At 41.3% G+C, this 51354-nt stretch overlaps 1 protein-coding gene across 1 annotated transcript; it reads right to left on the minus strand.

The window, feature by feature from the left end:
- Window positions 1-1878: 1878 nt before the first annotated feature.
- On the minus strand, window positions 1879-31664 carry LOC119896911 (phosphatidylinositol-3-phosphatase SAC1-B). The gene is made up of 20 exons (XM_038710339.1): window positions 31572-31664; window positions 30979-31076; window positions 24627-24701; window positions 24417-24544; window positions 21761-21910; window positions 21588-21647; window positions 18927-18960; window positions 18396-18497; window positions 17754-17839; window positions 16396-16482; window positions 16219-16287; window positions 15698-15777; window positions 14375-14473; window positions 11555-11693; window positions 9638-9707; window positions 9426-9498; window positions 7574-7667; window positions 5343-5435; window positions 5202-5259; window positions 1879-5029 (listed from the first exon to the last, which is right to left on the minus strand). The coding sequence occupies exons 1-20, from the start codon at window positions 31598-31600 to the stop codon at window positions 4893-4895; spliced, it is 1761 nt and encodes a 586-aa protein (XP_038566267.1). The 5' UTR covers window positions 31601-31664; the 3' UTR covers window positions 1879-4892.
- Between the last annotated feature and the right edge of the window lie 19690 nt (window positions 31665-51354).

Genomic DNA, 51354 nt, shown 5'->3' on the forward strand with positions numbered 1-51354 from the left:
TGTGACATAGGCCTACTTAATTTTCGATTACTAAGTATGTCACTGAATCCAATCATGGATTACCTTAATAACCGTTTTCCTGCCTAAAACGTACAGTTTTGAAACACCTGACCAACTACTAGCAACTGTTAATCAGGCTCACAGAAAAACTCACCAGAGTAGGTGTCAATATGTATATATGTTTTGATGATAGATATCATCCATCTGTCCATTGGTACATCCATTTGAATATAAATCCATGAAAGACCATGATATAGATAAAAAGACCTCTCTCTTTCCTGATGATATACAGGATATTATCATGGATGGAAAGAGATAATATCTACAAATCTACAATCTAGTCATCTATTTATGGACTCATGATGGATGGTTGGTTGAGGATTAGATGGATGTGTCATACATCCATAAACAGTTCACCTATAGTATATCGATATAATTTAATTAATCAAATAGAATTGTTGTACAACTAACCCCTGCATGTCGTATTTACTTTGCGACGACTCCCAGTCTGTTTTCTGCCGTCACAGTCACTCTGTAGCTACTCTCACGTTACTTTCAGTAACAATTCCACTTCATTGTTGGTGTGGTTATTTGTCTGTAGTACTTTCTTCTTTTGCCAAATCTTCTGAAACTGCATCTGTTTCATGTTTACACTGGCAGGCGCATGCCCAGTGTACGTGAACGTGTACCACTAGATGTGTTTTCAGTCGTTTTAATATAGACAGAGATCAACTCTGATGCGCAGCTGAAACGCTGCTGTGGACGGAGAAGATCGTTTTCGTTATAAAACTGTTTTAAAAACGTAGCAGTGTGGATGTAGCCTCACATTACCCCACTCCTCTCTCTACTCCTCTCATGTCAACCCTCCCGTTTTCCCGAGATTCTCCCGTATTTTTCTGTTCTCACCTGGTATCCACCCGTTAAATGTTTCCCTGTAAATCTTTAACCTTTATAAAATCAAATAAAAACCTGCTGGGTGTATTTAAAGTGTTTGCTACTCTTTTCTCTGGTAGAGCCAGTGGCAGTAGGGCTATGTAAAGGATGTAGACTGTGCTTCTTGCACAAAGATTTAATAGATGAAAACAACCCACTGAAATAATGTTAAGCCACTAGTAAGTTCTGAACCATATGAAATCCTAATGAATATACTAACTATAAATAATATTAACAATATACTAATAATGTGGAATTAACATTGTAGGGGTAAACCGGGGCGAAGTAACAAGACGATTTCCTCAGAGCCCTGACTGCGTTTGCAGTCCAAGCTGTGACAGCACCTTCAGCACGCAACCCTTGATGGAGCTGCCAAATATCACATGATTTTGTCATCCTTTCCCGCAGCCGTCTTCGGAAAACTGTTTTTGTGCACAGCAAGTAGCCTAAATTTCTGAAGCGGGACTCTTTTAATCTACAGGTTATTTCGTGTTTTAACACACCCTGAAGTTTGCCCTGTCATAGTTTTTCTGTATAAAAATAAATTGTGTTTATATGTCAGGAGTTCCTGTCGGGACGAATGTGACACTTGTTACTTTTGTCCCGCAACACCTGACCACAAAAGTTTCTTTTGTCCCGCTGCTAATGTGGTGACCTTTCTGTGCGTTGCAGCATTTATTAAAACATTCTTTGTGTGCTGCTGCCGTGTTGATGATAAAATGTGATGCACGTGAACAGATTGCCGCAATAATATGACAGTGTGTTGAACAGCAAATGTCATCCTACTTTTGTCAGGCTACATCCACACTGGGGCGTGAGCCTTATAGAAGCAAATTAAAGTGGAAAAATATTTTAATGCAAGCAACTATGGTCGGATTATCTAGAAAATAAATATGTGGTATGTTATAAGAAGTTAGATTCAAGAATTACACAACTAATTGTTGTTTCCACCAAAAGTCCCCAGATTTACTTTTCAACAAACTAAAAGGTTCCTTCAGCCCATTCCTGTGTGCGTATGTTATTACTCTGACATACAGCATACAGAGCGACAGACAGGTATCAATATTTAGTAATGTCACTATGCATAAGAAAAATGTATATATGAACATCAGATTGTATTGGAATATAATGACAATATTCTTGACCACTAACACTAGCTTTTTTTGTGTGGGAGTACAATGGCACATGATTCAAATTCATAACAAATTTAAAAACAATCTGGATAAAGCCATCAAGTTCTCAAAGTAATCACAGCACAGAGAAAGAAACACAAACATAAAACAATGCAACAGTTTAGCAGGTCTGGAAACAGAACGGGGCCTCTCCAGCGTCGACGGAAAACACTTCCAGGGGAAAAGAGTAGCAGATCAGCTGCAGCACTCACATCTGTCTCCACCTGCACGTTGGAGGAACGTGATTTTTAACATGCTTTATTACCTGTTGTAATCAGATGGTCTGTTTGCTTTGGAGGAGAGGAGGCTGACTTTGACAATAACTCTGGACCCCCAGACCCTCCACCAGACTCTCAGAGCAGGACGCAATTGCTAGGCAGGCGTCATGCTTCAGTCAAGTCAGTCGGTATCCACAGGAAGACGAGTCAGGATGACCAGAGAGCTCCATTTCCAGCAGACACAACTTCAGTGTACAAGAAACCCTAAAATATTTGTTTCCATTTCATTGGCTTTAAATAGAGTGCTTTATTTTTAAGGAGGGTTTTGGTCTTTTTAAATTTAGTATTAAGGGTCCTGTGGTATTATAAAAATCATCTTGTTCACAAAGGTTTTATAAAAAACTTGCATGCATACAGAAGGCTTGAAAAACCTGGTCTATTTAACATCCTGACTAAGAAAGTGTGAGTTTTGCTAGTAATGTTTTATTTACTACAGGGAGTGATTAGTGACTCTGTAAGCAAGACATTTCCGTGTATCTGCACTTACAGTATGAAAATTGTGTACTTTTTCCACCACTGGTGTTCAGTCTGTCCATTTGCCCGGTCTGTGTCTGGTCATCATCGTCGTGAGTGTTCCTGCTTGTCTGTTCCAGATCTGCTTTTCGGTTCATGGACTCCCTGCACCATCTCGTATACGCTTTGAGTTCATAAATGTCAATAAATGTTACAAACCGCAGTCTGGTCCTTGATGTGCATTTAGGCTGTATCCTGACTGTTTCCCTCTACAAACCTGACAACTACTTACTGTTAGATCTGATCAATCTGTCTTCACAGGCTATGTGCCACAGTCCTTCAAAGTAGCTGTAATTAAACCTCTAATTAAAAAGCCCACTCTTGACCCAGGGGTTTCAGCAAACTATAGACCTATATCTAACCTTCCATTCTTTTGAGAAAGCAATGAGTTGTGTGACTTTCTGCAATAGTTTATTTGAGGATTTTCAGTCAGGATTTAGAGCTCATCATAGCAGAGGCAGCACTGGTGAAAATTACTAACGACCTCCTTATTGCATCAGACAAAGGACTTGACTGTACTTGTCTTGTCGGCCAATGTGATCCAAACCCGATTTTTTTGCTCACATGTGATCTTTTCATGGAATCTGATCTCTTCCGGTTCGGATTTGGGCTACTTTCATATGTAGTCCAAATCTGATACAGATGCGATCTTTTTAAATGCGACCCGAGACTGGACACTCGGATTGGAATTGATGCGAGTTTGACGTCACTCTAGAGCAGCTGTTCTGCTGTAGATGGAGCCGCAGTGAATGCAAAAGCTCCACAAACATTATAAACATGTGGCTCTCTTCCTCCTCTACCTCGCAATCATCTGCTCACAATTTCCCTTTCTTACACCTGAAATCCACCGGACCGCAAGCTCTCTTCTGAGTTGTGTGCATGCTATTTGTATTTGAGCGGACACAGTGGGGGGGTTGAGAGAGAAAGAGTAAGAAAAAATGACAGAAACTTGTGAACACTTCTCATAATTCGGGAGAAATGTGCCCCGTGAGAGGACAATGAAAAACGGAAATCAAACGTTACAATTGGGAGGGTCAACAAGTAGGAGCTAACTTAGAGGCTCTGTTTACTTTTGTACAACAGCTTGCTGCGAGTGACGACATGTTATTCTGCTGTGCATGCAGGTCCGTTTCAGGTTGTGGACAGTTCACACCGCAGTCTGATATGGGCCACATTTAAACAATAATGTATCAGATAAAAATATTGGATCTTGGGGGAAAAAATATTGAGCATTAAGGCCTGCAGTCTGAACTTACATGCAACACCATAGACCATCATATCCTATTACGGAGACTGGAACATTTAATTGGCATTAAAAGGAACCACACTGGTTTAAGTCCTATTTATCACGTTGATCTGTTTGTACATAACGATAAATCCTCCATGCACACCAAAGTTAGTCATGGAGTTCCACAAGGATCTGTATATGGACCAACCCAATTCACCTTATTTAATGCTTCTTTTAGGAATTTGCAGTGTGTCATTTATGTTCTCTCTCGCTCTCCCTGCCAGACCAGATTTCTTTGAGCCTTCGGAACAAACAGGCAAACTAACAGTACATACTGTGATTCATTTGCAGCTGTGCTGTGACATCACAGCAGCTGTTCTGAATCTGATCCCTATGCATCCATTAAGGGAATGCAATGGGTCAAACTGAAATTTTAAATAGGCCCCACAGCATTCCTCTGAAATCAGGAATAATTACATCAGAAAAAACAAACCCCAGTGGGTAAGTGTCCAGTGGAATCTGTGGACAGACAGTCCTATCCACATGACAATCGCTGCAGTGTGGACAGCAGCAGGCCTGTGCACTCCCAGTCTCAGTCTTTCCACCATTGTAGGACACAAGGCCAGCCCTGGTGCCCACCACCCTCCTCCACTCTACCCTCTGTTAGTAAAGGCTCCAGGCCTGCTGATGCTGGGGGTAAAGTGATGAAGAGCTAGAAGATGAGGCAATGAGCTCACCAGGGCCTAGCTGCTTTCCACACACACACATTCAGTCCAGCTTATCCTTCTGGACCAGCTTGGGAACATCTACAAAGTCCGGTCCATTAAAGAGGATGAGGCCACCCGTCGCCACACTGGCTGTTCCCCAAAACAGAACATAGGCCAGAGTCTCAGTCCAAGTTTCACCTGACAGGGGACAGCAGGTCACACTGAGTCAGTATATTTTCAAAATATAGGGGGAACTATATGTGTGCATATATGTACACATGGGCCACATATTGTGTGCATTAGTGCATACAATAAATCCTAATGTTGTTTTGTTTGTGGTTATAAAAGATTACGTAGTTTATTAACTTACCAGCCATTAGCAGGCATATGATACACATGGAGAACGCTACCACCATGATGATAGGCAACTAGAAAAGGAAAAGAAGACCAGAGTCACATTGAACACTTTGGAAAAGGAAAAACTCAGTCAATCCTCCTGATCCTTTCTTACCGTCAGAAACTTCCAGTCTTTGGGGTCATGTAGTGGGGTGGTCCAATCAGCTTCATCTACGGCATAGTTCCCCAAAAACAGATCGATGGAGTCCTGCAAGATTTGGGATTTTGATTTATTGTCCCAGAGGGAGATTCCTTTTCACACCCAGTACAACACAAACATAAAAATATAGAAAATAGAATAGAATCTTTTCTTTGTCCTGAATATTCAACATCTGGGATAAATATTTTAGTATGTTCTGGGCATTTCTGAGGCAGCGGGAACTTTAAAGGTCTTTCAGGGAGGGGAGAGGGCACACGCAGATACAGTAGACCAGTATGTTCTCTATGGACAGTCAAGTCTCTGCTGTGCCTTCTTAACCAATGCTGTGGTGTTAGTGTTCTAGGTTTGGTCCTCCTCTATGTGCACACCCAGTAACCGGAAGTCAGAGACCCTCTCTACACCTTCCATGCTGATGGTCAGGGGCTGAACGTCCATTTTATTTCTCCTGTAGTCTATTATCAGCTCCTTGTTTTGGTATTGTGGACCAGATTGTTATCCATGCACCACACAGACAGCTGCTCCACCTCGTCCCGATAAGTGGACCCATCCCCCCCAGAGATGAGCCCCAGTACGGTGGCGTCATCTGCAAATTTAATGGTGCTGTTGCTGGAGTGGGCAGGTATGTGGTCATGTGTGTACAGGGTGTAGAGTAAGGGGCTCCGCACACAGCTCTGTGGCTAAGGGCTGAAGAGATGTGGGGAGCCTACTCACACCCTCTGGGATCGAAGTCCTTAATCCAGAGGCTGACTGAATAAGGTAGTCCCAAATTCACCAGTTTGGTCACCAGTTTGTGAGGAAGGGTGGTGTTAAATGCACAAAGAGCAGCAGTGTGAAATTTTGTAGTAGCGGCGCTCATTCATTAAAGAAGAATGAGGAAAGAAAACCGGTATAGGAGCCAAGGTGGGCCATCTTGGACTTGGACAGGCTGCTCCTGGCTAAGGTGCGGTCTGGACCAAACTGGGACTTAGATTGGCTTAGCAATGGGAAATCAGAGACTGTTGTGCCCACATCTTTACAGAGACCTGCTCCAACATCCAGCTCTTGCCAAGCACACCGTGTTCTGAGCGGACAGAGACTCCGGCCAGATGAGAGGAGGCGGACTTTGTGTTTCTGTCGATGATGCTTACTCCGGTAATCCACTGACTCCGGCTACGGTACGTTACGGCTGCACCACAGTTTGGATGCGTCCTCAGCCTGGCCTCAAATTCCTCTGGAAGCATCTCAGAAGCGTTTCAGCAGCAGAGGGTGCAGCTTTGGGGGTGCACTTTATTGAGTTTATAGGCTACATAGTGAAATGATTTCCTTTTGTGTCAGTTTTACCGGTGTTTATTGTTTTACGATAAGGAGTCTCCACAGGGTGTTTTATTTTGAAAGTTGACTGGATTCTCTGTGCCGTTCTGTGCCTGACTTCCTGCCTGGTTCAATCTCTGTGCTGCTTGACGCGGCTTGTGGCAAAAATAGACCTGCTACCTATTCTCTGCAGAGCGGAGCGGAAAGCCGCTTCTGGGACGCACTGCGGCCGTGTCTGGTGGACTAAAAAGAATTGACTATAATGGCCGCAAGTAGCTCCGGCAACCGTGGCACAGCCGTAACGCACCGTAGCCGGAGTCAGTGGACTTTAGGCTTTAGTGTTAAACACTCAAAATGTGTGTTGGAAATGTCGAACCCACATTATCATCACTACCTTGTTGTTGCCGTTTACATTCTCCCAGATGCAAATTCAAAAAATGCACTGCAGAATAATCACCTGGGTGAATATGTGTATGTATACAAATAACTGTACACTGTTTTATTTTTATTTTTTATGTTACCATTCCAATATAGATTTAATTATCTACCAACTTCTGTGTGTCAAGCTTGAAGAGACTACACACTTTCATTTCACTGTAAAATCTTGTGTTGTAAATTATAAATAAAATACTGTGATACCTTGAAACATACTATGGGTTTTAGTGACCTCTAGGCCTCTAAAAATGTCCTTAAACATTGGTGGTACTTACTTACATTGTTGTTTAATTAATATGGTGGATTTGCAGTTTACCACATGGACTATGTTGTAATGCGAAGGTCTAAAATTTAATTTGGCAAAGATGCCCCTAATATTCATTGCATCAATATGACTAAACCATAGACCACTAATCCACACAGATACTGTAGCACTCAAATCCATGAAAGTTTGGACCCACCTGTCTATAACCATCAGAGAAGTTGTTTTTGTAATATCGAATCATGGAATTCCAGCCATCCATCAGCAGCCCCCAGTGAGTCCTCTTCCCTGTCCTGAAAGATCAGATCAGATGTAGTTCAACGCCATACAGAAAATCTCAAATTAAGGATTAATGTAAATCATTTTGGTGACACCTGACCTTTTAGGGTTACAATTCTGGATTTATTCACACACTTTAAAAACATCTCTCCTCTTCTCATTTTTTTTATTTACAGCATTATATCTTTAAATGTGTATTGTAATAGGCGGAATATTAACTTCTTGGGAGAAAACTGGTAGTTCTATGTAAAATCAGATGTTGAGCACCCCCATATCGCCAAAATGGCGTGATCCTTGTTTTTCAGCAAAGCTTCAACTGTGAGATTGACAGTCGAATCAGGCTCCGCCCATCGAAGAATCAAATCCTCGGCTATTCGGGGTCAGCCCAAATATATATGTATTTGAAGTACTAACACATTGTCTAAATAAATACAGCACATGCAATCTACAGTATAATTTCTAACCTACATACAGAAAACCCTAAGATCAAACTGCCCTAATCCTACGACACAGTGGTCCCAAGAAATTCATTACATCAGTCTCTAGCTCTATCATTCTCGGTTAAACAGGTGAAATACAATAAATGGGGGGTGAAATACAATTGATGGACTGATAAGAAACTGGAAGATTGTGGAGGCCCCCCCTGGAGCCACAAACAACAGGTCCCTAGCACCCTGAAGGCAGGTATAACTGGAAAGCAGTTATATTAAGATCTAAACCTTTATTAATCAAAAATTTGGTATTTAAACAATGTGAAGCACAAAGAGACAGGTTGGCTGAGATATCAATGAGCCCATGACACACACACACACGCACACACACACACTAGCTGACATGCAGTAAATATAATGACCAACAGACGCAACCCAGCGCAAGGGGAGCTCACAGTCAATTTACTAGGGGCAAGTTCATCACACATGCAGGATGAGCTCTAAGCCAGACCATAAGAACAGAACAAAACAAGGAAAAGAAAACCACCAAGACAGCGACTCCCTACCTGCAGCCCAAACTAAACAGCTCTGTACAGTTGTTCATTCATATTATTTTGTACACATGTATGTAGAAAAGAGAATAGAAAACGTGTTCAAATCCCACCAACTACGCAGCCGATCCCTACCTGGGTCTCCCCGGCTACGTTAGCCTCCCCCTAAAGTTACATGGGGCTCTCCTCGTAACAGCGGTCGCCTCCTGCTACACTGCGGCCAGACGCCGCCCTGACCCGGGCTCTCTTGACAGATAAAGCATTCGTTGCAGGACAGCCACATGACACACAGTGTGCCAGCTCTTCACCCGGAGGACAAAAGTTAGTTAGTTAGTTTTAGTTAGTTTTGCAAACCTACAACACAGTTTTAGTTTTTAGTTATCATTTCTTTGTAAAGCCTTGTTTTTATTTTCAGTTAACGACAATGTTTTTCACATCTAGTTTTCGTTATTTCGTTAACGTCTTCGTTCAGATCATTTATCACCATTGATGAACCACACCAAGAATATTATATTGTTTTTAAACCGTAACTGAAATAAACCCACGAGGAACCGTGATGTGCATGTGTTGTCAAAAGCAGAACAGGGAATAGCAGACGAGCAGAGAGAAAATAGTCGACAACAATGAGCCACACGTGATTTGACTATTAGGCTAGACTTGACAATTCTGATTCGACTTTGTAAATCCTTAGTTGGGAACAGCCCTAACATTCTTCCACACTTGTTGACAGACATTTGCAGTTCCAGCCATGATGTGGGTGTCAGGTAACGTTTAAACTGTGAAAACTGACCTGGTGAAGTCGGTCTTCAAGGCACCAGTACCTGCATACTGCTTGGCACAGGCATCAGCATTGTCTGCCCAGGCTGCATGTGAACAGAAAGGGGAGGGGGAACGGAACACAAAACAGAAAAAAACCCAGATCAGATTATCATCTATCTAAACATAGGCATGATTAGTTTGTAGAAAACTCCTGAGGTCAATGTTGTGTCAGAGAGAACCCACCGTTCTTGTACATCTTCTCAAAGTCTGCCTGCTCTTCAATCTGCTGGCTCATGTGAAGGACTCCCATTCTCTGCAGGCACACGCACATTTGAGATGAGAGGTAAATCCAAAATTAACCTTTTGACTTATTTGCCAAATGCTGTTAAGCTTAAAGCTACTCCTGACTGATGTGTCCAGTCATTTGAACCCAATTTGCACTTGAAACAGAAGCAAGCTTCAGTGTAAAGTTAGAATACAATTTAAACAGATAAAATATAATTAATGACATTTTAGTAAGCCTCCCTGTTTGCTGGTCTGTTCCCGTTTTAATTTGCTCAACACTTCATGCATGTTTATACTGAATTTATGAGGTGAACAGGTAATGTCCATTTACGAGAGGGGTCTAAGTGCTTCCGGTGCAGGCTCCACTGTCCAGACAGGAAATAACCAAAAATAAACTGTTTTTTGGTTTGTTTTTTTACGTCCCCCAGACGTAATTTGATGCATTCTTGGTTGTTTCGCGAGTCTACATGTCGTGAAAACATTAGGTGACTGGTTAGCATTGTCAAAATGGCTACCTCTATCAATATTGTCCATCTAAATCACACTGATTTCAGAATGTTACACATGTGTGAGTCAGGTAAGTGTAAGTTAGTTATTTGTCTTTCTACATAGGTAACCATTAGCATAGGTTAGGCTACGCCAATGGTGGCTAGCGTTAGCTCCTAAAGTAGTATGGTACGATTATCTTTTTTTTCTCCTTTGGATAACATAAGCTACTCTGCGGCCGGCTTTACTAAACTTTTTTTTTTTTTTTTGGTAAAGCATTTAGCAAGTGCATAGGTCTGCATTTGTCTTGATATGTTGACTAAGACACACTTAGTTATTTGTCCAAAAGAAGATAAAATAAAGATATCGTTTAGGCTGTTCGGTGGCTGTTCAGTAGTTTTACGAAAAGTGATTGCGGAACAAAAACGTGCTTAAACGTTTTCGGAGTTGACGGGGGGGGAAGCTCGCGCCAACCCGCAGGAGGAGCATGTGAGGCCGGCCAGCCGCCCGCTCACAGAGCTCTCTGCTCCCGCCGTCAGACCGCTGCAGCAACAACAGCAGAGGAAAACACAGCTGGAAGATAGCTTTAATGTTCTTACCGCTGTTATTCTGTCATTATATTTGAGTAAAAGAGACATCTGGTACAGAAATGTTTTCTTCCTTTTAATATTTACTTTGTTAGGGTTAATTATTTGGGATGGGAAAAGGTGGTTTTGTTTGTTATTTTGGCCTAGCTCTCCCTGATGTCTGGGTTTTCTATACCAGCTGTAAATAATTCCCTTTCCTGGTAGGCTTTTAATGTGAAGCATCTGCAGGAAGTGTGGAATTTTATTGACAGTGGTTTAACAAAGATGGGGAAAAAACAAAAGAGTCTCAGAGACACACAGAGAGCAGAACCGAGCTGCTGTGGTAATGGACATTATGCTGAATTCATCATGTGAGCCATTCTAATACAGGTGAAATCCACTCCTTCTCATTTTTGCCCCCCCAGGCTTTGGGTGATAATGCTGTCCATACACCAAACTATTACTTGAATAATTTTTTTTGAGAATTTACAGTAATATATAAATGCTGTGTCATAAGAATCGCAAACTGCGCAACAATTCAGACAAGCAGATTGACCATATTAATAAAATTTTATGCTAATAATATGAATCATGCAATGACTTAAATGGACATTTTTAAACTTAATATTTAAACTTAACCTAATTAATATCCAAACTGAGCAATTATGAAGCATGGAGAAGTGGATTGGGCTGCAGGAGCCCAACATATCCCCACTGGAACCCATTGTTATTGCCATGAATTCAAGCTGTTCACAGCCACTGTTCTCCATATTCAGTTGTTTTTATTTTTGTGTCCACCTCCTGAATGATTATGGGGTCCTACCTGTAGTTGGGACTGGAGTGAGCGTCGGGCCAGCAGGCACTGGATGACATTGGTACGATCTAGACAGTCCATGCAGTTGCTCCGAAATGTCCCTTCCTGGTTCATCAGCACCTTCCCATCTGCATCCACCATGAAATATCTGAATTCAAATACATTCCATTAATTCTGATTCAGTACTTAGATACAGTATCTACCTGGGGGCTATACCACAAAGCAAGTTCAACATAGCCAGGATATATTTCCATTATCTGGCTTCACTAACCCTAACAATCGCGATGCCATGATCCCAGCCAGACATACAGACAGCAGATCACAAACATGGACCAGTCTGCTGGCAGCAAAGCGTCATATTTTACAAACCAAGAGCAAACTATAATATTAGACAAATATGAAGAAGTTAAAATACATAATCTAAGCTAAAAGCTGAAAACTGTGTGAATGCATAAGTTATAAGGTTTATAAAATCACTGTCCCATCATTAAGGCACAATCAAATTTGTAAGTTCCAGTAAATGAATGTGTTGTTCTTATGGCAATTGACCATGTTAGCCTCATCTTTCAGCTGCTATGTGTTGGCGTGTCCACATTAAACACTACAGACACTGAGTAAGTGGTCATTCAACTCACTCTAAGAACTTCGTCATTTCAAACATCAAATTTATTTATTTAAAAGCACTCAAAAATCTTACTTACTTAACTTAATAAAGCATCAAAACCAAAAACCCATTCATGCCATAAAAAGTGCAGATAGTGGTGAAAGACTGAATCTCAACCACAGCTTCAGTTCACAACATACTGAAAACTCAACCCACATTACCTTCTCCCAAATACCAAAATATGGGTGCTATACACCCATCAGCCATAACATTATGACCACCTGCCTAATATTGTGTAGGTCCCCATTTTGCTGCTAAAACAGCCCTGACCCGTCGAGGCATGGACTCCACTAGACCTCTGCAGATGTGCTGTGGTATCTGGCACCAAGACATTAGCAACAGATCCTTTTAGTCCTTTAAATTGCCAGGTGGAGCCTCCATGGATCGACTTGTTTGTCCAGCACATCACACAAATACTTGATTAGACTGAGATCTGGGAAATTAGGAGGTCAAGTCAACACCTTGAACTCATTGTTGTCTTCCTCAAACCATTCCAGAACCATTTTTGCTTTGTGGCAGGGCGCATTACTCTGCTGAAAGAGGCCACTGCCATCAGGGAATACCGTTTCCCTGAAAGGGTGTACATGGGCTGCAACAATGCTTGGGGTAGGTGGTACGTGTCAAAGTAACCCCTCATGAATGGCAGGACCCAATGTCTCCCAGCAGAACATTGGCCAAAGCATCACACTGTCTGTGTTCCCCAGGTAAAGGATGCACATCTGATGGAAAAGAAAACGTAATTCATCAGACCAGGCCCCCTTCTTCTATTGCTTCATGGTCCAGTTCTGATGCTCACATGCCCAATATAGGTGCTACCAGCAGAGGACAATGGTCAGCATGTGCACCTTTACTGGTCTGAGGCTACACAGACCCATACGCAACAAACTGCAATGTACTGTGTATTCTGACACTTTTCTATCAGAACCATCAAACTTTGGCGCCATGGCGCATCAAACTTTGACGCCATGCCACGGACACGCCGTTACCTGAAATTTCACAAGCTTCAACAGAGCATCATCAATGACTTAGTCCAACTAGGAGTGGCCAATATGTTAGGAGTAGTACATGATGTGAAACTTGACACTTCCTGTTGCCAGTGGTTGGCGCTATAAGTGTTTGTTGGCATATGGATGTGTTCACCGCAGGATTGTCATCCTGGACTGTCACATCCAGATGTGAGCATGCACTCTTAAGTTATAACAACTTCCTGTTTCATGGTGAATCATCAATTTTCAATGCCACGCCACAGACACACCCATTGCTAAAAACTCACAGATAGCAATAGCACAACTTTTCATCATCAATGCCTTTAGAATGCACAGCAGGAAATTTTAAGTATATCGGATTAATTCTCTAGGAGGAGTTCGTTAAAGTACGCACCCTGTAAACGGTGAAAAATGGGTTAAAATTGCACTTTCAAATCAAAATGGCTGCCTTCCTGTTCAGTTTAGGGTATGAGTTCTTGAGGCTTTTTTTTTTGTCTTGATACAATACATGTTCCCCAAACATTTCGGACATGTAGGTTGAACGTGGCATGGGGGCTAATTTTTTCCCAATTTTGTAGGTGGCGGCATTTTGCCACGCCCATGTGCAGGACCCATAAAATATGTAATTCTTCGCCACTTCTGACATTGACGTTTGCAAACTAGTGAACTATTGAGCACCTTTAGGATGTCAAAATTGCAATTCATTTGGGAGAAGAATAAATAATTCCTTCAGTTTCAATAGGGTCCTCGCATGTTTCATGCTCCGGCCCTAATAAAAACTGAATTCAAAGCGGTGAGTAGGTTTACTGTGATATCTTAAAGTACAACATGTTGTAGGATGATATCGGTGTACAAAAGAATCTCCACATCAAAATAGCCTATTAAACAGTCTGCGCCAGTGGTGATGTCAATTTCCAAAAGAGCTGATTGGTCAGTACGCGAGGCTTTTATAGCACTGATCTCTTATCTCCAACATAACCCACTTTAGATTATAAATTCAGCATAAGTTACCATGGCGATATACCCCGGTAAGAAAAGAAACACCATCACAGGTAAAAACCCAGATATAACCCTGCAGTTACCTCACTAACCTCTAACACTGCTTCTAAGGCCCCTGGTGCACTTTTATAGATTATATTTTATATATTGACTCACACATAATACGAAAAGCACACTGACCCAAATTCATCCTGCAATTCAGCAACCATGTCCACCAAGATCTGCAGGCGGTGCCACCTCATCCGACTGCACTCTTTATGGAAGTCAAAGGCTATATACCTGCAAAAAAGCAATCATTTAATATTACAGTGGATAGAAAACGTCTATACACCCCTGTTAAAATGCCAGGTTCTTATGATGTAAAATAATGAGACAAAGATAAATCATGTCAGAACTTTTTACACCTTTAATGTGACCTATAATGTGAACAATTCGATTGAAAAACAAATTGAAATGTTTGAGGGGGAAAATGAAAAATAAAAACCCTCAAATAACCTGGTTGCATAAGTGTGCACACCCTTAGACTAATACCTTTTGATTTTATTATAGTCTTTTTGGGTTGGAATTTGTTAGCATGGCACGTTTCATCAGACCATAACACATTTTCCCACATGCTTTTGGGGGACTTGATGTTTGTTTTTGCAAACTTCAGCCGTGCTTGGATGTTTTTCTTTGTAAGAAAAGGCTTCTGTCTTGCCACCCTACCCCATAGCCCATTGATATGAAGAATACAGGAGATAGCTGTCACATGTACCACACAGCCAGTACTTGCCAGAAATTCCTGCAGTTCCTTTAATGTTGCTGTAGGCCTGTTGGAAGCCTCCCTGACCAGTTTTCTTTTCGTCTTTCCATCAATTTTGGAGGGACGTCCAGTTCTTGGTAAAGTCACAGTTGTGCCATATTTTCTCCACTTGATGATGACTGTCTTCACTGTGTTCCGTGGTATATCTAATGTTTTGGAAATTCTTTTGTACCCATCTCCTGACTTATGTCTTTCAACAATGAGATCTCTCTGATGCTTTGAAAGCTCTCTGCGGACCGTGGCTTTTGCTCAGAGATGCAACTAAGAAAATATCAGGAAAATCCTCCTAGAACTGCTGAACTTTTTTTGTGATTAATCAGAGTCACTTTAAATGATGGCAGGAGTGTAATGACTTCTAGTTAACCTGAGTTTGAATGTGAATGTGTTAATTCTGAACACAGCCACATCCCCAGTTATAAGAGGGTGTGCACACTTATGCAACCAGGTTATTGTAAGGTTTTTATTTTTCATTTTTCCCCCTCGAAGATTTCAGTTTGTTTTTCTATTGAATTTGAACATTAAAGGTGGAAAAAGTTCTGACATGATTTATCTTTGTCTCATTATTTTACATCATAAGAACGTGGCATTTTAACAGGAGTGTGTAGACTTTTTCTATCCACTGTATGTATGAGTAAATATGAGGCACTATAAGACCCCAGACACATGTGAGGGGTAAAGGCTGAAACTGGTGACAATCTTACTTGATCATGCCATTACCCAAACGGGTCACTATCTTGTCAAATGCCAGTTCCAGTGGCTTTTCTGAGCCCTTTTGATTGATCTGTGAAAAAAAGATGCCAAGAACTCAGTGTTCTCTAAAAATAATGCAAACCATAAATTAGTATTTGTAATAGGGTGGTGATGGAACAGTGGATAAAAAACATGCCTTTGGTGTGAGAGACCCGGGTTCAATCCCCCACTGTGACCCATCCACCATTGTGTCCCTGAGCAAGACACTTAACCCCTAGTTGCTCCAGAGGCGTGCGACCTCTGACATACATAGCAATTGTAAGACGCTTTGGATAAAAGCGTCAGCTAAATGAATAAATGTAAATGTAATATAAATAACTGTCACAGTATTATTTCCTGACTGTTTCTAGTCAGGGTCATATTACAGATTAAACTGTGTGAAATCAAGATCTAAGTGGCACAGTGATTTCATAAAATGAGAGCAATAAAGGTGAATCAACAGATTTGATAATTACACATTTATTCATCTTACCAAGTTCAAAATGACTTGTCTTCCATAGAGAATGATCTGTGAGTCGAAATGCCTCTGGAGTCCATCCAACTATAGAAAAAAACAAAGTGGAAAACTCAATGAAAAGTGAAGATAAATTAAAATAAATTGATTACAAATAGACAGAGGGCCTTGTTTTGTAGTGTTAAGACTACTTACATGGTTAAATGTTTTGCTGATCTGTGGTTTTGGTTTATACTTGAGATTGGGCCTTTGGGACCAGTAGAAGGGGATGGAGCCTCTTGTCTATGAAAAAAGAACATAATGCATTAACATACCATCATCATGCTATGATAAATGCCTTCCTCCATTACATAGACTGTATAAAAGAAATGACCGTGACATCACCCATTGGTTTCTGGACTGCCTTGGGTTTGGCCATTTTTTCCCCCAACCAGCAGCACCGGATGTGACCATATTTGGACGAGACGGTGGCACTAGCAAGCTTGGTTAGCTAGCTGCAGCTGTATTTATTTTAATTGTGATTCTAACCAGAAAGTTAGTTTTGGTTAGCTAAGAGCAGGCTTAAAACAAAATGTACTTACTGGGAAAATTAACTGCCGACTCCTAGTAAGCTTGTTCAATGGCACTGGTTAACTTAACACAGTGCAGTTAATTATGTCACTATCCTGATTGACAGGTTGCCATGGTAGCGACTTGTCAATCATAAGGTAATCCTGCTGCTTTTTCATCTATTTTCCCCTAAATGGAACAATAATTAACTAATAACTATAACTAAACTAACATCGTGTTGTATTGAAGAAGACTTGAAACTAGCGACTGAGACCATAAACTCATTAGGAAAGTGTTTACTGAGGGAATAAATCAGCTGAGAAGTTGGGTCATTTTACCATTATTTCTAATGGAACCGGCATTCTATTTGCAACCAGGTTGCCTGGGGCACATGCTAAATGCAGGTTTAAGCTGCTTTCGCCCCCTGCTGGCCATTACAGCAAACGCAATCCATTGCTCCATGGCCCAGTTCTGATGCTCACGTGCCCACTGTAGGTGCTTTCAGCAGTGGAGAGGGGCACCTTGACTGGTCTGAGGCTACACAGCCCCATATGCAACAAACTGCGATGACACCTTTCTATCAGAACCAGCATAAACATTTTCAGCAGTTTGACCTACAGTAGCTCGTCTGTAGGATCGGACCACACGGGCCAGCATTCGCTCCCTACGTGATGAGCCTTGACTGCCCATGAGCCTGTTGCCGGTTCACCGCTTTTCCGTCCTTGGACCATTTTTGATAGGGGACCCAGACGTCTGGCCATCACAATTTGGCCCTTGTCAAAGTCCCACCAGGGCAGGTGCCATGGAAACTTCACCTGACTGGTGTATACACAGCCTATTTAGGCCCCACACTGCAGTGGATTTACAGAACCATATTTCATTTACCCGCAAGACTCATGTAGCACAGTCCATATTGGAGTCTTTGGACTTAGAGTGTGCAGAAAGTGGGGGGTATATTGACTGTAAACCTAAATCTCTGCTGTAGCATTATTGCTTTGGCTCACCTGAACAAACGAAGCCTTGGCACTGTTGTACTGCATGATCTGCTCTGTTTCCACATAGTTAGCAGCATGGCCTTCTGAATCAATGCCTACAGACAAAAACACAAAGAACTGTTTGAGAAGTTAGACATCTTCCCATTGACTTCCCATTAATGCCAAGACAATTAGCTTTTCATTGACTAAACACTGGAGTAAACAACTTTAGAGAACTAGCAAAAGATATTCGGAGTGAATGAAGTTATTGGCCGTCCTTATGACAGTGCTGCGACACCCACAGATAGCAGATTCTCTCATTTTTGTGTCAGAACATTTATTGTTTGCTGTCGGGATGTAAAGAGAATTTCAACAAATACAACAATGCTTTTGAAATAAATTGCCTACCCCAGCTTTAATGTTCCTGGATGTGCCTGCATAGCATGTTTCTGCAGAAGCAGATAGCGTGAAACTCACTTGAATGGATATAGATGCCTAGATTTACTGACAACTGACATGAAACTGAAAGGTAATCATGCATTTTATTTGTTACTGGTTTTGTCTTTGTGTGCACATCCAGCATAACTAGTTGTCAAAACGTTCTAAACAATATCAGAAATGTGCTGAAGAACAGACTGAAGACCGAGGTCAGTGGAGTTGACAATATGTTACCTCGGACATAGTAGCGGACACCGGCTCTACAACAGCTCCTCCTGGAGATAATACCCCACTCGAACACCTTTCCATTGATCCTACATGACTTCATGGTAATGACTAGTCGCCAGATGTGTTAAGAAACCAACAGCACTGACATGGAATAGTAAGGAGTAATTTCCATACACATTCAAAAATAACATATATAAAGCAGCATACCTGATACCTACTGATTTAAAGTGGGCAAGAATTTATTTTATCAAAAAACTTTATTCAAACACAAAAAAACCTAATCACTCTTCTATCAACACATTTAATGGTATAAATTACATGGGACAGGTTTAGAAGTCATAAATACTATAAATACTAAAAAAAATAAAGCCATAAAGGCTCCAATCAACTGGACACACATTACTTCACACAGATAACATGGTGAGAGGGTTCTGACATGCAAGGTCTCACAGTCATTCACTAAATTGGGATAGTCAATTTTACATTTTAGGGGGGGGGGGGGGGATTAAACTATGGCATTCAGACAGTAAAGGATACAACCGTGGACAACAGGATACACAAACTTGTGTAACTGTAAGATGAAAGCAGTATTACATCATGAAATGCATTACAGCCATGTTATTATCATTCTGTGTACAATTCCTCTGTAATGAAACTTAAAGAGGTGTTATTCTGCTCATTTCCAGGTTCAAAATCCTATTTAGGGGTTGTAACAGAACAGGTTTACATGGTTTATTTTTGGGTGGGTCAGTGAGAAGCCTGTAAACAGCTTGGATTCAGCTGTACATGTTGCCGACCAGCTTGGCAACATGGACTGGAGCGAGAGTTTCAGAGTGGTGAGTTATTAATCTGTAACAAAAGTATCTTTCATCCATAAAGTTTTACACCACAGTAACAACTTTATGTCCACTGACTGCCTGGAGGGTAGTTAGTGTTTGGAAGGGAGAGGAGAGCTGTGTGCTGCAGCTCAGTGTTTTTCCACCGGTGTTTTTGAGGGCGTGTCGGAGTAGTCGTTTGGCGAGCGTTATATCAGGCGCATTTAGCTCTCATCCCCGTGACGTCACAGGGATGAAAGGGAAACAGCTGGACTACAAACGAGCTGTTTTCAGGCAGTTCAGAGTAGGGTTGAAACGATTAGCGGTTTAACGGTAAACCATGGTAAAATTCCTGCCGGTTATTATTACCGTACACATTTTACTTACCATGATAACCGGGTCCGGTTAACCGCGCTCTTATAATCTCACGTTAAACGCTGTCCAGCGTCTCCCAGAAGCAGGCGCGCATGCGCAGCATGCAGCGTGGGTTTGTTTGGGTCAACGACAACACGCCAAGATTTTTCAGTCACTCTGAAGTCCGGTCGTATTTTAGTTTTGATGACTGAAGAAAATGACCTCACAGTGAACGCGGGGCGAGCTAACTTTTAGCTTTGGTTTGTCTCTGACTTGCTAACAGCGTGGAAACTGAAGCTCTCAGTGTTGCTGCTCTTGTAAAAACGCTACACGTTGTTCTGCTGCTGTGTGCGTCGTGTGTCTGCAGAGTCTATTCGTCCGCTGCACATGAGAACACGTTACGCTGTTCAGTCAACCAACCAGCAGATCTAGAAACGCTACAGACTGCTCTGTATTTATGTCAGTTTTTGGGCTCATTGCACTTACAGTCACTGTCTTCTAAAGACTTTTGTTTTCATGTAATTGTCCACGGGGTCATAATATAAAATCTTAATAATGCACACTTTGATTTTCATATGTTTACAAAAGGTATTCTCTGTTTTATTTTTTTATGCAAAAATATGAAAAATGGCAATTGTATTTGTAGTTTTCAATATAAAACTTGTTGCACATTTCACATATTTTTTGGCGCATTTTTACAATACTGTGATAATACTGGTAACCGTGATTATTTTGGTCACTATAATCGTGACATGAAATATTCATACCGTTTAATCCCTAGTTCAGAGCAGAGTTTTCTGTGGGAGGTGGGAACTCCCTTTGGGTGGACCGTGCTTTTTCACTTTGCAAACCTGTTACATGCACAAAAAAGATATATAACTCAATAAAGGAGAGGGAAAAAGCCAAAAAGCAGAATACCACCTCTTTAAGGTTACCTATGTAACCTTGGTTATCTAAACAGAATGAAATGTCTCACAATCAAATAGTCCCTTCTCCCATTTTCTCAGAAGCAAATACACCATCAAGTTACGCTGCTAGAAGAAAGCTATTCTGATGAGACGCGTCAATCATAAGTTACACAAGCAACCTTAAGCTCTCTTTCACAGCATTCTTTTCAATATCTCGCCATGGGATAGGAAGACTCTCATTTTGGTGGACAAGCTTGTCTTTAGCAGTGATAGCTAGATCCATCCACTAATTACTGCAGTGGGCCACCCTTAGGACAGTGTGGGCAGGACTTGAAGTAATGACACCCAACATATAAAACCTCGCCAATGTCAGAGGCAATGACCAGCTAGCTGTCTGAAAGTTGCCAGAAAAGGTGATACATGCTGTTGTGCATGTATCTTCAAAACAAAAACTTTTAGCTGTGATGTCCTGGGTTGGAAAGTAAACATGTAAAAGGTAAATGATAAATGAGTCAATTAAAGAGGAAATAATCTAACCTTCACTGGATATAATAATCATTATGCATGCACGCAGTAGCCAGCAGAGGAGAAGTGGACAGGTCACAACAACAGCTAAGCTCGTTAGTGTAAGTAAGTGCAGTACAACCTTTGAGAATAAAAAGCCAATATTTCATCAATACACATGTTTAACAACTATGGACATGAACATGTAGAAAGAATTATTTGAATCTGTCACAGTGCGCTAGCTCGGCTAATAGTAAATTGTTCCAAACAAACTAAAACAGCAGCTGTCTCTCGTTAGTCCAACTGTTCAGCTTAGTTTGCTACGAACATTAATATTTGGCAAAATCTTGTAAAGGTATCTGCTGGCTGAGATAAAGCAGCCCTCCTTCCTCTGCCAGGTAACGTTACCTGCAGAAAGCGAATCACAGACATCATGCAGCCTAGCTTCTAGCCCACTGGTGTTACCAGCAGAACACAGTCAAGTATACTTTCTACCGTGAAGGCGACTGAACCTGAAGACCGTTCCAAATTGAAATTCCTTTCATAATCGGGGGAACATAGCCCATAGTGAGAAGTCAAAACAAATGCTATGAAAAAGAGGAGTCATTTTGTCTTACCTCTGGCTGTGCAATGAATTCCCTTAAAAGATATCCATTCCAGACAAAGCGCTGATCTGCCTAGAACAACAACATTTACCACATGGTAATACATAGCTGAATACATAGGCATGGGGGTGAAAAGAAACTACTGGAGACTAGACTACATGTCACATACAAAAAGTATGTCATACCCTCTCCAGAAGGCTCATCTCTTGAAACTCAGGGCTGGTGTTGGCCAGGCGCTGCAGAGTGTGGGTCAAATCGTAGTCTGTTGCAAAGTAGAAACCGTCTGTATGAAGCACACTGTTGATCATGGACAGAAAGGTCTTGTTGTCTTGCATCTGAAACACCAATAAAAAACCCAGAGGTGGGAAATAAAAAAATCTGACTTGAGAAGGGTGACAGTGTGGAATGCAGCCAGTAGAATAAGTTAACACCGGCTGCCATCATGAAGGATGTCCAAGTCTCAGACTTCACCCAGCTTGCGATGTGTCAGCGATGCGTCAGGGAGCTGTTTTGATGCGTCGTTGTGCAGTCCACAAGTAAAGACCGGCGGCTGCCAAACGATTGCTGATTTACCCCTGATCACAGCCTGACGGTCACCGAGCTGTCCGACCGGCAAATCAGGCTTAAAATTGTGTAGTGTGAACTAGGCTTTAGATATCACACCCACTATCACATATACACTGACTGAAAACCAGGTCCCATGACGAGGCTTCACGCACTGGTGGGAAAACGTGACGGATCTTCGGAAACGGAGTTCAATGGCTCTCATTTGTCAGGAGGACTCTTTAAATCTTCCCTCAGTGTCAAACACACAAACTCTTAGTTAGTAACCTGTTCTAAATACTTGTTGTGCAATATTCTCTGCTTCAGTACTCTGTCCCAATACTGTAGTTTTCAAGATTGTATCCATTCCACATCAACAGTACCTGTACTCATTATTACTATTAGTATTTAATTCACTACTACTATTTATCATTACACCTCTGGTAATACTAATCATTTTTTACTTACCTACTTTCTATAAATATTTCTATTCCTTAATATCTTGAGATATACCTGCAGATGTTATCAGCCGATATGAGCTACTTGCAGATAAATCAGCATCGGCGTTTATAACAGGCTATATAGTAGATGTCTCTAGAAGGCAGGAAATTAAGTGTTTAATGCTCAAATTTTCTTGGAAAGGACCCCCAGACCCCTGCTTATTTCAGTATTTCCTATTCAAATAGTGTTAAAATCTTCTTGTTTTGTTGTTGTGCATCATCACGTCTTGTGATCCAAGTATATCATCACGTCTGAATGACAAACGAACCACGAAAAAGGCGGTTTCTCCATTTAGAGGTCATCTTTACTATCTCTCATTTCTCCAGTCCATGTGTGGACTTTTTTCACTTTGTTATATCATTACAGAAACTAATTAACCTACAAATTAGCGGTCTCAACTCAAAGGCCCACTTACTGTACTTTTAAAACCAGAACAATGTTTACAAGGAGTGACTGATGGGAATCCCACTGATAATTAAACAGGGACCAGTGGGACTCCCTCACACGGCTGGACTGTCCGAACATTTAGTCAGAGTCTTCAGATTACGATTTTGACTTCCCCCAGAGGAAGACTGAAAGGGTGTATGATATCACGGTGACATCACCTGTGACAGCAAAGACCAAAGAGGACCAAAGAGATCCAAAGAGGATCTCCCCACACCTGTTGAGTTCCATATTTAAGTCACATGTTGACACCTGAGCCCCTTTCATTCCTTGATAAAAACCCATGAGCTCCGGTTGAACACTCCAAAGAAAAGCTAGCATGTGCAGAGCAGACATTTTGAACTTTTGGGTTCAAGTTACTTCAACACCTGTACAAAAGGTGCCCAGAACCTGAGTTGCTAGATTATAGACAGACTTGTCATCTTTAGTCACTGTGAGCGGGAGATAACCTATTAGAGACTTTTGAGTGCTAGTTAAAGTACTTATCTGGGCATCCTTTACAATTGCCCCATTTAAATCCATGTGTTCAAAACCCAAATCTGAACCTTGGATAAATGACTCAAATCGGGCTGCTGGACAACAGTGTAGGAAAGCTGAGTGCAAATGGAAAAAAGATCATCTGCAGGTTTCTTATGACATTCTTAGAGAAAGTTTGCACAATTATCAGAGAACTCTTAAAGCTGAAAAGACCAAGTATGTTCTTTTTAAAACAATTAACTACTATTAATTATTAAATACTCCCCAATCCGTCTATCTTGTAGCCTCCTCTGAGGCCTGTGAAAAATTTCTCCATTTTATGGTGGATAAGATTGCCTCAATTAGAGCAAGCATCTCACTTCCTGCTTTTGGCCCCTCCATTTCCATAGAGTGTGCAGCTGTTTTCAACCAGGCCTCCCTCTCTCGACTACAACTGGTTCAAAACGCTGCAGCTCGTCTCCTTACTGGAACTTGTAATCTTGTAATCTCCCCTGTCCTTGCCTCTCTTCACTGGCTCCCAGTTAATTTTAGGATTGATTTTTAGATTCTATTGTTTGTTTTTAAAGCACTTCATGGACTAGTTCCAGTCTATCACTGATCTGTTGAAGCTGCATGTTCCTTCAAGGTCATTAAGGTCTGCGCACCAGTCTCTTCTCGTTGTCCTTAAAACACGGCTCAAGAGCAGGGATTGATCGAGCTTTCTCAGTCGCAGCCACAAGACTCTGGAATGAATTGCCTCTTCATGTCAGACTGGCCCCCTGCCTTCCGGTTTTTAAATCGCGACTTAAAACACGGTGTTTTAAATGTGCTTTAGAAATAAAGTTTTGATTTGATCCTTGCTGCAGTCAGGAGTTATAAAAAGACATAATATCCTACCTGGTTGTCTGTCAGGTGTAGTACTGTCTTCTTATAAGAGATGACATCAAAGTCCAGAGCCTTCCACACAGTGTGGCCCAGCAAATCTCCTACCTTCTTCTTTTTTGTGATGACAACCAGGTACATGCCTAACATAAAGAGATGGTTGGAAATGAGAAAGCACAGCAGAGCACAGGACTGTTGGAATGCTCCCGCTCTCTATTAGCTCACCTGCCACCAAGCGTATAGTCCCCATAAGTCCACAAATTGGCCTGGTCTCAGCGGATGCAGGGACATCCCTCCTCCCTGAGGACACAGCAATAGTTAATGACAGTGTGTTCAGAAGATAAACAGCTGTAAAATCATCTTAACTAGGGCTGCAACTAATGATGATTATTAAATGATTCTCTGAGAGAAGATCAAATGGTGAGCGTTATCCTGAGCCACGTTTCGACCAAAGGAACTAAACCCCGGACCTAGGAACAATTGGAGGAACTCACTGCGTTTCCACCGAAGGGACCAGGGTCTAAATTTTGTTCTAGGGTCTTTATTTTACCCCCCCCAAAAGTCCCTGGGGTAGTACCTTCTGAAAGTAGGTACCTTCTGAAAGTAGGTACTACCAGTGAATTCCTGAGTACAGTTTAAATCGAGGATGTCAGCTGCTCCTCTCTTTTCAACCACTGTTTGCAAACCAATAAATCACAATCAACAGTCAGCACTCAAGTCTCGCCGATGTCCCCCTGAGAACATACATCGCCATTAAATTTATTGCTCGGAAACAGCAGCCAGCATGCAGCGGTGTGTTTACAGCGAACAGCTGATGGAGTTGCACTAAATACTGGGTCCGGAGTGTTCTTTTAAGTTTTCATCAGTCAGGAAGTTTCTACAAGGAGCTGAAGGCAGTCTCCTCCTCTCCAAAACAAGCTGAACAGCTGATTACAGCAGGTAATAAAGCTCATTAACATCCCGTTCCTCCGAAGCCCAGGTGGACACAGACGAGTGCTGCAGCAGATCTACAGCTCTTGTTGGCTGGAAATGTTTTAATAACCTTCCAAACTGTTGCCATTTTATTTTTGTGCTGCTTTCTCTGTGCGGGAGTTAACAACAGTGGGCTGAAGGAACCTTTTAGTTCCTTGAAAAGAGATCCGGGGACTAAAAAGTCCCGGGCACTTTTGGTCGAAACGCAGCTAAATATCTCGTCTGATAGCTCAGTTGGTACTGTGTTGATCTCATCTTCGCAGACCTGGGTTTCAGTGTAAACTGATCACAACTTACAACTTTACACAACTGTATAATGTTTGAACTTAATGCTGCCAATAAAATGTTCAAGTCCCACTGACTTGCAGTTGTGGTTTCTAAATTTGTATATTGTTTGTCTTTCAAAATGCAGTCACTCTTGTCATGGAGAGAAGTCTTTCATGAGAGTAGCCGCTTTCTGTGTCTTCATCTTATTCTGCAACAGTGGACTAGACGTCACAGAAAAAATATGTACAAGCAAAACAGTCCTGTGCCAGGCATTTACGGTCATATACACTCACATAAAGGATTATTAGGAACACCATACTAATACTGTGTTTGACCCCCTTTCGCCTTCAGAACTGCCTTAATTCTACGTGGCATTGATTCAACAAGGTGCTGAAAGTATTCTTTAGAAATGTTGGCCCATATTGATAGGATAGCATCTTGCAGTTGATGGAGATTTGTGGGATGGACATCCAGGGCACGAAGCTCCCGTTCCACCACATCCCAAAGATGCTCTATTGGGTTGAGATCTGGTGACTGTGGGGGCCATTTTAGTACAGTGAACTCATTGTCATGTTCAAGAAACCAATTTGAAATGATTGGAGCTTTGTGACATGGTGCATTATCCTGCTGGAAGTAGCCATCAGAGGATGGGTACATGGTGGCCATAAAGGGATGGACATGGTCAGAAACAATGCTCAGGTAGGCCGTGGCATTTAAACCATGCCCAATTGGCACTAAGGGGCCTAAAGTGTGCCAAGAAAACATCCCCCACACCATTACACCACCACCAGCAGCCTGCACAGTGGTAACAAGGCATGATGGATCCATGTTCTCATTCTGTTTACGCCAAATTCTGACTCTACCATCTGAATGTCTCAACAGAAATCGAGACTCGTCAGACCAGGCAACATTTTTCCAGTCTTCAACTGTCCAATTTTGGTGAGCCTCTTTTTCCTATTTGTAGTGGAGATGAGTGGTACCCGGTGGGGTCTTCTGCTGTTGTAGCCCATCCGCCTCAAGGTTGTGCGTGTTGTGGCTTCACAAATGCTTTGCTGCATACCTCGGTTATTTCAGTCAAAGTTGCTCTTCTATCAGCTTGAATCAGTCGGTCCATTCTCCTCTGACCTCTAGCATCAACAAGGCATTTTCGCCCACAGGACTGCCGCATACTGGATGTTTTTCCCTTTTCACACCATTCTTTGTAAACCCCAGAAATGGTTGTGCGTGAAAATCCCAGTAACTGAGCAGATTGTGAAATACTCAGACCGGCCCGTCTGGCACCAACAACCATGCCACGCTCAAAATGGCTTAAATCACCTTTCTTTCCCATTCTGACATTCAGTTTGGAGTTCAGGAGATTGTCTTGACCAGGACCACACCCCTAAATGCATTGAAGCAACTGCCATGTGATTGGTTGATTAGATAATTGCATTAATGAGAAATTGAACAGGTGTTCCTAATAATCCTTTAGGTGAGTGTATTACTTACTTATTATTATAAATTTATATTGAAAAGTCATTGAAACCATTATTTAGAGCCTCTAACTGATGTAATTTTACCATTTCGGTTATTTTGGTTATTAGGGCCCGAGCCCAAAACATTCTTTCATTCGCAAAGTAACCTCAATTTTGGGGGCCTAAATGTGCTCAAAAACTCACCAAACTTTGCACATAATTCAGCAGTGGTGAAAAATTACGTGTTTTATGGGTTTCACGCAAGGGCGTGGCAAAATGGCTCGGTAGCGCCCCCTACAGAGCAGCCCCTGGACAAAGTTTCACCTACGTGTACTAAATTTCTGTGGTATGGGTATCATGTCATGACATACAAAAAAGCCTCTTGGAGCCATTGCCTAAACTCAACAGGAAGTCGGCCATTTTGGATTTAATGGTCATATTTTGCAATTTACATACTTTGTACTTTAATGAACTCCTAGAGAATTAGTCCGATCAACTTCAAATTTTTGCTGTGCAGTCTAAACCCATTGATGATTACACATTGTACAAATGGTGAATTTTGGTAGACCCGGGGTGCCCATGGCGTGGAGTGGAATATCAATGATTCGCCACAAAACAGGAAGTTGTTAACTTAAGTGTACATGCTCACATCTGCACCAAATTTTAAACGTTTGATAAATATGATACATTTTCAACATCTCACTGTCTCAGGAGAGGGTTCCCACATGCTTCAAGACAGCCACCTTCATTCCTGTATTTAAAAAGTCTGCAGTGTCTAGTCTGAACAACCACCGCCCTGTTTCTCTCACCCCCAGTCTGATGAAGTGCTTTGAGAAACTGGTTCTTCAGCACATAAAGAACAACATCCCAGCCAGCCTGGACCCTCACCAGTTTGCTTTCAGAACCAACAGAATCACAGAGGATGCCATCTCCACTGCCCTCCACTCAGCCCTCACACACCTTGAGAAAAACAGACCCCAGTCAGTTCGGATTGGCGGACTCACCTCCTCAACTCTAACACTCAACATGGGAGCCCCCCAGGGCTGTGAGCTCAGCCCCCTCCTGTTCACGCTGTACACCCACAACTGCAAAGCTCAGATAAAGCTGTATTTCTTAAGTAAACTTAAGGACTTGCCAAGTTCTTATAAACTTCTGCAGAGGAGCAATAGAAAGCATGCTAACTGGAAACATGACCAACTGACATGGGATATGCACAGCCCAAGACATGAGGGCTCTGCAGCGGGTGATTAAAACTGCTAAGCAGTTCATTTGTACCCATCTACAGAGCATCAGTGATGTCGGTGAGGTGGTTGCAAAGCCCAAAGGAAACTAAAAGACTTTCGTATAGCGCTCCCATCAACACACTCTGAAATGTCTCTCTCTGGCCAACAAGATGGATGAACTGCTGCTCCTCAACAGAACAAATACAGACTTTTACAGATCTGCCGTCCTGTGCTTCACTGAAACCTGGGCTAGCGAGGACATCCTGGACAGCTCACTTTATCTGCAAGGATTTAATCTCGTCCAAGTGGACTGTGTAATGGAGCTCTCTGGGATCAAATCATGTAGTTCTCACTTTATTCATTAACCGTAAACCACTTTATTCACTCTGAGTTTTTCTCCTTTATTTCCCATCTCAGGCCTGTGTTAGTGAGGCGTTACTGCACCTGGCCAACCAGAACAGTAACATGGAGTAAAAACATCCAAAACATCCCCGAGAACAATGATCATTCCTGATCACCCTCCTGAGCCACAGCCGCCCCCACCAGGGACACTAACACACTGGACCACTGCTACAATATTTTGAATGACGCCTATCACTCTGTTCCCCTTGCAGCCCTGGGCCTATCTGATCATTGTCTGGTTCATCTTATCCCGACCTACAAGCAGAAATTAAAATCTGCTAAGCCTGTGGTCAAGACTTTGAGAAGATGGAGAAGTGTCGCACTGCTAGTGTCAAGCCACTCCTGAACCAGACGTCAGAAGCGTCTTCCCTGGGCTAAGGAGAAAAAGAACTGGACCGTTGTTCGGTGGTCCAAAGTCCTCTTTTCAGATGAAAGTAAATTTTGCATTTCATTTGTAAATCAAGGTCCCAGAGTCTGGAGGACGAGTGGAGAGGCACAGAGTCCAAGTAGCCTGAAGTCCAGTGTGACGTTTCTACAGTCAGTGATGATATGGGGTGCCATGTCATCTGCTGGGTTTTATCAGGTCCAGAGTCAATGCAGCATCCACCAGGAGATTTTAGACCACTTCATGCTTCCATGGAGATGCTGATTTCCTTTTCCAGCAGGACTTGGCACCTGCCCACAGTACCAAAACCACTAGGAACTGGTTTGCAGACCACGGTGTTACTCGGCCAGTCAACTCACCTGACCATTATAGAGAATCTATGGGGTATTGTTAAGAGTACGACGAGAGACACCAGCCCCAACCATACAGCTGAGCTGAAGGCCGCTATCAAAGCAACCTGGGCTTCAAAACACCTCAGCAACCACGGACTGATATCCTCCATGCCACACCACTATGATGCAGTAATTCACACAAAAGAAGCCAGAGGGGCAACACTTCTGTATTGTAAATTATTTATTCTACTATTTTGAGATATGGATTTTTAGTTTCCAAAGCTGTAAGCCTTAATCATCAAGATTTAAACAAACAAAGGCCTAAAATATTTCACTTAATGTGTAATGAGAATATATGAAAGTTTCACTTTTTGGTTTAAATTAAGAAAACAATTATGCACCTGTGATTTAGTTTCCTTTGATTAATGGTTGGAAGCAAGTGCTGGTCTGAGGTTGAACAGTAGTGGGTGTTATTTGATCAGTAACTTTCAGGACCAGCTGAAAGAATGGGGCACTTTTGAGGGTTGATGTGCTCAGTTTGTAGTGCCTGAAATCTCAGTGAGTCTTGTAGGCAGAATGTGATATGTCAGCAAAACTTAAGTGTTTTTTTACATGTTAATAATCAGTGGTTAATTAATCGATCTCTTTCTTTCTCTCTAGATTCAATGTCCTTTAGAAAGAAAACTTGTCCTTCATTGATCCTGTTTTTTTTTTTGCTTCATTTCTAAATAAAGGGCAAACCATTTGCATGTTTCTCCATTACACAGGTTATAACCTGTTGTAACTAAGCTATACATTGTCCAAGATGTAGCAAACTTGTCTTGACTCCTTTACACAGTGCCTGATACTCAAAGATTCAGTTTCTTTTTTTTAAACCTAAATATCATGACTTAAAACACATCTATGCATGCTGTTCACACTGTTACCCTAACCTCCACTGAACTGTTGTCTTGCTGTCCACAAATGTTGTTGATTTTGCAAACGTAGTTTGTGTCTTTTTTTGTTGAGCGTGTTGTCCTGTTTGTTTGCGCTTGTTCTGTGTATGTACACTGAGAGCAATGTAAGACAAATTCCTCAAGTGTCAGAATGTATGTGGCCACTAAAAGTGACTTGGATTCTTCATAGGGGCCCAAAAGCAAATGAGGGGTGGCGATGGGGCAATGGATAAGACCATGCCTTTGGTGACCCGGGTTGATTCCCCAACGTTGACCCATCCACCAATATGTCCTGAGCAAGACACTTAACCACAAGTTGCTCCAGAGGCGTGACATGGATAGCAATTGTAATAGTAAGTCGCTTTGGATAAAAGCGTCAGCTAAATGAATAAATATAAAAATGAATAAATGTAATGTAATGATTTGCACCAAACAGGTTAATCCCGCCTAACTACATCAACGCTGCTCTGGAGGAAGATGAGCACCATGGCTTCTTAACATCTAGCTAAGATGACTCCTGCTACAGTCAAACGTTTGAGCATGGATCTCATTAGTGTGTTCTAATTTAATTATACGCTGGAGCTCAATCACCAGAACCTGCACTTACCCGTGATAGTCATCTCAGTTGACACTCTGTCAATAGCCAGGACATCCACGGAGCCATCATCACAAGCCTCGATGTAAAACTTCTCCGGTGTGGTGCGCCTGGTGTGACAGAGACAAGAGCGGTTTCAAAACACCTCACCAGCAGCAGCAGCAGCAGGGTGCCACAAACAACAACATCACTACCAGCGAATGATGCAAACATGATCCAGAGGCAGCTGGGAAACAGACGCCTAGTCGCAGTTTGAAACGGCTGTTTACAGCACTGCAAACAGGAGCAGACCGCCATCTCTCAGACCTACTGTCACGCACAGGAATCCTGTTAAATGAAGTGATTTGAATGATTTCCTGCTATCAAATCCAGCTAAATCACAAGTGACTCTTTGTGAAGAGAAGGAATCAAATGTAGTATCGGTTGCAGCAGCAGCAAATGAACACGACGCACGCGCTGACGCGGTAGCATTCACGTGTACCGCTGCTTTACCGTGACTCTGAGAACATGAAGTTCTTCCAGAGACCCCTCGCCTTTTCATTCAGTAACGTCAACAACATACAACAAAGCTAGACGATATTTCGATACTGATCCACTGGACTTACAAGTTCAAAGTCTCATAGGCGCTCGCCATCTTTCCTCCCGTGTGACCGCAGTGACGTTTACTTCCGTCTTCTTCTTCTTCTTCATATGGATTTACGGCAGTCTACACGCTTCTAGGCGTATTACTGCCCTCCTCAGGAAGTCGCTGTAATGAAAACGTTGCCCTGCATCGTGTAAGACCTATAATACTACTTTGACAATCAAGCGGTGCTTATCATTTTGACCCAATATAGATTTGACTGAATAATATAACCTCTTGAATAAAAGGCTACTTTATATTATATTTGTTAAATTTCAGCAAAACATGTTCCACTGTTTCAGAGTTCCCACACTCACAAAGCCCATTAGGATGCTTTCCAATGACATATAACGACTGATGATATGGGGTGGATCCATAACAGTGCCTGACTTTTTTAACCTGAGATTACAAAGAGTAATAATGTCTCTCCTTGGTCTCATTTTCCACAATCTTTGCCATTCTCCTTCAATACTCTGCTTATTTTTTTCGTTTAGTTCCACTCTTCCCAATGATATATTTATATCGGTCTCTAACTTCTTTAAGCTTGATTTTGCTAAAAAGTCTGCTACTTCATTTCCTTCAACTCCAGCATGTCCAGGAACCCAGCAGAACATAACATTGCTACCAATCATTGTAATTCTAAATATCCAACAAAGGTTAAAGTCAAGGGCAACTGGACTTGGTTGAAGATACTGGAAGATGTTTCGTCCATCATCCAAAGGACTTCTTCAGTTCTGACTGAAACTCAGCTATTTAACCTCAGTGGGGTCGTTGGCCAGGGTCATCGATACTGCTGGTTCGTGGCCAAGACTGAACGACCATCGTTGGTATCTTCACCTGAGGCCAATAGGTTACGTTTGTTGAGTTTCCTGGGAAGTGATGAAAGGACAGCATTGTAAGTGGGGGATAAGTGGTGGGGTAGACCCCCTCCTCTGTTCAATGACGGCTTCTCAACCCGGGTGTAGATGCTTCCTTGACACCTCTTTCAAACCATCCATCTTCTCTGTCTAAAATGTGCACCTGGTGGTCCTCAAACGAGTGTCCTCTGTCCTTCAGATGTAAGTAGACTGCAGAGTCTTGACCTGAGGAGTTGGCCCTTCTGTGTTGAGCCATGCGTTTGTGTAGTGGTTGTTTAGTCCCAACATACAGGTCTGTGCATTCCTCACTGCATTGGACCGCATTTACATCGCTCTAAATACATTATCTAGTCACAAAGTAACGGAGGACTCCTATGCTAATTTCAGTCCCTCCCAAATCGATCATCTTGTTGATAGTGCTGCAGGCTCGCTGCGAATGACACTCGACTCTGTAGCCCTTCTAAAAAAGAAAATACTAAAACAAAGACGGTTAGCTCCATGGTATAATACTGAAACTCGCAAATTAAAGCAAATATCACGGAAACTTGAGAGGAATTGGCGTTCCACCAAAGTGGAAAATTCTCGTTTAATTTGGCAAGATAGTCTTAAAACTTATAGGAAGGCCCTCCGTAATGCCAGAGCAGCGTACTACTCGTCATTAATAGAGGAAAATAGGAACAACCCCAGGTTTCTTTTCAGCACTGTAGCCAGGCTGACAGAGAGTCACAGCTCTATTGATCCAAGTATTCCCATAGCTCTCAGTAGTTACGACTTCATGAGCTTCTTTAATGATAAAATTCTAGCTATTAGAGACAAAATTCACCAAGACCTGCCCTCAATTGGCACCAACTTATCTCTTAACTCAGGAACCTTTGAAACAGCTGTAGAACCAGATACATGTTTAGACTGTTTTGCTTCCCTCAATCTTTACCAACTAACTTCAATAATTTCTTCATCTAAACCATCAACCTGCCTCTTAGACCCCATCCCGACTAGGCTGCTTAAAGATGTTTTACCCTTAGTCAGCACCTCTATACTAGATATGATCAATCTATCTTTATCAACAGGCTATGTACCACAGTACTTTAAAGTAGCTGTAATTAAACCTCTTCTGAAAAAGCCCAAACTTGATCCGGATGTTTTAGCCAACTATAGACCTATATCTAACCTTCCATTTCTCTCTAAGGTTCTCGAGAAAGCAGTTGCTAAACAGCTGTGTGACTTTCTACAGAGCAATAGTTTATTTGAGGATTTTCAGTCAGGATTTAGAGCTCATCATAGCACAGAGACAGCACTGGTGAAAATTACTAATGACCTCCTTATTGCATCAGACAAAGGACTTGTCTCTGTACTGGTTTTATTAGATCTTAGTGCTGCATTTGATACCATTGACCATCAGATCCTATTGCAGAGACTGGAATATTTCATTGGCATTAAAGGAACCGCTCTAAGCTGGTTTAAGTCCTATTTATCAGATCGATTTCAGTTTGTACATGTTAACGATGAGTCCTCCATGCACGCCAAAGTTACTCATGGAGTTCCTCAAGGATCTGTCCTTGGACCAATCCTCTTCACTTTATATATGCTTCCTTTAGGCAATATTATCAGGAAACATTCCATAAGCTTTCATTGTTATGCAGATGATACTCAGTTATATCTATCGATCAAGCCAGATGAAACTCATCAGTTAGCTAAACTTCAAATGTGCCTTCAGGATGTTAAAACCTGGATGAGCTGTAATTTTCTTATGTTAAACTCAGATAAAACTGAAGTTATTGCTCTGGGGCCTAAGCACCTCCGTGACGCATTATCTAAAGATATAGTTTCCCTGGATGGCATCGCCTTGGCCTCCAGCACCACTGTGAGGAATCTTGGAGTTATCTTTGATCAGGACATGTCGTTTAAGTCCCACATTAAGCAAATTTCAAGGACCGCCTTTTTTCACCTACTTAATATTGCGAAAATCAGGAACATCCTGTCTAAAAATGATGCAGAAAAACTAGTCCATGCATTTGTTACTTCTAGGCTGGATTACTGCAATTCCTTATTATCAGGCTGCTCGAAAAAGTCCATTAAGACTCTTCAGCTGATCCAGAATGCTGCGGCACGTGTTCTGACAGGAACCAGGAAAAGAGATCACATTTCTCCTGTTTTAGCTTCTTTGCATTGGCTTCCAGTAAAATCCAGAATAGAATTTAAAATCATTCTTCTTACCTACAAAGCTCTTAATGGTCAGGCACCATCTTATCTTAAAGAGCTCATAGTACCTTACTACCCCACCAGAGCACTGCGCTCCCAGAATGCAGGGTTACTTGTGGTTCCTAGAGTCTCCAAAAGTAGACTAGGAGCCAGAGCGTTCAGCTATCAAGCTCCTCTCCTGTGGAACCAGGTTCCAGTTTGGGTTCAGGAGGCAGACACCATCTCCACATTTAAGAGTAGGCTTAAGACTTTCCTCTTTGATAAAGCTTATAGTTAGGGCTGGCTCAGGTAGTCCTGAACCATCCCTTAGTTATGCTGCTATAGGCCTAGACTGCCGGGGGATTTCCCATGATGCACTGAGCTCCTCTCTCCTCTACTTTCTCTCCCTCTGTATGCAACCTTATCCCATTATTGCATGTTACTAACACAACTTCTCCCCTTTCTGGTAGTCTTGTGCTTTCTCGTCCCTCTCCTCTCTCCTCCTATCACTTCCTGCAGGTTTTCTGGCTCTGGAGCTGTGGAGTCTGGATCTGTGGCTGCGGGTCGCCTGCTGCCCCCGTGTTCCTGCTCGACACCCTCTACTGCAACGACTATTGTTGCTAGTCTTATTGTTATTATTGTTATTATAATCATTAACATTATGATGGTTACCATTAACACTATTATAAATATCTGTACCATTTTTCATTTAGTTTATAGCAGCATTACCTTCACTGTCTGTACCTCTGTGTGTATATTGTGTAGGCTGCCTCCCTCCCCTCTCTCTCTCCTTACATCCCTCTCTCTCTCTCTCTCTCTTTCTCTCTCTCTCTCTCTTTCACTCTCTTCTCTCTCTCTCTCTCTTCACTCTCTTTCTCTCTCTCTTTCTCTCTCTCTCTCTCTCACCCCAACCGGTCGAGGCAGATGGCCGCCCACCCTGAGTCATGGTTCTGCTCGAGGTTTCTGCCTCTTAAAAGGAAGTTTTTCCTTGCCTCTGTCGCCTAGTGCTTGCTCTTGGTGGGAACTGTTGGGCTTCTGTAAATATCATCACAGAGTACGGTCTAGACCTGCTCTTTTATGAAAAGCGCTGTGAGATAACTGTTGTTGTGATTTGGCGCTATATAAATAAAATTGAATTGAATTGAATTGAATACACTAGATTGCTTTTCTTGTGTTTGGGTGTGCGGTCTTTGGGGTGTACCAGCATCTGTCTTACAACATTGTGATTCCATACATGTCTGGAGTATCAGAGAAACTCAGGATGAGGGATGAAACGTCTTCCAGTATCTTCAACCAGTCCAGTTGCCCTTGACTTTAACCTTCGTTGGATAACTATGACCTGGATGACTGAGAATCTTCATAGACATCATAATTCTAAATAATACAGCTAGAATTTCATTTATGATATCAGGACGGGCTTTTCCTTAACGCCTTTCAAGGCCATCAGGGCAGCTGCAGAATTAGAGCAGATTAAGGCTTCTCTTGTTTTCACGTCCTCAATCCACCACAGAACCCAAAGAATTGCCAGTAGCTCTGTTGTAAAGACAGAACTTCCGTCTGTAATTCTCTTGCTGATCCTGAGGTCCAGTTGAGCTATATACACCCCAAAACCTGCTCGCCCACTCTCTGGTTCCCTGGCACCATCTGTAAAAATTTTCAGATATGATCCCTTCCAACTGTTCAGATATTGTTCCAATTTTAGAGCAGTCACATATTTGTTCTTTTCTTGTAAAAAAGTTAAATCAACATCCAGCTCTTGCATTAACCAAAAAGGAACAGGTAGTTGAATTGTGTAAAGTGCCGTGTCTTCTTGCATCATTCTCAATTCTCTTGTCCACTGATCTATGCATTCAAAAAATGATTTGTTTCTTATCTTTCTGCCAGAGTCCAACGATCCTTGCATAAGGCACCTAGCTGGGAGTGCTAGATTAGACCAACTCAATTTGACCCAATACTGCATTCCCAACTTAATACGCCTTAAACTTAAGGGCATTTCACCCATTTCAATAAGCATAGCAGGAATTGGAGATGACCTGAGAGCTCCACAACAGAGTCTCAGTGCCTTAGCCTGCAGAGTGTCTAACTTCTTTAACACCGACTGGGCTGCAGCACCATAAAAGCACCCATAATCAATTCAATTCAATTTTATTTATATAGTGCCAAATCACAACAACAGTTATCTCACAGCGCTTTTCATAAAAGAGCAGGTCTAGACCGTACTCTGTGATGTTATTTACAGAAGCCCAACAGTTCCCACTAAGAGCAGCACTAGGCGACAGAGGCAAGGAAAAACTTCCTTTTAAGAGGCAGAAACCTCGAGCAGAACCATGGCTCAGGGTGGGCGGCCATCTGCCTCGACCGGTTGGGGTGAGAGAGAGAGAGAGAGAGAGAGAGATGTAAGGAGAGAGAGATGTAAGGAGAGACAGAGGGGTGGGAGGCAGCCTACACAATATACACACAGAGGTACAGACAGTAAAGGTGATGTTGCTATAGACTGAACGAATAATAGTACAGATATTTATAGTAGTGTTAATGGTAACAATCGTAATGTTAATGATTATAATAACAATAATAACAATAGGACTAGTAACAATAGTCGTTGTAGCAGAGGGTGTCGAGCAGGAACATGGGGGCAGCAGGTGATTCGCAACCACAGATCCACACTCCACAGCTCCAGAGCCAGAAAACCTGCAGGAAGTGATAGGAGGAGAGAGGAGAGGGTGGAGAAAGCACAAGACTACCAGAAAGGGGAGAAGTTGTGTTAGTATCAATGGGATGAGGTTGCATACGGAGGGAGAGAAAGTAGAGGAGAGAGGAGCTCAGTGCATCATGGGAAATCCCCCGGCAGTCTAGGCCTATAGCAACATAACTAAGGGATGGTTCAGGACTCACCTAAGCCAGCCCTAACTATAAGCTTTATCAAAGAGGAAAGTCTTAAGCCTACTCTTAAATGTGGAGATGGTGTCTGCCTCCTGAACCCAAACTGGAACCTGGCTCCACAAGAGAGGAGCTTGATAGCTGAACGCTCTGGCTCCTAGTCTACTTTTGGAGACTCTAGGAACCACAAGTAACCCTGCATTCTGGGAGCGCAGTGCTCTGGTGGGGTAGTAAGGTAATATGAGCTCTTTAAGATAAGATGGTGCCTGACCATTAAGAGCTTTGTAGGTAAGAAGAATGATTTTAAATTCTATTCTGGATTTTATTGGAAGCCAATGCAGAGAAGCTAAAACAGGAGAAATGTGATCTCTTTTCCTGGTTCCCGTCAGAACACGTGCTGCAGCATTCTGGATCAGCTGAAGAGTCTTAATGGACTTTTTCAAGCAGCCTGATAATAAGGAATTGCAGTAATCCAGCCTAGAAGTAACAAATGCATGGACTAGTTTTTCTGCATCATTTTTAGACAGGATGTTCCTGATTTTTTCGCAATATTAATATATATATATATATAAAACAGCGGTCCTTGAAATTTGCTTAATGTGAGACTTAAACGACATGTCCTGATGAAAGATAGCTCCAAGATTCCTCACAGTGGTGCTTGAGGCCATGGCGATGCCATCAAAGGAAACTATATCTTTAGATAATGCGTCACGGAGGTGCTTGGGCCCCAGAACAATAACTTCAGTTTTTTTAGTTTCAGTTTAACATTAGAAAATTACATCCAGGTTTTAACATCCTGAAGGCACATTTGAAGTTTAGTTAACTGATTAGTTTCATCTAGATGTAACTGAGTATCATCTGCATAACAATGAAAGTTTATGGAATATTTCCTGATAATATTGCCTAAAGGAAGCATATATAAAAGTGAAGAGGATTGGTCCGAGGACAGATCCTTGAGGAACTCCATGACTAACTTTGGCGTGCATGGAGGACTCATTGTTAACATGTACAAACTGAAATCGATCTGATAAATAGGACTTAAACCAGCTTAGAGCGGTTCCTTTAATGCCAATGAAATATTCCAGTCTCTGCAATAGGATCTGATGGTCAATGGTATCAAATGCAGCACTAAGATCTAATAAAACCAGTACAGAGACAAGTCCTTTGTCTGATGCAATGAGGAGGTTGTTAGTAATTTTCACCAGTGCTGTCTCTGTGCTATGATGAGCTCTAAATCCTGACTGAAAATCCTCAAATAAACTATTGCTCTGTAGAAAGTCACACAGATGTTAAACAACTGCTTTCTCCAGGATCTTAGAGAGAAATGGAAGGTTAGATATAGGTCTATAGTTGGCTAAAACATCTGGATCAAGTTTGGGCTTTTTCAGAAGAGGTTTAATTACAGCTACTTTAAAGTATGGTTTAGATGAAGAAATTATTGAAGTTAGTTGGTAAAGATTGAGGGAAGCAAAGCAGTCTAAACATATAGGTGCTGGTCATATAATTAGAATATCATCAAAAAGTTGATTTATTTCAGTAATTCCATTACAAAAGTAAAACTTGGATATTATATTAATTCATTCCACACAGACTGATATATTTCAAATGTTTATTTCATTTAATTGTGATGATTAAAACTGACAACTAATGAAAATCCCAAATTCAGTATCTCTGAAAATTAGAATATTACTTAAGACCAATACAAAAAAGGATTTTTAGAAATGTTGGCCAACTGAAAAGTATGAACATGAAAAGTATGAGCATGTACAGCACTCAATACTTAGTTGGGGCTCCTTTTGCCTGAATTACTGCAGCAATGCGGTGTGGCATGGAGTCCATCAGTCTGTGGCACTGCTCAGGTGTTATGAGAGTCCAGGTTGCTCTGATAGTGGCCTTCAGCTCTTCTGCATTGTTGGGTCTGGCGTATCGCATCTTCCTCTTCACAATACCCCATAGATTTTCTATAGGGTTAAGGTCAGGCCAGTTTGCTGGCCAATTAAGAACAGGGATACCATGGTCCTTAAACCAGGTGCTGGTAGCTTTGGCACTGTGTGCAGGTGCCAAGTCCTGTTGGAAAATGAAATCTGCTTCTCCATAAAGTTGGTCAGCAGCAGGAAGCATGAAGTGCTCTAAAACGTCCTGGTAGACGGCTGCGTTGACCTTGGACCTCAGAAAACACAATTGACCAACACCAGCAGATGACATGGCACCCCAAACCATCACTGACTGTGGAAACTTTACACTGGACTTCAAGCAACGTGGATTCTGTGCCTCTCCTCTCTTCCTCCAGACTCTGGGACCTTGATTTCCAAAGGAAATGCAAAATTTACTTTCATCAGAGAACATAACTTTGGACCACTCAGCAGCAGTCCAGTCCTTTTTGTCTTTAGCCCAGGCGAGACGCTTCTGACGCCGTGTCTTGTTCAGGAGTGGCTTGACACAAGGAATGCGACAGCTGAAACCCATGTCTTGCATACTTCTGTGTGTGGTGGTTATTGAAGCACTGACTCCAGCTGCAGTCCACTCTTTGTGAATCTCCCCCACATTTTTGAATGGGTTTTGTTTCACAATCCTCTCCAGGGTGCGGTTATCCCTATTGCATGTCCACTTTTTTCTACCACATCTTTTCCTTCCCTTCGCCTCTCTATTAATGTGCTTGGACACAGAGCTCAGAGCTCTCCCTCTTCCTCTCTCTCTCTCTTCCCCATGATTGTGTAGCCAACAGAACTAGACTGAAAGACCATTTAAAGGCCTTTACAGGTGTTTTGAGTTAATTAGCTGATTAGAGTGTGGCACCGGGTGTCTTCAATATTGAACCTTTTCACAATATTCTTCTGAGATCCTGATTTTGGATTTTTCATTAGTTGTCAGTTACAATCATCAAAATTAAAAGGAATGAACACTTGAAATATATCAGTCTGTGTGGAATGAATGTATACATTATCCAAGTTTCACTTTTTGAATGGAATTACTGAAATAAATGGTTTTACAGCTGTTTCTAAGGTTCCTGAGTTTAGAGATAAGTCTGTGCCAGTTAAGGGCAGGTCTTGGTGAATTTTGTCTCTAATAGCTAGAATTTTATTATTAAAGAAGCTCAAGAAGTCGTAACTACTGAGAGCTACGGGAATACTTGGCTCAATAGAGCTGTGACTCTCTGTCAGCTTGGCTACAGTGTTGAAAAGAAACCTGGGGTTGTTCCTATTTTCCTCTATTAATGACGAGTAGTTTGCTGCTCTGGCATTACGGAGATCCTTCCTATAAGTTTTAAGACTATCTTGCCAAATGAAACTAGAATTTTCCAGTTTGGTGGAACGCCAATTCCTCTCAAATTTCCGCGATATTTGCTATAATTTGTGAGTTTCAGTATTATACCATGGAGCTAACCGTCTTTGTTTTAGTATTTTCTTTTTTAGAGGGGCTACAGAGTCAAGTGTCATTCGCAGCGAGCCTGCAGCACTATCAACAAGATGATCGATTTGGGAGGGACTGAAATTAGCATAGGAGTCCTCCGTTACTTTGTGACTTGATAATGAATTTAGAGCTGATGGAATCGCATCCTTAAATTTAGCTACAGCACTATCAGACAGACTTCTTGTATAGAAATCTTTGCCCAATGGCGTGTAGTTCAGCAATACAAACTCAAAAGTTATCAAACAGTGGTCGGACAAAGAGGGATTCTGTGGGAACACCACTAAATGTTCAATTTCAATACCATACACCAAAACAAGGTCGAGGGTGTGGTTAAAACAGTGAGTCGGTTCATGAACACTCTGAGAGAAGCCAATGGAATCTAACAGAGAGATAAACGCAGTACTGAAGCTGTCATTCTCAACATCCACATGAATATTAAAATCCCCTACAATAATAACTTTGTCCGTTTTAAGGACTAAAGTTGACAAAAACTCTGCAAATTCAGATAAGAATTCAGAATACGGGCCAGGTGCTCGGTACACTATAACGAAGAGAATTGGTTGCAGTGATTTCCAACTTGGGTGCGAAAGACCAAGAACAAGGCTTTCAAATGAGTTATAGTTTAGTTTAGGTTTAGAGCTGATTAATAGGCTAGAGTCGAAGATAGCTGCAACTCCACCTCCTCGGCCTGTGCCTCGAGGAATGTGAGTATTAATATGACTGGTAGAGGTGGATTCATTTAGGCTAACATATTCTCCATCACCCAGCCAGGTTTCAGTAAGACAAAATAAATCAATATCATAATCTGATATTAGTTCATTTACTAGTACACCTTTAGAAGAGAGAGATCTGATGTTTAAGAGTCCACATTTAATTTTCCTATTAGTTTGCACTATTGCTCTTGTGGTTTTAATTTTTATGAGGTTTTTATGCAAAGCTCCTCTTCTGTTTACCTTTGATTTAAATAATTTCGATGGTCGGGGGACAGACACCGTCACTATAGGATTTTCACTAAGTAACTCCTGAAATGGAGGAGCAGAGAAGTGTGTTAAACCGCGACTCTGCGTAGGGTTTTGGGTGGGTAACTGCTGAAAAAGAATGGCAGAGAAGTGTGTTAAACCGCGACTCTGCGTAGGGTTTTGGGTGGGTAACTGCTGAAAAAGAAGGGCAGAGAAGTGTGTTAAACTGCGACTCTGCCTCCTGGTCTCAACTCTGGCTTGTCATGGATTTGGTCCACTAATAAACTTGGCCAGATTTCTAGAAATGAGAGCTGCTCCTTCCCAAGTGGGATGGATGCCGTCTCTCCGGATCAGACCAGGTCTTCCCCAGAAAGTCTGCCAATGATCAACAAAGCCCACATCGTTTGCTGGACACCACCTCGACAACCAGCGGCGGAATGACAACATGCGGCTATACATGTCATCACTGGTCAGATTTGGCAGGGGTCCAGAGAAAACTACGGTGTCCGACATTGTTTTTGCATATGTACACACCGACTCAACATTAATCTTAGTGACCTCCGATTGGCGTAACCGGGAGTCATTACCGCCGACGTGAATAACAATCTTACTGTATTTACGTTTATCCTTAGCCAGCAGTTTCAAAAAAGACAATTAGGGCCCTTATCATTGCCTGATATACTAAATGCATGGAACCCCTCTCTGCCCCCCAGTCACATCCCACCAGACTTCTCATTATATTTAAAACCTTGTCACATTTTGACAAAATGTTCCTAACATGAACAATCCAAGTCATTCGTTCGTTAAACCAGACATCCAAAATTTTAAAATCTTTCACTCTCTCTAGAGAGGAACCATACATACATAATCCAAAATCTGGTACCTTTCTCTTGTAGCCAACCAGTACCCTCCACAGTAACTAAAGCCTTTTGCATTTGTTTTAAAATAAACTGTGTTTCTACCTCATTTCCAAATGGCCCCATCATCTGCAAATAAAGACTGCCCAATCCCTCTTCCAATATTACTAAATGTATCATTTATCATTATATTAAATAAGACTGGACCTATGACACTTCCTTGAGGGGTACCATTTTCTATTTTAACACATTTTGATCTACATCCACACACTTGCACTTGTATTGTTCTATTCATTAAAAAATATTTAATCCAATTAAACATTCTACCTCTAATTCCTAGATCATAAATTTTAATCATCAGTCCTTCCTTCCATTAGCAGTCATAAGCTTTCTCAATATCTAAAAATACACTTATCACTGCTTCTTTATTATTAAATGCCTTCTTGATATCTTAATCTAAAACTGCTACTGACTCCATTGTTGATCTTCCCTTTCTAACACCATTTTGAAATTCAGTAAAAAATCCTTTACTTTCTAAAAAGTAAATTAATCTATTTGTTATCATTCTTTCCATGATTTTGCAAAGCACTGATGTTAATGCAATAGGCCGTTACGAGCTTGGGTCACTTGCATTTTTGCCTGGTTTCAAGATAGGGATTATAACTCCATGTTTCCATTCTACTGGCAAACAACCCTCTCCCCACACAGTAATCAGAGCAAGAACTTCCTCAAGTACTAAGTCATCCAGATGTTTAAATAATTCATATGATAAGCTCCCAGGGGTAGTGTCTGCACCAGAATTAATAGCATCCCTCAATTCTTTCATGGAGAAATACAAGCTGGTTGGATTTTCATTATCAGAATTACGGTTCAGCTTCCACTTATTAACTGCCAACACATGAGTCCAGGGGTGGACTGGGACAAAAATTCAGCCCCGGCACTGTAGCCACGCCAGCTCACCTTACCACGTATCCCCATGAACACACATTCCATTCTTAGGCTACATTTGTTTACAGATGGTGAAACAATATAAGCAGTAGGCCTACTGTATATAACAGCAAGCTCGTCACTTTGTGTTGAAAAGAGCTGGTGACATATGTCACCAGTGCCCTTATAAGGTTTGATAGGGGTGTGATGTGTGTAGATTTTGAGCATTAAACACATCATTTCCTGCATTCTGGAGACATTTCTGCACCAATTTATGGAGTATATGTAACAATAAAATGGAATATAATGCGGTAAAATCAGTAGCTTTTTAATTTTCTTGGACAATGCACATTTGTTTCTTCTGTATTTAAATTGCAACGCATGTTTTCTTATTGTGCAAATAAACAAAGCATTTTCATTTGTGATTTAACATTTCTTGTTCCAAGCTATTTTTCAGAACGTATTTTAATCAATTTTTTCTTTCAAAAAGTCTTTGGGACATGTCCCCAGCGACCCAATGTAAATGACAGCAATGGTAACAGATTTGTAACATTTTATGACTGGCACACAATGCTCAATGGTTTTTTAAGAGCACACAACACATTAAAACAATGGCTGTCCATCTGAGTATGTTGTAAAGTCTGTGCTTTCTGTCCGTTTGTCTGCTGTAACTGTCTGTCTCTACTGCAGAGTCAGTTACAACCCGAACACTCCACTACCACACTCCCTGTCTCTGATAGGCCAACAGCAGCATCCTTCCTCACAGCACTAGCCTAAAACCAGGGCTGTACCGATTCCAGCAACATCCATGAACACGGTAGCCTATAGAACATTGCAGAAAAATGTTTTCTCACACGCCGCTCTCAACATAGGAATACACATGAATACAAATATTACTCACTAGCCTGCTTAATTCTGTTCTACCTGCCTTTACTTCTAATATTTCCACACAAGCACGGAACACACCTCTGCTGCAAACACTCCCTGTATTTGTCGGCCCTCTTGACTTTCTCCATCAACAGTGGGCTGTTTTATGAAGTGGCCGAAATGACACAGCACTCGCGATTTTCACCCGCGATACTATTTTCACCCGCGAGTGCGCGGAGGAGGAAGCCAATCGAAACCGAAACCAACACTGTACCCAGTTGCACCTGCACCAAAGTGTTCACTGTTGCTTTACCCGGTCCATGCTTCTGAAATATTCACCGTCTGAGTCTTATAACGTAATGGGCCCAGCAAGCAATTTCACGGTTAAAAGACGTCTAATAGACGTCTAAACAGAGCCCAGACGTCTAGGCTAAAACAGGACTGAATTTGGGCTGTCAGTGAAAAATTAATAGACATCTAACCATAGCCCAGGAATAGACCAAATACACAGCTTTTAAATGTCTACATATCTACCTCTAATAGACAAAAGAATAGTGGCTAAAGGATTGTTTTTACTCAAACATAACAGGTTCTCATAAATGGTAATCCAACAAATTAAATATAAAGATTTTATTAAGAAAAAGTATCACAATGTAGACAACTTAAGATAATACAACATGATGAAAATTATTGATAAAATATTATTATAAATACAAATTCAAACAATTTTAACAACATGTGGTAATAAAAACATAAATAATGAGAAAATAAATGGGTTGCTACTTCCAAATCTAGATCTTCATCTAAGCTGCTACTTGATGCAGCAAGAGCATCAGATGGGTCTCTCAGGTAAATGGGATCCATAACTGTTGAATATGTAAGAATATGAATATAAGTAAACATTATAATTTGACTATGTTGACTGTTTTCCCACAAGACATGACTACTATCATCAAATGATATTAAATGAAAACATACAGTATATTTCTAATTATCATTCTAATGAAGGTTAAAAAAAACATTAATAACATTTTTTTCTTTTTAATTTCAAAGTATTTATTACTGACCCATTTATCTCTATGGAAAATATAGATACTATAGATACTTGATACTCTGAACAGGACACGTTTTAGCCATCATGTTGCATTAGAACAACCAAATAGAGAAAGCTACTTTTATTCTTTTGAGAGAGCTATGTGCTGTGAATGTAAGTGTTCTGTTCTGAATATTTATTGTTGTCTTTGCTGACTGCATGCTGGATAATTTGCAATAAATATGTACTGTCAAAAGTCAAAAACTCATATTTCCATATCATAATGATCTAACGTTAGTGAGTAAAATATATGTGTGGCTTTCATTACAAAATTATAATAGGTAAGGTTGCACATGTTTCATGTTCACCCCCCTTGAATTCAAGAGTTTTTAAGGGCACGAGGAAACCTGTGGGTATCATGGAGTTAACGTTGCAGTAACGTTAAGTTACACTGGCATGCAGCATGTTAAGCTAACCACAACGTGTCTTAAGGCCCATTTATACTTGTGCGTAGGGTCTACGGATTTGACGCAGAAGTATAAATTGCACTTTACACTGTTACCCGCTGAAATGTCACGGTACTTACACGTTAACAAATAATTTAGATAAATAATGAAGACATGTCAAATAAAGACACAGATACTTACAAGAGCCTCATTAAAAAATGGCGGATGTGTTTATCGCCAGATCTGGCAACTCTGATGTATACAAACTTTCAAGTCTCACGTTGTCAGTAGCCATGTCTCAGTAGGGCAAAGCTGCTGTCTAGCAGTTGAACATATTAATTGCATCTTGACTCGGAAACAAACCTCACAGAACAAAGTACAATTTAGCAAAAAAATTACAAAAATGTTCGCTGGATTGTGTTGTGGCCCAATTATGATGATCAGAACTATAGCAGCTAGACCCCAGTGGTAAAAAAATAAATGTAGTTAAATATCAAACCAAAAAACAAAGTTTCTTTCACGTAAGAATCAGGTTTATTGCCAAATAAGTTTTCAATCAAGGAATTCACCTTGGCTTTTTGGTTCATAACAATAAACTTAGTAATAGAAAATAAAAAGCAAGTACCACAAAAGTATACAATATAATATGTAGCCTACTAATCTGTTTTTAAATAAAAAAGCTGCACAGTTTGTGCAGAAATGTGTAATGGCCGAGGAATGTGCAAGTCACATGGATGGAGGTACAAAGGCTTGTGGGAGTCTAAGCAGGCAAACAAACCTAACAAGGAGCAGGCAAGAATCAAAGGCCCAATAAACAGGCAGTCAAACCCGCTTTGAAGGGTTTAGTGTTCTGACCACTCAAAGCACTTTACTCTACACATCACATTCACCTGTTCACAGAGGCTGGCATGCAAGGTGCCAATTGCTCATCAGAAAGGAACTAACGTTTATTCATGCACTGACAGACACTTTGACATGCAGACTGCAGATCGAACTGCTGATTTTCAGATTAGTGGGTGACCCGCTTTATCTCCTGAGCCACAGCAGTAATACAGAGGGCTGGGAAGAGAGTATGTGGCTGCAGAAAAAGAAAAGAAAAAAGAGAGGCCAACTGTGACCGATCAACACAATACATTCACTTATTTTGTTCAGAATTTCCTCAGAACTTGAATTTGATCTCCATCAAATGCTCCCATAGAAACAGTATAGGCTATTTTCTTTTCTCCAGAAATTCCTCAGAACACCAACCTCTGTGGCCAAATACAATCTCCTTCCAACAAAAATCCCTTGACACACACACTCAGAGTTTCTGCCCAGTGTGTACAGGCTCAGCGCACAAACATCTGGGTTTGTAGAAGATATCAATTTATTAAACATTTACAGTTAATTAGAACTGTATGTATGTTAATCGGATATATTTCTTTCCACAAAGTTTAATTCCACTTTAAGAAAGTTCAACAGTTAACTCTCATCTAATTCTATAACTTTCAAGCAAAGCGTATTTTCCTCAAATGTACTATTGAGAGCCAATGTCGTGATAGCAATTCCTGTCTAACCTTTTTTCCACCCTTAACTCAATGCGATCTCTTATTCAGTGTTTCTGTTATCAGTCTTTCTGGGAGCGTGTTGAGAACAGCTCAAGGCTGGATTAACAAACAAACAAAATCCTGTTACTTCTGGAGCAGAACTCATAAGTATTTATTTAAGTTTTAATCGTGCAACCTGATTTAGTAAATCTGTAGTGTGAAATGATCTAGTTGTAAAGAAGAACTTAGGAAGAACATAAAACTAGTGATGGATTTACGTTCAGTTGGTGCAACCCAGACCTGAAGCTGAACAGAGCTGAGTTAAACCTAAATGTCATTAAATGCTTTACTTATGAAAAGATAAAACCCCTCAGGGGGCTCTGGTCTAAAGTGCAAAGACAGCCAGAAACAGCTGCTTTGCTGGTTAGATTCCTCTGAAATGTGTCTCGTGTCACAAACCAAGGATTCGAGTTATTCTTCCTCTCTTTCAGCACGTGGTGGGAGGAGGAGTCTGGAGGCTGGTCTGGCTACCCTTCCTCCTCTTCATCCTCTAGATACGAGCCTGCAGCCCCTTACATGACCGTGAAACTTGTTTGGGTGCAGAGGGAGCAGATGCAGCAGCAGCAGCAGCAGCTCTGTAAGTGACTTTGAACATCTCCTTACTTGTGTGCAGTGATGGAAAATTTGCAGTGCAGTGAAGGGGGGAAATTTGACTTAACTCACTCGCCTTTAAAACGGCAGAATAGAGGTGCTTAAATTCTGTCAGGTGTCATTAATGTGGGGATTTTTAGTTTTTACAGATGTATGTCTTCAGCAGGAACCAGTGGAGCTGACAGCCACAAACTGTGCAGGGAATCAGAAAGTACTGAGAGTTGGACTAACGTAATGTGTTGTTGTGTGGTTTGGATCTGCACACGGGCATTTGTTTGACAGTGAGAAAATATGGAATAACACCAGACTGATCCTTTATGTGAGTGATGTCACTAATAACTGTGATGGGAGCTCGGCTTTATGCAGATGGGTACTGTTTTAGTTTGGCTGGTCTACAGATCCAAAGCAACAAGCTGAAAGTGATTAAAATGTGCTTAGAGTCATTTTTGTTGCTCACTGTTAATAGAACATGTAGATTGATGCAGCAAAGATCTGATCTTCAAAAACAGATATTGAGATGTTTCAAACTAAAATGTGCACAAAATCAGAATTTGGTTTTCTTGCAAATGTTTTGCTGCCTGCTCTCAGATCAGATGTAGCTCGTTTGATTACAGCTTAATTCTTTTGACTTGGTCTATAGCAGAGGTTTTCAAAGTGGGAGGTGGGCCTCTCCAGGGGGGGCTCCACCGTGTTTCAGATCACATAAAGTCCACATTTGTGTGAATTGGTTAAAGATAGAGTTCAGAGAGTAGTTCTGGTGAATTTTACTGTCAGAGTCAGAAACTAATAAATGCCTGAGGACAGACTGTTTTATGTATTTGGTATTCTGAAGTAATGTCAAACAGCATTTTTAGGCTATCTTGGCTCAACTATTCTGGAATTAATTTATCAAAACTAAGCAAGTATACCAAGGGCGGGTGAGGTTTGTAGTTTTGTCATTAATAGTCTTTATAAATCTTTATAAAAAACATGCATTTCGGCTCAGTGTAGCTTGTGTTTTATGATGAGGTGGTGATGGTGCAATGAACAGGACCATGCCTTTGGTGTGAGAGACCAGGGTTCAATCCCCCACGGTGACCCATCCACCATTGTGTCCCTGAGCAAGACACTGTTAACAACTGGTGTGTTGAAGATGAACCATTTAACCTAAAATAAGAACTAACTCCCATTTACACCTGACTGAGTAGGATATACGAAATATCTTTAGACTGATACACAGGTGCATATCGTGCAAAAGTTCATTTTCTTCTGTTATTTAATTCAGAAAGGGAATGTGAATACGTAGATTCATTGCACAAGAGAAACATTTTTCAGGCCTTTTTTTCAATTCTAATCTTGATCAAAACGGCTTACAGCTCAAGGAAATCAAAACTCCAGTATCTCAAAATGTATTAGAATTTTAAGATAAAGAATTTAAAATACAGAAACATCGACCTGAGAAGCTCTGATAAGCTAATTAGCTCAAAACAACTGCAAAAGTTTGAGCCTTTAATCTGGCTCTGGTCAACTTTTCCATGATATTCAAATGTTTTTAGATCGGTCCCTTCTTAAGAGCTGGTTACTCAATGCCAACAAAGAAGTAGCCATGCTGTACGCTACATCACATTTATGCGACGCTTTTATCCATATATATATATCTCAGAGGTCACATGCCTTTGGAGCAACTAGGGGTTAAGTGTCTTGCTCAGGGGACACAATGGGGGATGGGTCACAGTTGGTGATTGAACCCAGGCCTCTCACACCAAAGGCATGCATGTTATCCATTGCGCCATCACCACCCACGCTAATGTTAATCTCAACGGGTACATGTGCTCATAAATTAAAAAAGAGAATTAGGAGCACAGTGGAAAATGTTAGTTTTAGAGTTTATTACATTCATATTTGTACTATGTGTGTTCACGTGCTCTGTCTCCTTGTGTGCAACAGTACATTGGAGGTGAAGACCCTGTCTAACATGCACACAGCTTTTTAAAGCACTGATCATTTATCACAGAAAACGCTACTGTGATTGGTGACTTGAGGCATGTGGGACTTTAGTTTTTAAACCAGGGACAGATACAGGATACACCAGTACCACCCACATCATACTTAATGTGAACAAGACTACTGAACAATATTTATAACAATAGCTTTAGTAAAACAGATGTAAAACAGAACTAGGAGAGTGTTGTTCTCAGGAGGAGGCGGCTAGAAGGAGCACATATTGGCACACTGGCATCCTGACTACACATCTGTCCACTGCAGAGGCTCCATCCACAACCTGGAGGAGGAACTAGTATAAATGAGTGTATTAGTATAATATTACAACATTTACTAAAAGCATAACGTTCATTAAATAGTGTATAGTTTAATAGGGCTATGCAATTAATCGATATTAAACACATTTTCAATTTACGCGTCAAACAATTACAAAAACAAGTTAATCAAGATCAAACGATTATTGTGTTGCATGCTGTTTTGCAATGACACTCATTTTGTCCTGTGTTATAAATCCAGTGCACCCTTTCCTTCACAGCGGCCCCTCCCTTAAAGCCCAAACTCACTTTCACGCAGGCTGGTGCATGTTTAGTTCAGCTCGAGCCAACATGACGGGGGTTTTAACTGCTACAACTTGCTAGTCACCATTATTATCTGAAACAGCATTTTTTACAGCACTAACAAATGACATATTATTATTACTTACCAGATTTATTTCTTTTTCATTCTTGGCGTCTCCCGACAGAACACCACGATTGAATTTCAACGAGTTGTTGTCAGCGTGAGTGGTTCACCTGTCTCCTGCTCTGCTTCACTACCTGCCACTACACACACACACACACACACACTATTTTATAACGTTACTACAGTCATTATAATTTCATATAATAGTATACTATATATATAGTAGTTTAGTACTAGTATACAGTGGACAGACAAAGTCTACACACCCCTGCTAAAATGCCAGGTTTTTATGATGTAAAATAATGAGACAAAGATAAATCATGTCAGAACTTTTTCAACATTTAATGTTCAAATTCAATAGAAAAACAAACTGAAATCTTCGAGGGGGAAAAATGAAAAATAAAAACCTTACAATAAGCTGGTTGCTGGGTAACGTAACGCTGACGTAATTTGCACTCTTCGCATGCGTCTGTAGCCACCTGTCGGAAGCTCCGTCTTAAACCGGACTCTTATCCA

The sequence above is a fragment of the Micropterus salmoides genome, unplaced genomic scaffold (assembly GCF_014851395.1).
Source record: "Micropterus salmoides isolate LMB-PRFRI ecotype aquatic unplaced genomic scaffold, ASM1485139v1 Ms_hic_scaffold_11, whole genome shotgun sequence".
Classification (NCBI taxonomy): Eukaryota; Metazoa; Chordata; class Actinopteri; order Centrarchiformes; family Centrarchidae; genus Micropterus; species Micropterus salmoides.

What these genes read in the sequence shown, in the direction of transcription:
- LOC119896911 (XM_038710339.1), bottom strand. Translation starts at nt 31,600, where the DNA reads ATGGCGAGCGCCTATGAGACTTTGAACTT. An exon ending in AACTGAGATGACTATCACGG is followed by an intron (nt 24,702 to 30,978) that starts GTAAGTGCAGGT and finishes CTGTGTCCTCAG; the next exon opens with GGAGGAGGGATGTCCCTGCA. An exon ending in CATATGCCTGCTAATGGCTG is followed by an intron (nt 5,030 to 5,201) that starts GTAAGTTAATAA and finishes GTCCCCTGTCAG; the next exon opens with GTGAAACTTGGACTGAGACT.